The sequence below is a fragment of the Cryptomeria japonica genome, chromosome 1 (genome assembly GCF_030272615.1).
Source record: "Cryptomeria japonica chromosome 1, Sugi_1.0, whole genome shotgun sequence".
Taxonomy (NCBI): domain Eukaryota; kingdom Viridiplantae; phylum Streptophyta; class Pinopsida; order Cupressales; family Cupressaceae; genus Cryptomeria; species Cryptomeria japonica.
The window spans coordinates 662034989-662107077 of record NC_081405.1 but is presented as its reverse complement, the minus strand read 5'-3'; positions in this window follow the sequence as shown (position 1 = coordinate 662107077).

The following is a 72089-nucleotide window of genomic DNA, read 5'->3' as shown; positions in this document are numbered from 1 at the left end:
ATTGTTGGCAAAGGGGGAGTAGTATTTTGTATTTAAAATTTCGATGGGAGAGTAGTATATGTTTATATATATATATAGTATTGTGGTTTTATTGTGTTATTCTAGAAATAAAAAGTTGTTGTAATATTAGTTCTTCACTTTATAGTTTAATATGATATAATTACATAATAATATATTTGATGAATATATTTATTATTGTAAATATATTATATTATTAATCACAATTTTAAATGTGGAACTTAATTTAAATTATGGATATAAGCCATTTGGAATTACTTGTCAAAGAAAAATCATGAACATATAATTAGGGAGATTAATTTTCATGTGAATTTATGCAACCTTGTTGGACAAATGACAGATTTATTTCTTTTTATTAAATAGTTGTACTTTATTATAGTCTGGAAAATCTTTAATTGCAAGTTATTTATGCTTTTGGCTATTTTAAAAAAAGATTGCATGTATTAGGATCTTGTGTAAATGGTGTTTGCAATCAAGCTTAATTTCATTGCAATTCTGGTTGAGTTGTCATTATGTCATATGTTGTTATATCTCCTTGGTCAAGTGTTGTTGTATAACCTTATTGATGTGAGCCATTATGTGTGTTGTCCAAATGGTCAATCTTGGGTTAGTGATTGTGTATCCTTCACCCGTGGTTTATCAGGATTAGTTATGGTTGTTTGTTTTTCCATAGAGTTCTCATAGAGAGACCTTTCCTGTCAGTGTCCTATGAGAGAGAGTGGCTTTCGAGTGGAGACCATGCCCGAAGTGGATGACAGGATAACCCATTGAAAGTCAGTTAAGAAGTGATAACCTAATAATTGATTAGGGGGTGGTTAGAATAAATATTAATTAAGATAATGTACCTCATGCATAGGTGCAGTGCTTGTACAGGGCTCATAATGTTACGAGAAGGCCTAGAATGGAAAACTTACTACCTTGTCTTCATGAAAGGATTGGTAGGGTCCGCATGAGACTTAGTTGGATCCGGGAGAGGTTACTAGGACAAAGAGTCGGGACCTAGGAGGCCTAACATGGTAACCATCAAGCTATGAGATGACACTCTCCCCTTAGAGTTACTAGTGTTTTGTGAGTTGAGTCACATGGATTTTTGTGGAGTTTTGTAGTTATTTTGTACTTGTCCTACTTTGCTTGCTTGAGGGTTTTCTACTATCTCCTAGCACGGTGGGGTGGTTCCATTTTGGGATCACATGGTTGGGTGGTAGTGCCACTTCCCTTCAGATTTTGTGGATTGTATCTTCAGGCAAGGAAAGGCTTCACTAGTGTTTCTTGGTTTGTGGTTCATGTACCAGCTCATGTTTGGGATCATTGTTTAGTTGAGACCTTGTGGTCATTGTATCAAACTTTTATGTAACCTTGATATTGTAACTTTGTAATATGTGGCATTATTGGAAGCCATGTATTTATGGATATTGTAATATTATGTCAGTAAAATGTATGTTAATTTAGTTGCTTTGATCTTATGTATAAATGATTTATGGAAAATTGAATGCATTGGAATACTTTGATTTCTTTCATTGTGGAAATTAGATGTATGTGTAGTTTTGAACTTAAGCATTTAATTTGTCTAATTAAATGGACAATTGGATTAACCATGGTGTTAATGTAATCTACGATTAATCTTCATTGGTAACCCTTAGGAAATCTATGATTAATCTTGGATTAACCATGGTGTTAATGTAATCTACGATTAATCTTCGTTGGTAACCCTTAGGAAATCATGTGTTAGTCTTCAACTGTGTTATTAGACATGCAATGGTTATAATTAATGCACTTGTTCTCTAAAAAACTAAATTATTTTACCCTTTAGCTGCCTAGTTGTGTTGTTTTTCTTTAGGGTTCCTAACGGGGCATTACACTCTACCTCTACTATTGACTAAGAAACACATTCTTACTTGTCTAAGCAACCAATCTGCCTCCAAGAAGAAAATCTCCATTGGTAGTGCTTTTCTGGTCATCTACATTGCCTACTCAATCTGCATTAGTAAACACATCCAAAGAAAAAATTCCTTTATAAGAATACCATAAACCATAATCTATTGTACATTTCAGTTACTAGAATATCCTTTTCACCACTACCAGGTGTGTCTCCTTGGGATCCTTTTGAAATCTAGCAACCAATCCAACATCATGTGCAATATATGATCTGCTATGAATGACATAATGCAATTTACCAATCATAGACCTATATTCTTTCTCATCCACAGATGGTGAATCATCTTGTTTAGACAATTTGTAGCCTGTCACCATCAGAGTACCAAATGGTTTATGATCCTCCATGCCTTCAACACCTCTTTGACATACTTACTCTGATAGATAAAAATTCCACCATCCAATTGTTGGACCTGCAACCCAATAAAAAAATTTAATTTCTCCAATAAGAGACATCTCAAATTCCTTTTTCATCTCCTTAGCAAAATCCATGCATAAGTCATCATTACCACCAAAGATAATGTCATCCACAAATACTTCAGCTATCAATACTTTCTCTCCATCAATTTTTAGATATATGTTACCATCCTCAATGGTACGTTGGAATCCTATGTTGATTAGGTGTGCATGCAACCTTTCAAACCATTCTCTCGGTGCTTTCTTCAATCTATACAATGATTTATGTAGTTTTAAAACAATATCTTTGTCTTCAGACAAAGAAAATCCATCTAGTTATTCTCTGTATACTTCTTCTTCAAGGATGTCATTGAGAAAAGTTGATTTAACATCCATCTAATAGACTTTAAATCCTTCAAATGCAGAATAAGCAAGTAGCATTCTTACTCCTTCCAATTGTACCATAGGAGCAAAGGTTTCACCATAATCATCTCCTTATTCTTGTGCATAGCCTTTGCAAATCAATCTTGATTTATTTCTCACAACCTTGCCTTCTTCATTTAACTTGTTTCTAAAGACCCATTTAGTTCCAATCACATTCTTGTCTTCCAGTCCGGGAACAACTATCCATGTCTTGATCTTCTCTATCTAATCCAACTCCTCATTCATTGCACTAATCTATTCATCATCCTTTAATGGTTCTCTTACTGTTTTTGCTCAATAGTAGAAATCAGACAAGAGTTTTCTCTAATTTTCCTCCTTGTTTGTACTCCAACATGTTTATCTCCAATTATTTGTTCTTCTAAGTGATTTAACCTGACATGCCTTGGAATAACCTATTTTGGTGTTGTGCTTCCGACTTCATTTTCTTCATGTTCTTCATCACTCTCTTCATTTACCGGTTGAGCACATATTTCTGCAACATTTTGCTCATCAGTCTTCTGCACTTATGGTTCTATAAACACAAGTTTTTCTTCATCTTTCTCAGGTTCAGATCTGCTGGACTCTCTAGATTTCTCAAGGAGTACATCTATCTTCACATTAGCACTCTCAATGATCTTCTTAGCTCTCTTGTTATAACATTTAAATGCCTTACTCTTTGTAGAGTAACCAAGAAAAATTCCTTCCTCACACTTAGCATCAAACTTTTCAGTGTAATCATTTCTCTTAATATAACATTTACTCCCAATTTTTTTGAAATAACTTAAACTAGGAGTCTTTCCATGCCATAATTCATAAGGTGTTTTGTTATTACCTTTTTTGATCAGTACCCAGTTCAAAGTATACACAGCAGTGTCCACTGCTTCTCACCAAAACATCTTTGATACTTCACCTTGAATTATCATGGTTCTAGTAGCTTCAAAAACCATTCTATTCATTCTCTCTGCTATCCCATTCTATTGTGGAGTTTTAGGAGTTGACATCTATCTCTTAATTCCTTGTTCCTCACAGAACTTCACAAACTCATCAGAAGTAAATTTGTTGGCATTTTGATGATTATGTTGTGATTGTCATTAATGGACACACACTTGCTATGAGATCACTTTGTGAATTTATAAATTATTCTTAGCCGGTAATTATTCCAAACCGGTATCATGTTGTAGTCTTTAAACTATTGATGTTATGCAAAAAGTGTTTATTGATCTCAAGCAGCATAAGGACCTCAAGTGGTTCGAGGATCTCAAGCGGAATGGAGCAAAGGAACTAGAAGTGGCAGTTATCATTTTCCTAGTCTTCATTACTGTCAACCTATAATCTGTTAAACCGGTATTATATTGAGTTACCAACCAGTAACTGGAAAAGTTGTATAAACCGGTAATACTCTGCGATGAGTTACCAACCGGTATATCTTTGTGATGAGTTACTATCCATCGACACTTTGACGGTGATTTTGTGTCGTGTTAACAAATGTGTCTAGATATAATGAACCTGGAAACTTGCAATGTAATCCTATTAGACCGACATGAAATCAGATTCCTTTTAAGGACATCATGTCTAGGGTTTCAAGGTGTGTGATTAGCTGTTAGGGTTTGAAGTGGTTGATGAGTTCATGTGTGTGCGATCTTAACAAAGAGATCAAGTCTGTGTACTGTAATAGAGTGTGGATTTACTGAAGACTGAAGCAATGCTGAAATGCATTAGCAATGAGCTATCATTGATCTAACCAAGCAAGTTATGTTATTTGCTAGATCATTCACTTGTTGATTACTCACATCTTTGACAAGTTAGAAACCCTTAAGCGAGTAGGCCCAGAAAAGCCTTTGTAAATCCTCTAACAAGGTGGTTCACATCTGTGGATCTAAAATCCTCACACAAGGTGGTCTTTAATCAGACTTATCTCCTAACAGAGATTGAGATTTCTAACAAGATTTGTCTTGGTAAAGAAAATTGTATGACCTTAACCGGTCTAGTTACTATTCTACAGATAGTTACTTGTGAGTTTCATCTCACCGTGGTTTTTCCCATTTGGGTTTCCACGTCAAAATCTCTTGTGTTATGGTGATTGTGCTTATGTGCGTGAATGCCTTACTTATTGTTTGGTTTGCATTTGGGTTAACCAGTTTGTTAGTTAAACTATTATACAGGTTTACCGCTAGACTGATAAAGTGTTTGAGTACAGAAATTTTTTGTATACTAATTCACCCCCCCTCTTAGTATTCATCAATTGGTATCAGAGCCAACCTTTTTATAAGTCTAACCACTTGGAAAGAGATATGGGGGAATACACTGTAAGGTAACTTACTCATCGGGTCACTCAGACTGAGCAAGCCTATGATGAACTTAAAGTCAAATATAAGGCCTCTCAGGCAAAAAGAAAAGAGCATGTTGAAAAACTAATGGAGCTAACTGAAAACAGTTCTTTTGATGAAGCGGACATGGAAGCCCTAGTCGAGGAAGTTGAAAAACTAAATGAATCCAATGCTAACCTAAGAAGGGAACTTGAAGGACTAACTATTAGAATGTGTCAAGAGCTTGAGAACCGAAGGAAAGCTGAAGATCTGGTAAAAAACAAAGATCATGAGATCTCCAAGATGAAGCAAGAGATCAGTGCATTTACTGCTCATCTTCTTGAAAATAAAATGGAAAAGGAAGGAATCCAAAGTGAACTACACATGGCTATTTCTAAGAATGTAGCCTTGAAGGAATCTAATGCTTCTATTACCAAAGAACTTACTGAGTCAAAGGAAATACTTGCCAAATTCAATAAGAGTACTGTCAAGCTAGAGCAAAAGCTTGAGTCAACTAAACCGGTAAAGAATACCAATGGACTTGGTTTCTCTGAATATGAGGAAGGTGAGACCTCTGGAACAAAAAGTGGAGCATCAAAGAAACAATCAACACCAAAGGATAAAGGTAAGCAAATGTTAAAACCTGTTTGCTTTAATTGTCTCAAGGAAGGACACACTGCTAATGTATGTAAAAGTAAGGCTTACAATAACTTTCCTTATTTTCTAAATGACAAGCTCAGACCCAATAGATTCAATGGTAATTGTTATGCATGTAACAAGTTTGGGCATAAAGCATTTGAATGCAGGTCTGTCATGCACAACACCGGAAGGTATCCTCAAAGGAGTAAAGGAGCTTTTTTTGAACCCTCTAGGAACCGGAACCCAAACCGGTTTAATACCTATAATTATCAGTTAGGATGCAGTGGCTATCAAGCAGCAACTGGATGGAGAGAAACCTATTTGATCTCTCATGGTAATGGTCACACTGCTGCAACATACAGAAGGAAGGATGGAAACATGAACAATGGACCTTGGAGAGAACCTAGAATGATTTGCTATCATTGCAACAAATCGGGTCATACAACAAGATTCTGCAGAATGAGAAAGAATATATCAAATGATATACTGGTAACTCTGGAAGGAAAGATAGATGTTGAAACTGTTCAAATAGATATGAAGAAAACTTGGAAGCAGAAGCCAGAAGAAGCGATTCAAGAAGAACCGGTTTCTGCACCTAGTGTGGAAGTCACTGAACCGGAAAACTAAGCATTAGAAAAGCTTAGGGGGAGCAAACGGTGAAAGATCTCAAACCCCCGGTTTAACCTGGTAAAAGACCTTAACCGATAAGGGATACCTATCAACTGGCAGAAGACTGGAAACAGTAAAAGGGAAATTAGGGTTTACGCCCTCATAGTGGAGCATTTATTGTGGTCGGTGAAGAACTTGTTTAAAAGAATTCTTCAAAGTCATTTTTCATTTATAAGTTCACGAGCGAAGAAGTTTTCAAGCACAGAGCGAAGAAAAGCGATTTGGATTGCGATTCAAAGAATTTATCAAAATCCTAAAGAAGAATCAGAAGCAAACATCTATTGGTGAAGTGTAGAACACAAAGTGGTATTTAAACAACCAAAGGAGTGAGTGGTGTAGTGTAATTTGCAAGCCCTAAATTTTGAATTACGAAGGTATTTCTCAAAATCTCTTTGTTTATCATGGCTTCCGTATCACACTCTAGCCCTAGTGCAACCGCCGATCCAGTAGACTTCATTCAATGGTGGGCAAAATATAATGCCCTATCTCAGATACCTGTTGGTGTTATAGTGGAGGAAGGCATTTCCGATTTCATTGACTGCAAGATTGAAGACTTAGGATCTCTTGTAATTCATTCCCAGTTGAGTTTGTTCTATGGGAAGGACAAGAAGATTAAACTAGAATTTAGCATCCTGGAAAAGAAGAAGCTTCACAATGCACTCTATTTCCTTGAAGAGTTTTCAGATGATCACATTTGCATCATTCTGAGCAGAGTGCATGGTGATAAAATGTACTTATAGTGGATGCATGATATCACACCGGAAGCAATTCATATCATCACCGATTTCTGTAACGTCAGTGAAGTGCCAGCCCTAAGGAAGATCAGCAAGACAGAAATGACCAAGCTCACCGGTTCTATGAGCAACTCATGGGGAATGACTGTCAATTCCATCAAGGAAAATCTAGTCAAATATGCATGTATGGTGATAGGATACCGGACGTTCCATGCTAGCAGAATCAACTATGTCTCTGCTGCAGCAGTAAATGCCGCCTACAGGATGATCAAGGAATATGTATCATTTGATCTGTGCACTTATATGCAAAGCCAACTTTTGTTGAACCTCAAGTCGATCAAACAGGACAATGCCTTGAGATTTAAGTTTGGACAACTATTGGTTGGGTTGTTCTTCTATTTCCAAGGCTATTTTCCAGGAGTAGGTTATATTCAGTGGTCTACTGACCAACCGGTTACAAAGCAAATCAAGGAAACCCTACAAGCGGTAGGACTCAGTTATTTAGAAGTGCTAATCAAATACTTTGATGAGTTCAGATGCAAAATGAACCAAAGGGTGAGAATATCAAGTGATATTATCAAGAAATATGAAGATGACATTTGCTTCACCATCGGAGTTGATGAGTGCATAATGGAGGGAGTTGAGCCTAGATAGAAAGAAGTGGAACCGATGGGATATGAGATAATGTATGACATGCTAGATGGGTATACCTCTACCCTAATTGCCTCACCCCTTGATCCAAAGGCAAAGAGAACCGACACCTATTTGGAAAGGGTTACACCAGTTGAAGAATCATCAATAAAGAAGAGAAAGGCAGTGCCTTCAGTATCGGCACCGATTACCACAGCAAGTCCCAAATTGACCAAGCGGTCACCAACAAAGAAGAAACCAGAAGTTGCACCCGCCAAAGTGTTTGAGAGAAAGTGGAAGAAAAAAGACACCACACCAGACTTAGAGGACACTGTGTCTGAAGAATAGCCTAAGAAGACTAGGCAAATGAAGAAAAAGACAAAGAGTGAACCGGCAACATCTGCACCAGTAAATATTGATATTTCCTCCTACAAACCTTTGACACATTGTCAAAGAACTATTAAAAATATTAGAAGAAATGTACTTGGTGATTTGAAAGAGTTCTTTGATGATTTTAACGATGATGAAAAGAAGGAAGTTGAATAGGAAGCTATCAATTATTTACGTATTAATGACCAGTGGCCATCAGAAATTAAATCTAAGACACCTGATTCTTTGTATAATTCTTTAGATAACAAGTGGTGCATTGCCATAGAAAAGGAACAAGAAATAAGAGAGGAAGTATTTGCACAATACTTTCCTAATGTGCCCAAAATTGAACTTTATGAAGTAGTGGAAAGATATAAGGCCCTCTTCTTCATGTGAAGAAGGAGACTCTTGTTGCTATAAAGAAAAGTTCCGATAATGGTAAAAGATACCCACTCTCATGCCCAAGCCACTTTAAGGTTGCATCAAGTGGCTGAAGCCAACAGGAAAGCTGAGCAAGAACCGACAACCAATAAAATGGATGAGGTACATGACAGTGAAGGAGAACAGGTCACTAATCAAATGGATCTTATTGATGTTGATGCCTTGAATGGTGAAAATGTCACTCTAGGTACACTATCAGAAGCAACAGGGTAGGAAAAATAGGACAAAGAAAAGGCTGCCAAGGAGCAAGTGGAAAAAGAGAAGAAGCAACAGGAAGTTGAAAAGATGAAACATGTAGAAGAAGAGAAAAAGAGAAAAGAGGAAGAAAAGAAAAAGGAGGAGAAGAGGAAACTAGAAGAGGAAAAGAAGAAACAAGAGGAAGAGAAGAAGAAGAAGGAAGAAGAATAGAAAGAAGAAGAGAAACGGCAGGAAGAAGAAAGGAGAAAGGAAGAGGAGAAGAGGAAGTAGCAAGAGGAGAAAAATAAGCAGGAAGAAGAGAAGAAGAAGGAAGAAGAGAAAAGAAAGCAAGAAGAAGAGGAGCAAAAGAATGCAGAAGAAGATAAGTTAAGAGCCAAAGAGAAGGAGGAAGTGGCACAGAGCACATAGGTGGAGACCCCAAAGGCAACCGATAGTCAAGCCAAATCAGCTGACATTACCAGTCCCATTGACCTCTAATCTACTAACGAGTCAGAGTTGCTACAAAGCATTAAGCTTTCTCAAGAATGCCTAGAGGTGATTGTTGGAATTCCCACAAATATTGAGAGGGGCGATGAATCAGTAGCTAACCGGTGTACATAATTTCTTAGCTTAAAACATGCAAAACATATTATAATAGTGTACCAGTATGCAATAAATAATGCAATTAATAGAATTAAGAACATCCACATGAAAAGCACACCATAACAGAAGGATTTAATGAGGAAACCTGGTGTGGGAAAAACCTTGATGGGATTTGTGACCCACAATATCCACTTACTGGCCAATAAGAGAATATTACTTACAATAGGGGCCTGCACATGCAGGAAGGCCAACTACCTAGAGCTCGTTGCTCAAATAGGAAGTCTCACTTACTTACAATGTGGATTATACAAATCCAATATCTTTTAATGCTTTACAATAGCATCTATAATGCCTAATCCAGTACTGGTTGCTACTCTGCTTCTTACATAAACCCTTTCACCTATATTTCGCATAATAGGTCTGCCTTAATATTTTGCATACATTGCTTTCTTCACTTCCTTACATCTTCACAAAATGTCTACAATGATCTCTTTATATACAAGAGTTATTTTACAATATGCCAAGTTGGCTTACAAAGTTTTACAATAATGAACAAAATATAATATAACAAAAATCTTGTCGGCCTCTGTGCCAGTATACTTCCTTTCTCTATGTTGGTGTCGGCGTGCTGAGTGTCGATGTAGAGTGTGATATGCTAATGCTGGTGCACTAACTTGTCGGTGTAATACCTTGCCGGTGCCATAGGATTGCAAGGTTGCCATCAATGACGAAACCTTCAATCACATACAATGTCTCATTGGAGTGTGCATATGCCAACAATCTCCCCCTTTGGCATTAATGGCAACACTCATGAGAAATTTCAAAAGTGTATCCAAAAATTATCCAAAAAAAATGTGAAGTCCAAAAATGTTACCAAAAATGTGTGTGCTCCCCTTGAGCATGTGATTCCTGTGCTGTTGAATTTTCTCATCCCACTACTCCCCCTTTGGCATCAATGACAAAGGTTTTCAAGATGTCAGTAGAGTTTTTAGGTTCACCCTTGTAACTGGGTAGTTACAATTTGAAATAGATCCGCCAAAATCAATTTTATACTCTCCATAAACTTTTTACTATCTCTTATTGTTGTCTCTGTTCTGTTAGCTGTACTGGTGAGATGCTGCAAATGCTCTGCCGGTGTTTTCTGTCCCTGTATTAGTGCCTCAGATATTTCCTTCTGCAGTGATGCTAGATAGTCCAATCTTGGACTCAGTTTTAATCTTAGATGCTTTGCCTTATTCACTATTCTCTCTTTTTCTCTTTCCAATTTAAGTAATTCTTCCTCAAAAAAATTTATCTTCTGTTCAAAAAATGATAGTGTATTAGGTGAGTTGACAAAATTATCTGCAAGTTTATTGATTTTTTCCTGTACCTTGCTCATCTTCTTATCTATATCTACAGTCAAAAAGTTTATCTTACAGGTGTCTTTGTACAAAATTTTGTACTCTTTCAATAAATTACACAATTCAAGTAGAAGTGTGTCAAAATCTCTGGTACACTTCTTTATTTGCTCATCAAAGAATTTCTGCTTTTCAATTTCTACTTTATCCTTCAATGTCTCTTCCTTTATTTTCTCAATGTTTTTTGTGATATATTTACACAAGGTATCAAGTTGTCCTAAAGAGTCTTTATTGTCTATATTACAGTTAGGAGCAATTACCTTCAAAATTGGTATGGTGTCATCAATTTCCTTATAAGCTTGTGAGTTGCAATCTGTTATCTTTTTAATTGAATCCAATAGTACCTCAGTCACATTAGTTGATTTGTAGCCTGATGATGAACCAACATTCTGAGTACTACCAGTGGAAGTAACCAAGCTTGTATTGACCTCTGGTAGGTCTGTTTGTGTTTGCATTTCCCTAAGCAATGGTTTTTCTACTTCTCCAGTTGCTGGTGGCACTGTTTCCTTGTGAACCTGTTCCTGTTTCTGTTGTTGTTCCTGTTCCGGAGCCTTTTGCTCTATTTGTTGCAATGTCTCAGTTTGAGTCTCTACCTTTTTCTCTTTGTTATCTATCGGTTTCTTTTGTGTGTTATCAGTTTACTTAGCTATCGGAGGCTCACTGGCCATTTCAGTTTTATTAGTTGTATCTTTGTCTAACACAATGTTGATCTTTTGAGTATCAACATCCACAGTATATAAGACTTTAGGATTAGGATTACCATCCTCTACATCCATACTTTCAGTTGTCGGTTGATCTTTTGTAACTATTTTTTTTACCGGTGGAGTAATAAAAGGAGGTGGGGGTAAGTTGTCTTTAACTTTGATACTAGGTGGTCCACCAACTTTACCTTTACCCTTGTCTCTTTCCTTCTGATATACCTTTATAGGTTTGTGGCTCATGTATTCTTCCTATTTTTCTTTTTCCACTAGGAAAATGTCCCATGCATTTTTTGTCTCCTCAGTCACCTCATTAACTCTTCTAACCATTAAAGTAATGTGCCGGTGTGCAGTAGAAAATGTTGACCGGTTGGCTTCAGCAATTAAGTCATCAATTTATTTGGGTGAATTCACCGGATATACAACAAGTAGCTTTTCTATCTTTATTTTCTTGTCCAGTTCTATTACTGCTTGTCTCCTTGCTTCCAATCTTTTAAACAGTTCATCTAGTACATCATTTACAACTTCTATTAAAAATTTCTTATACATATCCATATGCAATATAACACTATTTTCTACTTGTTCTTTTTCATCAGCTGTTAGAGTGTCATATAGTTTCTCTATATTCTTCAATTTTCCTTCCTCTGTTATTTCATTCAATAGTATGTCAAGAGGGGCCAAGTCCTCATTTGTCCTCTTCTTCTTTTTGGGTGTCAGCTTCTTCTTCTTTGGTGTAGCCTTTCTTACCGGAGATCTCACTACTTGTTATTTTTGTCTTGTCCTCCTGGGTGAGGGTGTGGTTGCTGGTGAGGGATCTCTTTTCCTTACAACTCTCTTGAAAGTTTCAGGCATGTCACTCTCTAAAGAAGTACCTACCAGTGATAGGTGAGTTTCAGGTTGTGGAGCTACTAACTCATCCTCTGTTATACCGGTTTGCTTTAACACATCTTCTTTAATTGCCTTTACCTGTTTGGAACCTCTTCTCACAACTACCTCAACCTTTTTCACTCTTTTCTTTGATTGTATTTGGCTTTCAATAGTTTATGCACTACCAAATATTTCTTCTTTAGGTTCTCTAGGGGCTTCTAGAAGTGCTTTAGCATAAGTTTCAATTATATGATCATCTATTTCGTAGCCCATTTTTGTTACCCAAATAGTCCTAGGGATGACTGCTTCCATCCAAATCTCATCCTTCTTGATTACAAAGCATATTTCATCTTTATATTTGTCAACAATATTTTGTGATAACCTGATTCTTTTCTTCATTTTGGCCTTTAGTGCTTCAAAGAAATCATGGATATTGTTTTCCTTGTCTTCTCCCATGTTATTGAATAGTCCTGTTAACTGTTTACCTACCAGTATATCATATCCAAGTTCTTTGTAGCCTATACCAGGAACCTGTTTGGTTATATGTAGCATTAGACATACTAGCAGATTTCCAAACCTAAAAGTTCCTTTCTTGTCTTTCTTAATCTTGCCTAAGTTGTCAATTAATTCGTCCTTCAACCACTCACATATATCAATCTTTGCATTATCAGTGACCATATCATAAGCACTCTTAATGCATAAACTTGAAACTGAATTAAGTCTATTTGCATGAGTAGCTTTATACCCTAATATCATGCTGATAAATCTCACATTAATGTCTGTTACATCATTTACTCTTAAGGACCTTTTGTCGGATGTTGCACCAGTTAGGTTTGTAACTAGGTCATTGGATACCTTCTTAGTTTTGTCTAGCCTTTTACCGGTGGTCGGTAACCCTGTGATAGCTTTCACAGCTTCCTTAGTGATTTTGTGTATTACATCTAGCTGGAAAAATTCACCATGTACCTTGCTTAAGACTATCCTAATCACATCCTTAGGGAATTCGGGAATGCAAAGGATCTTTGTAAATCCTAGGGTTTCAATGATTTTGTGTTCATCTTTTACATTGCCAGATTTATCACATATCACAATTTTAAACATGGTTTTAATCTCTTCATCTTCTAGTTCCTCAATGTTATAGTGGATGTAAATTCTGGGGTCTTCAGCATAAACAACTACCTTAGGAATTTGAGAAAAAGCACCTAAGGTATAATCTTTCTTTGCTACTTCGGGAACTAATTGAAATATGGGCCTAGGTCTTTTTATAACTTCGACAACAGTAGGGTTTGCTATATATTCAATTGCAGAGGTGGATGCCATGATAAAATACCTTTTACTGCCTTTAGGATGGATGATTGCTTGAAGTGTTCTTGCCTCTTGCTCGAAATGCCTTAGCTCAGAATCTTCGCACTCTTTGAAATTTTGGTGAAATGAAATGGAGCCAAAACCTCAAATTTATAGTGTCTTTTCACCATCTACCACATTAAATACATGCCGGTTAAGTATTCACTTAACATTGTTTGTTGGTAATAAGTAATTTTCAACTTCTTATCTCTAACCGAGGGAATAATAGCACATGTGTCATTAGATTGCCAAACCCTCAAGGAAACTTTCTTCAATTAGATGAAGAACTTCTTGCCGGTGGAGCACTGCTCTATCCTACCAGTGAAGCATCACTCTGTCTTGTCGGTGGAGTATTGACTAGTTCTACCAGTGGAGGGGTATTCCCAATGTTTAGATCAGCTTTTTTAATCCATTGTTTTGAGAATTCTTGCTTAACCTCTTCAACTTTTTCTTTACCTTTTAAGCTAGAACTTTTGTTGTCTACCGATGATCCTTTACTTCTATAGAATTTAGCAATATGCCCAATCTTGTTACATGCATAACAAGTTACATTATTCTTCTGAATAGCTTTCTAATAACCTATGCTGGTTTGTGTTCTACATTGATTAGATAAATGTCCAAATCTCCCACAAACATAATATCTCACATTCATTCTGCAATTTTCAGAGTTGTGACCAACTTTGTTGCATTTTGAACATTGACCGGTGAGTGTTTTGATATTCTGATAATTTCTAGATCTACATTCATTTTCTCTATGACCATACTTATTACAGTTAAAGCATTTTCCATTGAATTTATAAGCATTAGGTTGTCTTACCGGTTTGCTGTGATCCTGAGTATTTGCAGTACTGGAGCTTTCACCAATTTCAAAGCCAATTCCAGAAGTGTCACCTTTAGGTTTTTTATTCTTTAGCAAGGTGCCAAGTTCCTCTAAGCTTTTCTTAAATTTTTCTTTATGTTGATTTGCAGTTTCTAGTTCTCTTTCTAAGACCTCTTTCTGTCTCATCAGTTCATTTGAGTCATTCTGAGTGTGCATCAAAGCTGTCTTCAACATGTCATTTTTCATAGCTAAGTCTTGTGTTCTCATTTGCTGCATCACTTAGTCTTCTGGTCAATTCTTCTTCATTCTTCTTCCTATCCTCAATCTCTTTACAAAATCTCATAGTCATATCCTGCATCTCATTCTTTGTTGTCATGTTCTCTTGTTTTAGCTTGCTTATCTAATCATTAAGTGATTCCTTTTCATCATTCTCATTTTGCAACTTTTCACAAAGTTATCTTCTCTTATTTATTGCAATAGTAAGATTCTCTTGAAGTGCCTGAATGATATCCTAAGCTACTCTTAAATCATCTTCTAGTTTGATATTTTTCAATTTCTCTGCATCATAGTCTGAAAGAGCTCCTTCAAGTTGCTTCATCAGATTTTCCATCTTTACCAGTGTCAAGATCTTCCTCAAGCTGTTAGGCTTCTGAAAATAGAGGACCAGGCTCTAATACTAATTGTTAGGATTCCCACAGATATTGAGAGGCGGGGGGGGTGAATCAATATCTAAGCGGTGTACAAAATTTCTTAACTTAAAACATGCAGAACATATTATAACAGTGTACCAATATGCAAGAAATAATGCAATTAATAGAATTAAGAACATCCACATGAAAAGCACACCATAACACAAGGATTTAACGATGAAACCCAGTGTGGGAAAAACCTTGGTGGCATTTGTGACCCACAATATCCACTTACTGGCCAATAAGAGAATATTACTTACAATAGGGGCCTGCACATGCAGGAAGGCCAACTGCCTAGAGCTCACTGCTCAAATAGGAAGTCTCACTAACTTACAATGTGGATTATACAAATCCAATATCTTGTACTGCTTTACAATAGCATCTATAATGCCTAATCCAGTACCAGTTGCTGCTCTGCTTCTTACATAAACCCTTTAACCTATATTTCGCATAATAGGTCTACCTTAATATTTCGCATACATCACTTTCTTCACTTCCTTACATCTTCACAAAATGTCTACAATGATCTCTTTTATATACAAGAGTCATTTTACAATATGCCAAGTCAGCTTACAAAGTTTTACAATAATGAACAAAATATAATATAACAAAAATCATGTCGGCCTCTGTGCCGGTATACTTCCTTTATCTGTGCCGGTGTCGGTGTCCTGAGTGCCAATGTAGAGTGTGATCTGCTAATGCCAATGCACTAACTTGTCAGTGTAATTCCTTACCGGTGCCATAGGATTGCAAGGTTGCCATCAATGACAAAACCTTCAATCAAATACAATGTCTCATTGGAGTGTGCATATGCCAACAGTGATAAGGAGGAAGAAGGAGCAAGACGTGATCCAAGCTGCTGTGGACACTCTTACCGGTTTGATACCTGGTACCAACCTCCCCAGTATCGATTCCTCTCTTGCACAATTAAAGCTCCTATGCACAGTTGTAGAAGACCAGGTGCAAAGCCTAGAAGAGGTTGCGGAACCAAATGCCAAGAAGGAGCATCAAAAGGCTCTGGACACTTCCTTGGTGAAAAAGTTAACAAAGCTCCGGTCTGATCTACAGAAGGCACAAAAGGACATTAGAGATGCAATAGATGAGGGCAAATTATTGATAAGTAAGATATGTCAACCTCATCTATTCTGTGATGATGTGCTTGCTCAGAAAGCCAAATTGCAATCTGATATGCAATCATTTATAAGCACCTTCAAGACCCATATGATCCCTTCTCCACATATGGACAAACCACTCATCGGTTTCAACTCCAATCTGCAAGAATAGAGGTAGAGATAAGCAACTGGACACGTAATTTGCAGGAACTTCAACTGGTCCTACTGCAAAGACTGCAAATTCTTGAGAAATGCTATCTAAATTTGGATGCCCTAATGGTCACTCAAGAGATGAGTACCTTGGATGCCATGGAAGAGAAGGTCTATCAGATGCAAATGAAGAATGAGGTTGCTACCTCATTGCTCGAATCATGGTCTTTATCCATGATGTGAGGCCTCACCTCGACTCAGTTTGACATTCAGTGGATTTTATATTTTAGACTACTATGGATACTTTGTTTTGATGCATTTTGAGACTTAGAACTTATATGATTTCAAGATATTGGATAACATTGCTATGAATTGATGTTTTACTTACATGCTTTATGAGATAGAACACTACATGATTATTAGATAGAATGATATTGCAATGATAGATGTCGTTAATGAATTTGCAGGACTTTACTTTGAATATAGAACTATGATGTATGTTTAGTTTATGTGAATTGGGATGAAAATTGTTTATGTGAATTTGCTTGACAAAAGATGTATTCAATCTGTGCAGATGAAAATTGTATGCAAGTAATGATGTGCATTGTTGTATTATTGAATTATATTATATATGAATATTTGGGAGTACTAATGTGTAAATTGAAGATGCGCAGGAAATTTACCATGTGACCATGGAAAATTACGGAGAATCAAACCTAGACTTATGTATGTTCGTAAAGCCAGGGTTTGTCTATTTGGAGAGGCAACACCCCATTTGTGTTGTATTTTATTCGTATCAGTATATGCTGCATGTGTGTTATGTGTTATTTAAATTTATTGTGTAAAAACCTCAAGAGACAATTTCATGTTTATTTTTGTAAAAGTATTTTATTAGTGTCACTTGACACATGTGTGGATTTAAATTTAAATATTTTATTTTGTCTCTTGATGGGAAAGTGTAAATTATAATTAATTTTTAAATAAAATAATGTGTTGTCAAAAAGATATTTTTGGGAATATAATTTTGGAATGGTCAACTTATGTTTGACCCGAAAATAAACTTCAGAGGGGTTTAAAATGGGTTAAATGAACACCTAGGAGTAGTTTATTAGGGTTTCTTGAAGCCCATAAGGTATACCTAGGGGTTAGGGGTAATTTTAGGCAAGTTTCTACTTTATAATGATCTTTTTAACACTTTAAAAATTGGCTTTTTTGAGTTGAGCGAAAATTGAAAATTGAAGTGAAATCAAATCAAGATTTTTCCCTCTTGGAAGGAAAGTCTTTTTGCATTTTTGCTTTCTTCCTTCTTTTTGTTGATTTTTTTAGAATCCTGTGAGAACTCAGAGAGTGAGCTTCTTAAGGAAGATTTTTGGGAATAGCTGGTTAATCACCCACTCTCCATTTTTGGAGACAGGAGAAAATTTGGAGGAAAAAATAATGTTATGGGATAAAGAAATTTATTAAGGAAAATAAAGAATTGTGGATTGGGCAGCTCTTCTTCAGATATCATTATAACCTTTGGGCAGATTAAGGTTGGTTTCATTTTTACTTTTAATGACTTGTTCTTGTTTATTTCTGATAGTTGTTGAATAAGAAAATCTGTATTCTTGAAAATGAATGTTTGAAAATCTTTTGGTTTTGTTTTATGAATGAATGTGTTTTGGGAGTTTTCTCAAGATCTCTTTCTCTTGATAGAGAAGAGGATCTTTAGGGTGGTAGCAGTGACAGCCCTCGAGTGAGAGACTCTCTTTTGAGAGCGATCACAAGGGATCTTTGTGTGACCCTTGCTGCATGGCCTGTTTGTGCAATGGGGGTCATAAGGAGGGATTATAAGGCTAGAATGCCTTTGGGGGGCATAAGGATTATGGGGTTGAGATTCTTGATATTTTATTTGTGCCATGAGGTGGCTTCTTGTTATTACATACTTGCAGATTCTCCTCAGGGTATTTGGTCCACTACCACCCCTTGAAAATGTTCACCACTAGAGTGTGGTGCTGTGAAAGCCAGGTTGGAAATGTGTCTGGAATGTTTGTATGTTTTGTGTCTCTTTGTGTTTGCCTGTTTGTTACCCGTCTAGGAATTGGTTCTCCGAGCTCGGGGGTGGCTACCAGTTAGCCTAGGCTGGGAGGTGAGCACTCCGTGGTCAGTTTTGTGTTTTTCTATTATGCAGGAAATTCAGAGGAAAGAGGATAGGATTCATGAAAGATATTCAGAAGATTGTATTTGAAGATATTTGAATTCAGTTGCAGATGTTGTTTTAAAGTTACTGTAAATAAATGCCTTATTCAAGAGAAAGGAGAAGCAAGTTGTAATTTGTAATTAGTAGACTTGAAGTCTTATTGTTGTGACTATTCAGAGAAAGCATTCTGTGAAATTGTAGAATATCTTTGAGATGTAAAGAAAAAAACTTGTTATTTCTACTTCTAGTATATTAAAAAAAAATAGAAAGAGTTATTAGAGATGCATGCAAAGCTTCTGGTTTTATGAAAGAAATAAAAAAAGTCTGTTTTCATTTAGATTTTTACCTGTATTTTTAATTGAGTCAAATTAGAAGTTTATTTAAGCTGAAAGTTTTTAAGTATTTTAGATGGAAAGAAAAGTTGTTTTATGTGAATATTTTATTTAAAAGAAAAAAATATAAATGGATTTCTTTTAAAAAAAGAAACGTATAATGTATCTTTGTGAAATACTTTAAATTGTATTTTGTTAACATTGATTTAGAAGCTTGTTTTATAGATGAATTTAAAATTAAATATATATATATATATATATATATATATATATATATATATATATATATATATTTATATTTTTGATTTAACTTAATGTTATCTTTTCCTTTATTATATTAGCTTAAAATTTTGCATGTAAAAAAAAATTCTCTTTTAAAATATATATAAATTTTATTTGGAATTTAAATTTATCTTTTTATCTATGCATGTTAATTTATGTAAATACCACATCTATATATATATATATACATATATATAAATATATATATTTATATATTTATATATATATATATATATTATTAAATGTTATTGTTTTAAAAAAAAAAAAATTTAAAAAAATAAGTTGGGGACCCCGCGGGCTCCACTGTGTGTACGCACAGTGGACGACCGCGCGGCGCCCACTGTGTGCACACACAGTGGAGCCGCTTGCGGCTCCCACTGTGTGGGCACACAGTGGACAACCGCGGCCGCCACTGTGTGGCCACACAGTGGTGCCGTCAGCGGCGCCCACTGTGTGGGCACACAGTGGTGCCGCGGTGCCACTGTGCGCACACACAGTGGTGCGCGTGGCCAACCGCCACTCGAAACCTGCCTTCTTCCTCCCGTGACCTGCAATATGATTTCGTGGCCGCCTTAGGGGTTTTCGGCCCAGCATGTAAACTGTGACATGTAAAAAAAATATTTATGGGTAAAAACCCTAGCCCGGATGGGCTAGGGCAGATTCGGTTTTCAATTAAAAGTAAAATATTAGTTAGTTAGATAATATAAATATGGTAAAATTAGAACCCTAATTAGGGTTGGGCAACAATATGGTTGTTAATTAAGAAATTATAATGGTAATTAAATTTAGAATCAAAATATCTGTCATTTAAGCAAAATATATATATATATATATATATATATATATATATGTTTCCATATATATATATGAGAATATATATATATATATATATATGTAAATTTATGAATTTTTGGAGCATTTGTATTGTAATTAAATTTTAATATATATAAATATATGCATATTCAAATATGAATATATGTATATATTTAAATAAACCTGATTTTAATTTGGGGTAAAATATAAAGAGAAAATTTTAAAAAAAAAATTTGAAAGGGCTATATAGTCATATCGGGAGATAAATTAAAATATCTCTCCTATTCTCTTTAGTATGTTTAATTAAATAAAACTATTGACTAAGTATCTCTTAGAGGTAGATTTTGAACCAGTAGGTTTTTCCGCAATTAAAATATAACAGATTGTCGATGCTTCGTTCGTTTCAGAATGAGCTCGAATTTATTAATGAAATTTTCTTTAACGCTTGTCGCAAGAGTGTGCTTGTTAATCAAATTAGTATTTTTTTTAAAAAAAATTTGTTCTGTTTTTGCCCTAAATTTTGGGCATGACATTTTGGTATCAGAGCAAGGTTTCCACACTAGGAGCCTTACTCACTTACGTTTCGCCTTAGAATATTTTAAATTATTTTGTTAATGGAATTCTGAATTTAAATAAATTTAATTCTAAAAGAAATAAATTAATTGTTTTGTCTTATTTTCCTCTGAGGATGCCTCCGTTGACGCGACAAGCTCGCAAGCGCAGACGGGGTCCTAGACGTGAGCGCCTAGCTCGCGATGAGGAAGAGAGGGAGGCATCGGTTCCAGAGGAGAACCCAGGAGCACCTCCCGAACAGCCAAATGAACCTAACCGTGACCTTCTAGCAGCCATTCAGAATCTTATTGGCATTGTTCAGGAAAGGATTCCTGCAGAGAACCCTCCGGTTAGGAGTCATGACTCTGGGAGTCATAGATCTGTTGATAGAGAACGGAGCAGGAGCCCGGCTCCGATTCCTGTAGAGAGCCAGGGTGGTAATGAGCCAGAGTCAGTGCATATGCCAGGACCACCTCCTGCGGTGGAACCAGTTTATTTTGAGAGAGGTCATCGAGATCCAGGGGATCTCATCAGAGAGGTCATGCGCCTCCAACCACCATCCTTCAGAGGTTCTACAGATGGAGTAGAGGCCGAGGCATGGCTTCTGAGTCTTGAGAGGTGCTTTGCGTTGCGTTCTTATGAGAGCAACCTGAAAGCACGTGTTGCAGTTCATCTTCTGAGAGGGACAGCCTCCACCTGGTGGAGACAGGAAGAGTACAAATGCAGATTAGCACCTGATACACTCACTTGGGAGATATTCACCGAGAGGTTCCATGAGAGGTACCTATCAGAGCACTTCAGGCAGCGTCGTATAGACGAATTTCATGATCTCCAACAAAAAGGCTTGTCAGTAACCCAGTATGAGAGTAAATTCTTTGAGTTGTTGCCATATGTAGATTATCTAAAGGATGAGAAACTTCTTGTAAACCGCTTCATCAGGGGATTGAACGCCGGGATAGCCGGGCCTGTTAGGATGTCCGCTCCAGAGAGCCTTCGGGTTGCTATAGAGAAGGCACTGATTGCCGAGGAAATTCAGGTTAGACCACAGGACAATAGGGATCGGTATCAGAATCGAAATTCTGCACCGCAGACTTATGGATTCCAGAAACCACATTGGAAGGGGAAGAACCGAAATTCTCAGGGGTTCTCCAAACCCCCTCCTCCATAATAGACACCACAGAACCAGAAACAGAAGCCTCCACAGTATCAACAGGGCTCCAAGCCCAAGCAGTGGCAGACTCAGGGACAGAAACGTGATCAGAGAGCATAGGGGCAGTACACACAGCCGGCGGGGACTCAGCAGTCCTCCAGGGGTGGGTACAGCGGATCCAGTAGGATAGGAGGTCAGGGATTTTCTAGGCCTCAGGGTGCCCAGTTCCAAGCACGGGGTGCTTGCTTTACTTGTGGAGCCATGGGGCACTTGGCGAGGGATTGCCCTCAGGGATAGGTAGCAGGGAGTCAGCGGATGGCCGCTTTAGAGCCGACAGTTGGTGATATGGGTAGGTCCCATAGAGTTTTCGCAGTGGTTGACAACCACTAGGCCGATCATCAGGCCACGTTTATCGAATCTTTAGGTATAATCAGAGGTAACAATGTATCTATTTTGTTTGATTCAGGAGCTACTGACTCCTTTATATCTCCGTTGGTTGTGGAGCGTTGCGGGCTAGTGGCAACTAGGCAGGGTGTCAGTTGGGAAGTGGAATTAGCTTCAGGGGCTAGAGTGTCAGTGGAATCAGAGGTTAGGGCATGTCAGTTGCAGATTGGCAAGACCACCACTGTAGTAGACCTTAGAGTGACTCCACTTGGATCTTATGGGATCGTACTTGGCATGGATTGGCTTTATGCCCACAGAGCCAAGATGGATTGTCGTCTGAAAAAGATCGAGTGTGAGGATGATCATGGTTCGCCCATAGTTATCACCGGGATTCAGAGGCCCGTGTCTCTTCGTATGATCTTCGCAATGCAGCTCAAGTGGAGCATGCAGAAGGGATGTCAGCTTTTTTCTATCACTATCAGTGACAGAGGAGAAGAGGAGGAAAAAGAAACATCGCTCGATGACCATCCTATCCTTCAGGGATATTCAGATGTATTTCCTTCAGAGTTACCGGGAATGCCTCCCTGCAGAGAGATTGATTTTCATATAGACCTAGTACCAGGAGCCGAGCCAGTTTCCAGAGCACCTTATAGAATGACCACAAATGAGCTTAATGAACTTAAAATTCAGCTTGAGGAACTTCTTGAGAAGGGACATATCCGTCCTAGCGTATCCCCATGGGGTGCACCAGTTATCTTCGTTAAGAAGAAGGATGGATCTCTCCGATTATGTATGGATTATCGGTAGCTAAATAAAGTAACCATCAAGAACTGATATCCTTTGCCTAGAATTGATGATTTATTTGACTAGCTTCAGGGTGCCAAAGTCTTTTCCAAAATAGATCTGAAGTCAGGATACCATCAGTTGAGAATAGTGGAAAGTGATATCCACAAGACCGCATTTCGCACTAGATATGGTCACTATGAGTTTACCGTAGTCCCCTTTGGACTTACGAATGCCCCAGCAGTTTTTATGAGTCTCATGAATGGGGTGTTCCGTACCTTTCTGGACCATTTTGTTATTGTGTTCCTCGATGATATATTGATATATTCTCGGAATGAGAAGGAGCATGAGGAGCACCTGAAACAGGTATTGCAGTGTTTGCGAGATAACCAGTTGTTTGGCAGCCTATCGAAGTGTGCTTTCTTTCGATCTGAGGTCAAGTACCTTGGACACGTTATTTTCGGTGATGGGATCTCAGTTGACCCATCAAAGATTAGGGCTATTATGGATTGGCCAGCGCCTACCAGTGTGACAGAGGTCAGGAGTTTCATGGGTTTAGCAGGATATTACCGACGTTTTGTCGAAGGTTTCTCCAGAGTCGCACACCCTATTACCTCTCTTCAGCGTAAAGGGAAGAAATTTGAGTGGATAGAGAAGTGCGAGAAGGCCTTTCAGGAACTCAAGAAGGCACTTACTAGCGCTCCTATCCTTGTAGTACCAGATCCTTCAGCTGATTTCATGGTTTGTACCGATGCTTCCTTAGAGGGTTTAGGGGCAGTTCTTATGCAAGGTGGTAGGGCCATAGCTTTCGAGTCTAGGAAACTTAAGACTCATGAACTTAATTATCCCACTCATGACCTTGAGCTCGCAGCAGTAGTGCATGCACTTGTGAGGTGGAGACACTTCCTTCTAGGACATCACTTTGAGTTGCATTCAGATCATCAGAGTCTTCAGTACATCTTCACTCAGCCGAACCTTAATGCACGTCAGAGGAGATGGATGGAGTTTTTGTGCGAATATGATTTTGACGTTCACTACATCAAGGGAAAGGAAAATGTAGTTGCAGATGCCTTGAGTAGGAGACGTCATGAGGTTTACACCATATCCATGGGCACAGACTTGAGGGACCGTATACTTCGGCACTTGTCAGAGGATGGATGGTATGCAGAGGTTTGTCAGGTGTTACGTTCTCAGGTCACACTAGAAGGGAAATATGTGGATTTTTCTTTGGAGTCTGATGGACTGTTACGCCACAGAGGGCGCATTTATGTACCTTCCTCCGGAGGGTTGCGAGAGTTCATTGTCTCGGAAGCTCATAGAGCTCCTTATGCTGCGCATCCCGGGGTTAAGAAGTTGCATGCAGACTTGAGGCAGTTGTATCATTGGCCGGGAATGCGACAGCTCATTGCTGAGATAGTAGCTCGGTGTCTCGAGTGTCAAAGGGTAAAGGCGGAGCACCGCCATCCAGGTGGGTTGCTTCAGTCTCATGCTATACCAGAGTGGAAGTGGGATACTATATCCATGGATTTCATCGTTGGTCTCCCTATGTCTTCTCGTCGCCATGATGCTATCTTGGTGACAGTTGACAAGCTGACCAAAGTAGCTCACTTTTCACCAGTTCGTACTACATTCACAGCTCTTGCAGTAGCACAGGTGTTCTTGCGAGACATTGTTAGACTTCATGGCATACCCCGCAAGATTATTTCTGATAGGGATTCTCTTTTCACTTCTACCTTTTGGAAGTCATTACAGGCAGCTATGGGCACAAAGCTCAATTTCAGTACAGCTTATCACCCAGAGACAGATGGTCAGACAGAGAGAGTCAATCAGGTGTTAGAGGATATGCTTCGTATGTACGTCATGGATCATCAGACCCGGTGGGAGGAGTATCTTCCCTTAGTGGAGTTTGCCTATAACAATGGGCATCACACTTCTTTGGGGATGCCACCCTACCAGGCATTATACGGCAGGCCTTGCAGGACGCCCTTGAGTTGGGATCGCATAGAGGATAGAGTTGCTATTGGTCCTGAGTTAGTTCAAGATATGGAACAGCAGGTGGATTTGATTAGGTAGCGTCTCAGAGAGGCACAGGATAGACAGAAGAAGTATGCCGATGCAAAGAGGATTGATCGTAGTTACTTGGTTGGAGACAGAGTTTTCTTGAGAGTGCGACCGCATAAGAGTCCGATCCATTACGGAAAGGGTTCTAAGCTCGCACCTCGCTTTGTAGGACCTTTTGAGATTCTGGAGCGGATAGGCCCAGTTGCCTACCGTTTAGCTTTGCCACCTAGCCTGTCACGCATCCACGATGTGTTTCATGTTTCAGTTTTGAGAAAATATATCTATGATGAGTCTCACATTTTAGATTGGGATGCCTTGCAGGTGGAGTTGGACGGGCAGCTAGCTTTGGAGCCCATTCGCATTTTGGCACGCCGGACATTGGCCCTTCGAGGTCGAGAGCTGGACCAGGTTAGGGTCCAGTGGGATTGTTATGATGAGGTTACGGCTTCATGGGAGGACGCAGCACGTATGAGATCAGAGTACCCTCACCTCTTTGACGAACTCCAGGAGGAAGTTCATGCCTAGAGGGGGAGGATGTGAGGCCTCACCTCGACTCAGTTTGACATTCAGTGGATTTTATATTTTAGACTACTATGGATACTTTGTTTTGATGCATTTTGGGACTTAGAACTTATATGATTTCAAGATATTGGATAACATTGCTATGAATTGATGTTTTACTTACATGCTTTATGAGATAGAACACTACATGATTATTAGATAGAATGATATTGCAATGATAGATGTCGTTAATGAATTTGCAGGACTTTACTTTGAATATAGAACTATGATGTATGTTTAGTTTATGTGAATTGGGATGAAAATTGTTTATGTGAATTTGCTTGACAAAAGATGTATTCAATCTGTGCAGATGAAAATTGTATGCAAGTAATGATGTGCATTGTTGTATTATTGAATTATATTATATATGAATATTTGGGAGTACTAATGTGTAAATTGAATATGCGCAGGAAATTTACCATGTGACCATGGAAAATTACGGAGAATCAAACCTAGACTTATGTATGTTCGTAAAGCCAGGGTTTGTCTATTTGGAGAGGCAACACCCCGTTTGTGTTGTATTTTATTCGTATCAGTATATGCTGCATGTGTGTTATGTGTTATTTAAATTTATTGTGTAAAAACCTCAAGAGACAATTTCATGTTTATTTTTGTAAAAGTATTTTATTAGTGTCACTTGACACATGTGTGGATTTAAATTTAAATATTTTATTTTGTCTCTTGATGGGAAAGTGTAAATTATAATTAATTTTTAAATAAAATAATGTGTTGTCAAAAAGATATTTTTGGGAATATAATTTTGGAGTGGTCAACTTATGTTTGACCCAAAAATAAACTTCAGAGGGGTTTAAAATGGGTTAAATGAACACCTAGGAGTAGTTTATTAGGGTTTCCTGAAGCCCATAAGGTATACCTAGGGGTTAGGGGTAATTTTAGGCAAGTTTCTACTTTATAATGATCTTTTTAATGCTTTAAAAATTGGCTTTTTTGAGTTGAGCGAAAATTGAAAATTGAAGTGAAATCAAATCAAGATTTTTCCCTCTTGGAAGGAAAGTCTTTTTGCATTTTTGCTTTCTTCCTTCTTTTTGTTGATTTTTTTTAGAATCCTGTGAGAACTCAGAGAGTGAGCTTCTTAAGGAAGATTTTTGGGAATAGCTGGTTAATCACCCACTCTCCATTTTTGGAGACAGGAGAAAATTTGGAGGAAAAAATAATGTTATGGGATAAAGAAATTTATTAAGGAAAATAAAGAATTGTGGATTGGGCAGCTCTTCTTCAGGTATCATTATAACCTTTGGGCAGATTAAGGTTGGTTTCATTTTTACTTTTAATGACTTGTTCTTGTTTATTTCTGATAGTTGTTGAATAAGAAAATCTGTATTCTTGAAAATGAATGTTTGAAAATCTTTTGGTTTTGTTTTATGAATGAATGTGTTTTGGGAGTTTTCTCAAGATTTCTTTCTCTAGGGAGAGAAAAGGATCTTGAGGGTGGTAGCAGTGACAGCCCTCGAGTGAGAGACTCTCTTTTGAGAGCGATCACAAGGGATCTTTGTGTGACCCTTGCTGCATGGCCTGTTTGTGCAATGGGGGTCATAAGGAGGGATTATAAGGCTAGAATGCCTTTGGGGGGCGTAAGGATTATGGGGTTGAGATTCTTGATATTTTATTTGTGCCATGAGGTGGCTTCTTGTTATTACATACTTGCAGATTCTTCTCAGGTATTTGGTCCACTACCACCCCTTGAAAATGTTCACCACCAAAGTGTGGTGCTATGAAAGCCAGGTTGGGAATGTGTCTGGAATGTTTGTATGTTTTGTGTCTCTTTGTGTTTGCCTGTTTGTTACCCGTCTAGGAATTGGTTCTCCGAGCTCGGGGGTGGCTACCAGTTAGCCTAGGCTGGGAGGTGAGCACTCCGTGGTCAGTTTTGTGTTTTTCTATTATGCAAGAAATTCAGAGGAAAGAGGATAAGATTCATGAAAGATATTCAGAAGATTGTATTTGAAGATATTTGAATTCAGTTGCAGATGTTGTTTTAAAGTTACTGTAAATAAATGCCTTATTCAAGAGAAAGGAGAAGCAAGTTGTAATTTGTAATTAGTAGACTTGAAGTCTTATTGTTGTGACTATTCAGAGAAAGCATTCTGTGAAATTGTAGAATATCTTTAAGATGTAAAGAAAAAAGCTTGTTATTTCTACTTCTAGTATATTAAAAAAAAATAGAAAGAGTTATTAGAGATGCATGCAAAGCTTCTGGTTTTATGAAAGAAATAAAAAAAGTTTGTTTTCATTTAAATTTTTACCTGTATTTTTAATTGAGTCAAATTAGAAGTTTATTTAAGCTGAAAGTTTTTAAGTATTTTAGATGGAAAGAAAAGTTGTTTTATGTGAATATTTTATTTAAAAGAAAAAAATATAAATGGATTTCTTTTAAAAAAAGAAACATATAATGTATCTTTGTGGAATACTTTAAATTGTATTTTGTTAACATTGATTTAGAAGCTTGTTTTATAGATGAATTTAAAATTATATATATATATATATATATATATATATATATATATATATATATATATATATATATATATTTATATTTTTGATTTAACTTAATGTTATCTTTTCGTTTATTATATTAGCTTAAAATTTTGCATGTAAAAAAAATTCTCTTTTAAAATATATATAAATTTTATTTGGAATTTAAATTTATCTTTTTATCTATGCATGTTAATTTATGTAAATACCACATATATATATATATATAAATATATATATTTATATATTTATATATATATATATATATTATTAAATGTTATTGTTTTAAAAAAAAAAATTTTAAAAAAATAAGTTGGGGACCCCGCGGGCTCCACTGTGTGTACACACAGTGGACGACCGCGCGGCGCCCACTGTGTGCACACACAGTGGAGCCGCTTGCGGCTCCCACTGTGTGGGCACACAGTGGATGGCCGCGACCGCCACTGTGTGGGCACACAGTGGTGCCGCGGCGCCACTATGCGCACACACAGTGGTGCGCGCGGCCAGCCGCCACTCGAAACCTGCCTTCTTCCTCCCGTGACTTGCAATATGATTTCGTGGCCGCCTTAGGGGTTTTCGGGCCAGCATGTAAACTGTGACATGTAAAAAAAAGATTTATGGGTAAAAACCCTAGCCCGGATGGACTAGGGCAGATTCGGTTTTCAATTAAAAGTAAAATATTAGTTAGTTAGATAATATAAATATGGTAAAATTAGAACCCTAATTAGGGTTGGGCAACAATATGGTTGTTAATTAGGAAATTATAATGGTAATTAAATTTAGAATCAAAATATCTGCCATTTAAGCAAAATATATATATATATATATATATATATATATATGTTTCCATATATATATATGGGAATATATATATATATATGTAAATTTATGAATTTTTGGAGCATTTGTATTGTAATTAAATTTTAATATATATAAATATATGCGTATTCAAATATGAATATATGTATATATTTAAATAAACCTGATTTTAATTTGGGGTAAAATATAAAGTGAAAATTTTTTAAAAAAATTTTGAAAGGGCTATATAGTCATATCGGGAGATAAATTAAAATATCTCTCCTATTCTCTTTAGTATGTTTAATTAAATAAAACTATTGACTAAGTATCTCTTGGAGGTAGATTTTGAACCAGTAGGTTTTTCCGCAATTAAAATATAACAGATTGTCGATGCTTCGTTCGTTTCAGAATGAACTCGAATTTATTAATGAAATTTTCTTTAACGCTTGTCGCAAGAGTGTGCTTGTTAATCAAATTAGTATTATTTTTTTAAAAAATTTGTTCTGTTTTTGCCCTAAATTTTGGGCATGACACATGAAGACATTTATGCAGGACTTTAAATCAGTTTTTGACAAGTTTCACTCTTTATTGTCATAAACTCTTTAAATTAGTTTTTAATGCTAATGGATCAAGGGTTATTCAGTTGTACTTTGTCATTGTTGGCAAAGGGGGAATAGTATTTTATATTTAAAATTTTGATGGAGGAGTAGTATTCTGTATTTAAATTTTGATGCATGTTATGTATACTTTCATGTTTATCTCTGTAACGAAGTAGTATACATTGTATTTTCTGCAAAACGGATAGTGTATATGCTTAGGGGGAGTAAGTTTGATTATGGCATAATTTTGTTGTAAAACAGTTAGATGTCAAAAAAATTTCCTAAGTGTTGCCATCAATGCCAAAGGGGGAGATTGTTGGCATTTTGATGATTATGTTGTGATTGTCATTGATGGACACACACTTGCTATGAGATCACTTTGTGAATGTATGAATTATGCTCAACCGGTAATTGTTCCAAACTGGTATCATGTTGTAGTCTTTAAACTATTGATGTTATGCAGAAAGTGTTTACCGATCTCAAGCGGCATGAGGACCTCAAGCGGTTTGACGATCTCAAGCGGAACAGAGCAAAGGAACTAGAAGCGACAGTTATCATTTTCTTAGTCTTCATTTCTGTCAACTGGTAATTTGTTAAACCGGTATTACTCTGAGTTACCAACCGGTAACTGAAAAAGTTGTATAAATTGGTAATACTCTGCAATGAGTTACTAACCGGTATATCTTTGTGATGAGTTACCATCCACCGACACGTTGACGGTGATTTTGTGATGTGTTACCAAATGTGTCTAGATACAATGAACATGGGAACTTGCAATGTAATCCTATTGGACTGACATGAAATTAGATTCCTTTTAAGGACATCATGTCTAGGGTTTCAAGGTGTGTGAGTAGCTATTAGGGTTTGAAGTGGTTGATGAGTTCATGTGTGTGCGATCTTAACAAAGAGATCAAGTCTATGTACTATAACAGAGTGTGGATTTACTAAAGACTAAAGCAATTCTGAAATGCATTAGCAATGAGCTATCATGGATCTAACCAAGCAGGCTGTGCTATTTGCTAGATCATTCACATGTTGATTATTCACATCTTTGACAAGTTAGAAACCCTTAACCGGGTAGGCCCAGAAAAGCCTTTGTAAATCCTCTAACAAGGTGGTTCACATCTGTGGATCTAAAATCCTCTCATAAGGTAGTCTTTAATCGGACTTATCTCCTAACGTAGATTGAGATTTCTAATAGGATCTATTCTGGTAAAGAACATTGTATGACCTTAACCGGTCTGACCTTAACCGATCTGGTTACTATTCTACAAATAGTTACTTGTGAGTTTCATCTCACCATGGTTTTTCCCATTTGGGTTTCCACATCAAAATCTCTTGTGTTATGGTGATTGTTCTTCTGTGGGTGAATTCCTTACTTGTTGTTTGGTTTGCATTTGTGTTAACCAATTTGTTTTAACGGTTTACCGCTAGACTGATAAAGTGTTTGAGTACAGAATGTTTTTGTATACTAATTCACCCCCCCCCCCCCCCCCCCTTAGTATTCATCAAAATTCACCTACCTGGTTAGATCTCAAACATTTTAGATTCTTCTCAATATCTTTCTCAACAAGAGCTTTAAATGCATTAAACTTACTGAAAGCCTCAAACTTTTCTCTCAGAAAATTTACCCACATCATTTTGGAATAATCATCAGTAAAGATCATAAAATACTTATCACCAAAATAGTTCTTATTCCTCATAGGATCACAAAGATTAGTATGAACCAAATCAATAGTATTCTCTAAAGAGAAAGACTTACTCTTAAAGGATACAAAGGTCATCTTACCCATCTAACAATCCTTGCATAACACATTATTTGGTTTCACAAGTTGGGGCAAACCTCTAAAAATACTTGACTTACTAACTTTAATCAAATTGTCAAAATTGACATGACAAAATCTCTTGTGCCACAACCAGTTGTCTTCAATCTTCACCAGCAAACAACCATTTACATTAGTATCTAGATGAAATAGATTACCTCTAGTCTACTTCCTAGTAGCAATCAATTCTCCATTATTTCCAAGAATTCTGCACAATCCACTTTTGAATTCAAGTAGATATCCGTTATCATTAAGTTGTCCAACACTCAAGAGGTTATGTTTTAATCCTTCAACCCAAAATACATCATCTGCATTACTCTTCCCATTTAAGGAAATTGATCCTTTACCTTTAACCATGTAGGGAGAGTTATTACCAAATCTTACAACACCTCATCAAACTCTTCAAGGGATAAGAACTTACTTTTGTCACCGGTCATGTGGTGTGAGAAACCACTATCTATTATCCATTCATCATTGTTATCCATGTGAGACACCAAAGCCTTCTCATCAGTCAGATCCTCCTTCACAACAACAAATACTATCTCCTCATTGTCATCTTCTTTTGATTCATCATCGGTCACACCTTCATCCACTGCAACATAACAATGTTTCTTTCCTTCTCCTTTGAATATCCTAAACTTATCTTTCTTATCAGTGTTAGGGCAGTTAGTAGCTATGTGTCTAATCTTACTACAAGAGAAACACTTCAAGGGTAAGTTACCTTCATATTTACCTACTCCTCTAGGGAATCTTCTAGCCAGTAATGCCTCAAGTTCCATCAGATGATCTTCATCATCACCATCACCTCTGCTAGCACCAAGACTAGACTTGTAATCATGATTATGACAAATATCTTTTCCTTTCCTTGCTGATGTACCAATTACAGAAGCCTTAAAGGAAGATTCAAAAGGTTTGGAAACACTATTATCAAAACTGTTAAGTTCAAATGTAGTTAACTTTCCAATTAAAAAATCAATAGTAACTTTATCTTTTGAAATGAATCTCAGTTCTTGAATAGCAGATACTCTGATAGAATACTGCGGTAAAAGAGTTCTAAGCATTTTACTAACAATAGTGTCATCTTCAATCTTACCTCCAACACTCTTTATACCACCTACAACTTCATTAATCCTTTGTCCATATTGAGTTATGTTCTCATCATCTTCAAATTTTCCTCTCAAACTCTCTTCCTTTTCCCTTTTTACATGTTCATCTCCTCCATAAATTAAATTTAACTTCTCCCATACCTCATTTGTAGTTTCTAATCCATGAACATCAATATACTTAGAGTCAGACAAAGTACTTACAATTGCTTCAAGAGCCTGAATGTTTTCCTGTTGTTCTTTCAATTCATCTAGTGTCAAAAGACTAGTAGTAGGAGCAACATACTTGGTTATCACATGATTCCAGTATTGTGAACCCATTCCTTTAATGTATATCTTCATCTGATCACTCCATATCTGATAGTTGTCCTTGGTAAACTTGGGACCCTCCTTCATCATCTTTCACAAAATCTTTCCCTCAAGTTGTTAGGCTTTCTGCACACAAAGGACCAACACTCTGATACCAATTGTTAATCCTAGAGGATATAGTTAATACTGAGAGGGGGGTGAATCATTATTAAAAAAAACTAAAACTTTTAACACCAAAACACACTTATCTCAAATCTGAAAACATTCAACACTTAAACCAATTCTTCATAACAGATTTCCTTATCAAATCTAGATAATCATTTCCTCTTATGCAAAATTATTAATTGGATTAGCCATCAATTCAATATTAGATCAACAAACAATATTACCAACTTTTTAACTAATCAGAATGCTTCATCAATCATACAATCATCAATACCACTATCCACTTTAAGATCTCTAATAAACAAACATAAACTGTCTTGACCGGTTATCAGAAATAAAACACTAACATCACAAGAAAAGGATTCCACACATGGACACCATGATTTTCACGTGGAAACCCAAATAGGGAAAAACCACAGCGGGAATTGGTACCCACAAATATTTTGTACTCTTTCAGAATGCGTCTTGTTAGGAACCAAGCCCGAATAGAAGCTTACAATGATGCCCTGTTAGGAGCAGACCCTATTAGGAGTCACCCGGTTAAGGGATTTACCTCAACCCTGTTAGAAGCTTTGATCTATTAGGATCAAACTCACAAGAGGATTTAGAACTTAGATATTTAGTCACCCTATTAAGGGATTTTGCAATATGAGGCATGTTAGGACCTACCCAGTTAAGGGATTTTAGCTATTGTAATTGTTAGAGAACAACAATGAATGATCTGTGTATAGCACTCAACTGCTTTCTTGATCAGATCCAATTGAGTTCTAAGTTTGCATCTCATTGGAAGATCTTCTCACACACACTAGTTCGGCTTCTCTCACTTCTCCAAATCATCAACACTTCAAAACATCAACCTTACCGACATAAATAACTTTTACAACTAGGTCGACATCCAAAAACCTAAGACTTACTACGTAGATCATCATAAATCTTTACAACTCTTTACAGATCATCATATGGATCATTACAATTAATTACAAATTAATCTCAGCTGTTGAATGATCATAAATCATCATAACAAGTCGATTTGGTACAAAGTCAAACCCTTAGCACATTTCGCTAAGCACTTTGCACATTTTTAAGAAATCCATTCTCCAAACGCACCAAAACATCTTTCAAACACATCACACGATTTGTGCCACATTATCATCAACATGTGAACTTGATGTAGAGCACTACCAAACCAAAAATCATTAATGCTTAAGAGAATTCTTTACTGGTCCTTAAACCCTTCTTAAAGCCTTGCAAAACTTCATCAGAAATTCAAAACATGCCTTCCAGTAACCATCATAGGATGCGGTTCCGATTACATACTCAAATGACTTAGCCAACAAGTCAATCACTGAAAACCAATTGTAAACATCATTAAACATCAATTGACCTTGGTTGCCATCAATGAAAACACAAATAACTAATTATGTCATCTTTCTGCTACTGGTACAATCATCCATCATCATCTCAACCTCATCAGTTATTCCAAACATGCCAACATGGTTAAGGTCAACAAATCTAGTATGGTGAGAGGTATGCCATAGCTTATTAAACCAGACAATGTGTTGTATAAATAATGTCAGTTGGGTAAGATGACTATATCTTCTTTTAAGAGAAAATACTTTTCTTCTGAGTATATTCTATATTTGGTGCACACTGACTTATGTGGTCCTATGACGACTAGAAGTTTTTATGGTGACAAGTATTTTACGATATTTATTGATGATTTTTTTAGAATGATGTGGGTTACTTTTCTGAAGGAAAACTCAAAAGCTTTCAACAAGTTCAAGGCATTCAAGGCCTTAGTAGAAAAGGAAACTAGTAAGAATCTTAAGTGCTTGAGATTTGGCCAGGGTGGAGAGTTTACATCAGATGAGTTTGTGAGATATTGTGATGAAAATGGAATAAAGAGGTAGTTATCTACTCCAAGGACACCACAATAGAATGGAATTGGAGAAAGGAGAAACCGGACCATTGTTGAAGCAAAAAGGACTATGTTGATACAGGGAGATGTACCTAAAATGTTTTGGAGAGAAGCGGTCAGTACTGTTGTTTACACATTGAATCGGGTATTGGTGAAGAAAGGTATTGGCAAGACACCCTATGAGTTATGGTATGGTAGAACTCCTAGTGTTAGTTACTTCAAAGTTTTTGGGAGTAGATGTTTAATAAAAAGAGATGATTGTACTGGTAAATTTGATGCTAAGAGTGATGAAGGAACATTTCTTGGCTACTCTACTAAGAGAAAAGCTTCCAAGTGATACAACAAAAGGACAAAGAAGAATGTGGAGAGTGTGAATGTAAAATTTGATGAGTATTTTGATGAACCTGATGATACCAACAAATCTGATCCAACAAATGATAAACAAAAACTTGTGTTTATTGAACTGGATGTATAGAAATATGTTGAGCAGAACAGTGCAGATGAAGATGCTCAACCGATAGATGAAGAAAATGAAGAAGCTGAAGAACAAGAAAAGGTTATTGCACCGAAATAGGTAATTCCTAGGTACATAAGGTTAAATCATTCTGAAGACGAGATATGTGACAAGAATGTTGGAGTACAGACTAGAAGGAAAATTAGAGAAAGCTCTTGTCTGATTTCTACATTTCAGTTGAAGATAGTTAAAGAATCTCTTAAGGATGATGTTTGGTTAAATATAATGAATGAAGAACTTGATCAGATTAAGAAAAACAACACTTGGTCACTTGTTCCTAGACCTGATGATAAAAATGTGATTGGTACAAAATGGGTATTTAGAAACAAGTTGAATGAAGATGGAGAAGTTATTAGAAACAAGGCAAGACTAGTATGCAAATGGTATACACAAGAAGAAGGTGAAGATTATGGAGAGACCTTTGCACCAGTTGCTATGCTTAAAGGTGTTAGAATGCTACTTGCATTTGCATCCTTTAAAGGTTTCAAATTTTATCAAATACATGTAAAGTCAACATTTTCAAATGATATTCTTGAAGAAGAGGTGTATATTGAACAACCGGATGGGTTTGCATTATCAGAAGATAAGGATATGGTATGCAAACTGCATAAGGCATTATATGGATTGAAGCAAGTACCAAGGGCATGATTTTAAAGACTTCATTCATATCTTATAAAGATAGGATTTCAGAGAACCAGTGAGGATAACAATATTTATTTGAAGACTGAAGGAAATAAGATGTTGATTACATAAGTATTTGTTGATGATATCATATTTAGAGGAAATGATGATATGAGTATGACTTTTGTAGATGAGATGAAGAAATAATTTGAGATGTCTCTTTTAGGTGAGATAAAAAAAATTCATTGGATTGCAGGTCCAACAACTCAAAGGTGGTATTTTTATCAGTTAGTCCAAGTATGTGAAGGAAGTGTTAAAGAACTTTGGAATCGAAAACTATAAACTGGTTGGAACACCTATGGTTACCACTTGTAAATTGTCAAAAGAAGATGATTCACCCTCAGTGGATGAGAAGGAATATAGGTCCATGATTGGGAAACTATATTATATTGTTCATAGTAGACTAGATATTGCCCATGCAGTTGGTTTAGTAGCAAGATTTCAAAAGATCCCTAAGGAGACACATATGACAACAGTAAAGAGGACATTCAGATATCTTAGAGGGACAGTTGATTATGGATTATGGTATCCATACAGAGGAAATTTTTCTTTGTAGGTATTCAGTGATGCTGATTGGGTAGGGAATGTAGATGACCAAAAAAGCACAACTGGTGGTGAATTCTTTCTAGGTGGTAGACTAGTCGCTTGGACCAGTAAGAAATAGACTTGTATTTCTCAGTCTACAGCAGAAGTAGAGTATATAGTTGCATCCATGAATTGTACACAAGCTATATGGATGAGACATGTCTTGCAAGGAATCAAGTAGGATATGACAGAACCGGTGATCATACATTGTGATAACACTAGTGCTATAAAAATTTCTAAGAACCCGGTACTGCATGCAAGGACTAAACATATTGAATTGAAGTATCACTTTCTGAGATAAAAGGGTGCAGGAAAAGAAGTGAGATTAGAGTATGTGTCAAGTAAAGAGTAGTTGGAAAATATTTTCACTAAGCCATTACCTAAGGATACCTTTGAATATCTCAGAGGTAAGTTAGGGGTTATACCCCTACCCAAGGTCAACTAAGAATATGTGAAAGCATCAATCTAGTGGACTCATTGAATATATTTCACTATGGATTGATGGGAAGTGGGCTACTCCTCAAGGGGAGTAGCTATGATGATGACATAAGATGTCTTTGCACCTTTGGCATTGTTGTCAAAGGGGGAGAAGAAATATGATAGGGGGAGAAGAACAATAAAGAGCAAAGGAGAAGAACTGATGACTAGATAGTGAGTGATGTACAGACAAGTTTCGTGATGAGATTTTGGTGTTGCAATATTTGGTGTTGCCATCAATGCCAAAGGGGGAGATTGTTAGCATGTTGGAATAACTGATGGAGATGATAGTGTACCAGTAAAAGACTGTTGGTGATGATATATTGACAGACTATTGGTGATGATATAATTATGATATGATGCTTGATGATCAGTTATTTGTGTTGTCAATGATGGAAACCATATTTGTCCATGTTTGTTTATGCTTGGTATGTCATCTAAGTCTATTGGTTAAGTCTAACAATTAATAGATTGAATTGAATTGAGTTGGCAAGAAAACCTGCCAAGTGGCAGTGAACCGGTAAGCAGGAACTGAGAAGGAGATGGTTGTGGTAGTGATCCATGTTGAGTCAAGTGTTGCAGTTTGGAATGTATGCTTATGACATCATAATGAGTCTATGACATGAACCGTGTTACCCTCCTCATTTTCCTAAGGCATTTTGTTTTCACGTTATTAAAAAAAAGAGTGTTTTATTTAGTCTAGGCTTGTGTAAGTTTTGGTTTTTATTTTGTTGAAGTTTTTCTTGAACTAAACCTCTCACTTGAACCTCATCTAAGTTCAAGGTTCAAGTTCAAGCAGAGTATGTTGTATCATGACCTTGTTTTTAAAAGAGTTAAAGGTCTTTGTAATAATTCTCATTGAACTTGAACTATTGAATATTTTCAAAAAGTTCAAGGTTTGGGTTCAAAGTTCAAAGACAAGGTTCAAAGGTTCAACGCGCAGGAGAATGCAAAGGAAAAGTGATTAATGAAGCATACTATGGGAAAAATCTGTAATTTTGAACCTTCTAATTGAACCCCGTGGTTCAAGGTTCAATGGTTCAATCTAACAGTCTAATTTTGCACATATATCCGCCAACCAAAAAATGCAACCAAAACAAAGTTGCAAATTTTCAAAATCTAAAGGTAACCCACCTAATATTTTGGTCTTAAATGCTCCCAAATTTAATTTTGTGACCATACAATCTCATATGATATATTATTTTAATATTCTCTCAGTGTAGCATTGTGGTTGGCATGGTTAGTTTACAAAGGAAGAAACTTGATTTAGCAAGTTGTTCAGAAATGGTTAAAAACCCATTTTTAATTTTAAATATCATAACTGTTCACAAATTTTCATGGCTCTAGGATGCTCGATTAATCCAAGGTGAATTTAGTAAAAAGTGGCTACAAGAAAAATTAAACTTTCTTACTTATTTATGTATAATATTTTAAAACATTTTAAGATGTTTTAAAATATGTTTGAGAGCAGCAATTTCATGGGAATGTGAATTTTATTCCCTTTATCAAGAATTAGTTATTGATAACTAAATGTCTCACTAAAAAATGAGGGTATATATATGTAATGAAAGGAAAGAGCTGGGGATTCTTTTTCTTTTTTTGTTGTAAAAAAAAGATAGCAGCATAGTTTTCTGGACTACACAATTTTATTTTATAGAGGTGTTGAGTCTGTGAGCCCACATTTTGGCATTGATGGAATGGAGAAGATTTTGTTGATCTATGCATTTGCCAATATTTTCTTTTGATTATAATGAGCTTTGTTTCTCTTGTGATTACCTTTCATTGCCTTTTCTGTTACATTAAACTATGTATGCATTTAATTCTGAAACTTTGATTTTAGAAATAACTTGTATATTGGAAAGAAATCTGTTGTTATCTCTTTGCCTGAGCATTCTGAACCCCCTTGTCCTTTGAGGCATGAGAGAGACTCGATCAGAATCCGAAGAATTTTGATTCTATTTGAAAGGGTATTGTCGTGGGTGTGGGTAATTAAACTGTGTTTTACTTGTCTTCATTCACTTCATTTTTAATCAATTTTTCACATCTAATTTCATGGTTATGGGTAGATGTTAGTTTGTCTTTATTGATTTATGGTTAAAAGGATATTCAGAAAATAACATTTTATCCAACGAAAGGAGTTGTACCTTCATATCAAAATTCAGAGAGCACTTGCAATTTCCATTACAAGTGACTCAACTGTTGGTTCCTTTTTGTCTTTCAATTTGGGTGTTTGGGAGTCATTTTTGAAAGGTATTTAAGAAGGACAAAATCTATTAACCAACAAATCGCATCATGTTTGTAATTGACTGTTGTATAATCAACTAGGGTTTGAGAACCAGTATCAAGCTCTTTGACCGATGATATTTTATGGTTTGGTGGTGATTCTTTTCATGTTCATAAGTTGATGATGACATGTCAAAATCTGTGTGAAGAGATAAGATGTTGTTTTGGCACATAAAAGGATCAAATTTCTTGGGAAGCAACAAAGTGTTTAGCAGAATGTGTTAAGGGTTTGATAGCTTATCAAATCGATGTGCGGTGATGAATTATGATCATTCAACGACTGTAATTGTCTTGTAATTTGTTGTAATGATATGTAATGATCTGATATGATCTATGATGTATATTCATTGTAGGTTAGGGTTTTGTAACCAACCTAATTATAAAGTCTATTTAGGTCAAGTTTTAGAAAGTTTATTGTGTCGGTGATCAGAGAAGTGTGTGTGTGCCAAACTAGATTGAGATGTCTGCATGAGAGAAGCAGATTGGAGTTGGCAAAGATCTGTAATAGCAATCTATGAAGTGTTGAGTCCAGATCATTTATCTGTTGTTTCCTAATAGTTGCAGCAACATTAAAATCCCTTAACTGAGTAGGTCCTAACAGGCCTGATCTTGTAAATCCCTTCACCGGGTGGCTCATTAATTTGGCTTTAAAACCTCCATCGAGGTTACTCCTAACAGGATAAGGCTCCTAACAAAGCTAAGTTGTAAAATCCCTTGACTGGGTGACTCCTAACAATGTCTTCTCTTAACTGGGCTAGGCTCCTAATAGGGCGTGCTCTGAAAGAGTGCATATTTTGTGGGTACTAATTCCCACCGTGGTTTTTCCCATTTGGGTTTCCATGTGAAAAATCCTTGTGTTCATGTTGTGGATGGATTGTTGAGTTATGCATTTGGTGTCTTTACTATATTTGCTTAATGATGAACACTTAAGTTGCTACCAGTAATGTTTTGGTAAATTTGTTTTGGAGACTATTTAATCAGCTACCAGTATTGGTTATGAACTATTTTGTGAAGTATTTTGCAGATTGGTGAAAAGTTTCAATTTATCCTTATTATTGATTCACCCCCCCTCTCAGTAATAATCGGATCCTCACAATAACAAAGATAACCCTAACCTAACCAAAAAAATAATTTTAAAATTATAATAACTAAAATATTTTTTATTTTGATATTAAAAAAAAAATAGCCAGAGAATGGCTCTGCAATTTTTTGATCATGCGAACAACTGAGTTGTTGATGGTGGGAAGAGATGCACTAGGGTTTCCTCAACATCCTGTGGGGTTCTCCCTCTGCAGGAGCAACCTTGGGAGACTATGAAGAGAAAGCACACCATTAGGGCAGAGAGGAGATGGGCTACTAGGGTGGTCGTAGACTTTGCATATTGCTATCTCGGTGACCATCTCCCATACCAAGGTAGTAACTTTGAAATGGCTGGCAAACCTCCATATGGAAGGGAAGTCTCTGCACATAACCACCCGTGGAAAGTGGTAGTGGGCAAGAAATCAGCTAGGGCAAAGAAGAGGGAAGCTAGGGCGGCGAAACAAACAAAAATATGGGTGATTCCCATCACCTCTCAAATCCTCGATTGTGCCACCAAAGTAAACAAGATATTGCTAGGTTTTCGAGAAAATTACTCATGCCCTGGACAACCCCTTTGAAATCCACAACAGAAGACACACCAACTTACCAACAGAGTGGAGGGTTATGTTAGACCCATTAAGGATGGAGGAAGGGCACTGCCACTTCATGGCCCTAAATTCACAAAACCATTTCCGGTCTTGAAGCTAGAAAACCCACCACATCATGTCGCAAGAAAAGAGGATTCCCTAGTAGCGACAAAATCTGACCCAGAGCCCATCAAAATCATGAACCCTAGAGAAGAAAAGGATTTAAGTAATTATTGCAAGGGCACGAACTCTTTGTAAAATGGGGAGGGAACAACCGACCATTAAATGAAATTGTGGAATGGTGGAAAACAAAATTCCACAGCCAGGTAAGTATAACAACCCTAGAAAATAACTTTATATACATTGAATGCCATGATAAATCTCTGAAAGTTAAACTATTGCATGAAGATTATGTTTTTTACAAAGGCACAAATTTTAATTTCATTGATTGGCAACCAAAATTTGATGCTAATGGATATGAATTTGAAATGGAATCAAAATGGATAGAAATCCACAATGTTCCTATATAATTAATGCATGCTAAAATTCTTATAGAAATTGGGGATAGTCTGGGCAAATTCATAGCTGTAGAAAAAAATTGGTCGGATCACTCAGACATAAAAATGCTAATAGAAATAAACAAAGGCAAGGGAGTCCTAAAAAATATAATGTTAGAAACAATAGATGGCATATATAGTCTAAAACTGATATGGTATAATGGACCAATAGCAGAAGATTTAGCTTTCTACAAGAGGTCAAGTCCTAAATTGCAGAAGCTGCAAGTGATAGTATTGGATAAAAATGAAGCTTCAATTGAGAAAATAAACATACAATTTAATGATGACATGGGTGGCTTCATTATAAACACCGGCCAACACGAGATTGATACTACCCCAACTTCGCCTCTTATCCCGGTCTTGGGTAACAGTCCGAACAGAACCTTAGAAACTCAGGCTAATAATAATGAGGAACAAATCCAAGCAAAACTGAACAATGTTATAGATAACCTAATGGGGAAAATAGATGAAGAATTTTTTGAACAAATACTCATTGATACTCTGACAAATTGGGCAGAGAATGTTAATACCCCCATTATAGAACAAGTTCAATCCCCCCAAAAACACCCCTACTAATCACCAGCCCAACTGAGGTGGCCCAAGAAGATACAATCACATCCTATACCACTCTGGAGGAATCCCCTATTGTGGAAGGTTTGAATGCAAATGAGGAAAGAGATTTAATTATCAAGGAACTGATCAATATATAGGTAATGGAAAATAACACAATATTAGATAACAGTTCTACCAATCCACAAAGCAAAGGTATCCTCCAGATGGGAGGTGAGAAATCAACTCCTGACTGTGGTAAATCTATGAGCAACAAAAGAGGTAGGAAGTCTTTTTTAGACAAAAGGAAGATGGACGGGGATGCGGAGGGGCAGGCCAAAATTACAATACTATTGGGGTAAGGAAAATCTCCCCATCCCCTCGAAGAGGTATAAACATACTTAATTGGAATGTTAGGGGTTTGGGAGCTCCTAACAAACAGAGAGTGGTTAAAAGAAGCATACTTAAATCTGCTATGGATATAGTTATGATACAAGAAACAAAACTAGGCAAGACTGATATAAATAATTTTAGCAAAAAATTCACCCAATGGCAGATGGAAGTTGTGGAGTCTACAAGGGCATTGGGGGACTAGGTATAATATGGAGAAAAAATGCAGTTGCATTCACATGTCAAACCAAAATGCAAAATTGGATGGCTGGCAAAGTTAGAGCCCTTAATCTAAATCTTGAGTTTATAATCATTAATATTTATGGCCCAATTCCAACAGAAAAAAAAGAAATTAGTGTGGTAGGAAATATAACACTACTTAAATACTCGAGATGAAAAAAACATCATCATAGGTGGTGACTTCAACACCATCTTATACTCATATGATAAAAGCGGTGGTATAACAACCATTAAACAATCACAAAGAGACTTCGTAAATTGGATAAATAACAATAACTTACTCGAAGTCAGAACAGAGACAGGTTTTCACACATGGAATACCAGAAGAAAAGATTTTTCCAACATTGCAGAAACACTCGATAGATTCTTCTTTAAAGGAGATCTAACCGATCTCCATACAGAACTAAAAACTATAGTATTACCTTGGTCAGGCTCTGACCACTACCCGATACACTTAGTGATGAATAATGATGATTTAGTTAGTACCAAACCGGTACTGAGAGGGGGGGGTGAATCAGTACAGACAAAAACTTACCCAGAACCAGTTTGACTGCAAAGATTGCACTTAATTGGTAAACAGTAACACCGGTCTAAATTTGGGCACTACCGGTAAAACATAGTGAGAGTGTGACAGACATAAGCCAGTAAACACTTAGATCTCTACACAATCTAATATCTCATTTCCTCTTCACCCGTATGCATAAACAAGTAATATATCATCAAAAATATAATGACTGTCGGTTCAACATGCCTTACCACTTGACATAAAATATTAAAGCATCACATGAAAAGCATCACACATGACACATTGATTTTTCACATCGAAACCCAACTGGAAAAAAACACGGTGGGGATGAATACCCACAAGCTTATCTTTGAAGTCTTTTGAAGTCCGCTCTGTTAGGAGCCTAGTTTGGTTAAAGACTTTTACAATAGGTTCTATTAGGAACTGATCCTGCTAGGGATCACCCAGTTAAGGGATGGCTAAATACCCGGTTAAAGGTTAGAACTCTGTTAAAGGTTACCTCGCAAGAGGATTTGAAGAAAACATTGAATTGAGTCACCATGTTAAAGGATTTACATAAAATCCTATTAAAGCTACCTAGTTAAGGGATTTTCCAACTACTAAATGGTTAGAAGTCAATAGGTAATACACTGATCTGATAACAACACTCAATGTCAAGGCAGATCACTGATCTGATAACAGCACTCAATGTCAAGGCAGATCCACTTTAGCTCCTTTTCTTCTGCAATCACACTCTACAGGTATCAACACACTTCTCCGGTCTGGCAAGAATCAAGTATCTCTTCACTTGAATACACACATAGCATTTTCCAACAAAAACAAAATGAAAAACATCATCGACCTTATAGGAAATAGAAAGGTCAGTAGCATAAACCCTAAACCCTAAACATTTAGGTTTAACAATTCAATCGGTTCAATCCTGACTATTAATCATACTACATTGAATACAATAGTCTTGAACATATCTCAAGATGTTCTCCAATGTTCATTCTTTGTCGCTTCAGGAAGTTGATAACCCATCATGTGCTCTCCACTGTTTACAGAGACTTCGCACATTCCCGAGGTAGATAGGATCAATCTCCATGCAAGATCCTCAAGGAAATCCTTCACGCACACAAGGCTGACATGGCAACACTATCTGGTCTTCATTACAATGCTAACTCATCACAAGATGTCATTGGTTGAATCACACAGGCTTGGAATGCATCAACCAGAAACCCTGAAGTTGAGACTACCAACCGGTAGTCATGCCAAATGAAACCTCGATACAAAACTTCCCATATACCGGTTCTCACTCCAACATACCATTTCATATTTTCACATATACCGGTTCACATTATCATACTAGTTCTCACATATACTAGTTCACAATATCATACCGGTTCTCTTGCCAGTTTGCTTATTTCAATATATTGAAATCAATGACAGCATACAATATCATCATGTCATCAAGTTCTGCACATATGCCAACAATCTCCCCCTTTGGCATTGATGGAAATATACAAAGATATCTCTCTTCTTCACATCTTCTCCCCAATATTGTAGATGTCTTCTTTGCTTCACATCTTCTCCCCCTTTGACAACAATGCCAAAGTGGAGGCACAAACAACTATGTTCCACTATGCTGCTCCCCCTAAGGAGTAGCATCCTTCAACACACCAATCCTGAAAAAATATTTATCCATGCAATACCTAACTAATATGGAGCACACACCTTTAGTTCACCTCTTGAAGGGGAAGCACCCCTAATTCACCTCTTAAATAGGTAAATGTAGCCTTTGGTAGCAACTTGGTGAATATGTCTGCTAACTGCTCCTTACTGGAAACATGTTCCAATACAATCTCTTTGTTCTGAACCTTCTCCCTCAAGAAATGATACTTGAGCTCGAAGTGCTTGGTTCTGGCATGTAAAACCGAATTCTTGGAAATATTGATTGCACTTGTGTTGTCACAAAATATGCTTACTGGTTCAAATACAAGAACTTTGAAGCCACTTAATACATGCTTCATCCAAATTGTCTAGGTGCAGTTCATAAATGTTGCAACATATTCCGCTTCTGCTTTAGACTGAGAGATAAAACTCTACTTCTTACTCATCCATGAGACCAGTCTACCACCAAGAAAGAATGCACCACCTATTGTGCTTTTATGGTCGTCCACATTACCAGCCCAATCAGCATCTATAAACACTTTTAGTTTGAAATCATTACTGTATGGATACCACAATCCATAGTCAATAGTTCCCTTCAGATATCTAAGAATCCACTTGACTACTACCAAGTGGGATTCTCTTGGACTTTTTTGGAACCGTGCAGTAATGCCTACTGCATGTGCAATATCCGGTCTGCTATGTACTACATAGTGCAACTTACAAATCATTGATTGGTATTCCTTCTCATTCACCAATGCTAAGTCATCCTCTTTTGATAGTTTACAACCGGTCACCATCGGTGTACCAACCGATTTGTTGTCTTCATGCCAAAGGTCTTCAACACCTCTTTGACATACTTGGACTGAGTGATAAAGATACCATCTTTCATTTGTTGAATCTATAGTCCAATGAAGAACTTAATCTCCCCTATAAGTGACATCTCAAATTCCTTCTTCATCTCATCTGCAAAATCATGACTCATCTTGTCATCTCCACCAAAAATTATGTCATCAACAAATACCTCACAAATTAGAATCTGATCTCCTTCTGACTTCAGATAGATATTGCTATCTTCACTTGTTCTTTCAAATCCAATCTTCACAAGATGGGAGTGTAAGCATTCATACCATGCTCTAGGTGTCTGATTCAATCCATACAGGGGTTTATGTATCCTACACACCATGTCACTATCTTTTGATAGGGCAAACCCATCTGGTTGCTCTATATACACCTCTTCAAGTATTCCATTTAGAAATATAGATTTTACATCCATTTGATATACTTTGAATCCCTTGAAGGCTGCATATGCAAGAAGCATACGAACTCCTTCCAATCTAGCTATTGGAGCAAAGGTTTCTCCATAGTCTTCTCCTTCTTCATGAGCATATCCCTTACACACCAGTCTGGCTTTGTTTCTTACCATTGTGCCATATTCATTCAGCTTATTTCTAAAAACCCATTTGGTGCCAATGACATTTTTATGCTCAGGTCTGGGTACCAAAGACCATATACCATTCTTTTCTATCTGGTCAAGTTCCTCTTCCATTGCCTTGATCCAGTCTTCATCGTTATGTGCCTCTTTGAATGTTTTAGGCTCAAATTCAGAGATCATGCAAGAATTTTCTCTGAGCTTTCTTCTTGTAAGAATTTCTGCATCCTTGTATCCTATGATCTGCTTTGGATCGTGATTCAACTTTACATACCTAGGAATGATCTTAGTTGTTTCCTCTTGCTTTTCTTCTTCATCCTCATCTTCATCATCATCAACATCTACCGATGTAGGAGTACTGTTACTGGTACTAGGCTATTTTGCAACCGATTCCCAGAAGATTATAACCGGTTCATCTACCACTCACTCACTGACAGTTTCCTTAGGTTTCTCAAAGGTTTCATCAACTCTGACATTAAAACTTTCAACAATTTTCTGAGTCCTATTGTTGAAACACTTGAGAGCTTTTCTTTTGGTGGAATATCCTAGGAATATTCCCTCATCACATTTTGCATCAAACTTGCTCTGATGTTCACTCCTCTATATATAGCATTTGCTACCAAACACTCTAAAGTATCTTACTACAGGAGTCTTACTGGTCCAATACTCATAAGGTGTTTTATCCTTACCTTTCTTGATGAGTACCCAGTTCATAGTGTAGACTGTAGTGCTCACCACTTCTCTCGAGAAGGTGTGAGCAACCTTCCCTTGAATCAACATCGTTATGGTTGCTTCAACTATAGTCTAGTTGTTCCTCTCTACTAGGCCATTCTGTTGTGGAGCCCGAGGGGTAGACAATTTCCTCTTGATGTCATTCTCTTCACAGTACTTGTTGAATTCACCGGAAGTAAATTCTCCTCCTTGATCAGTTCTTAGTCACTTAATCCTCTTACCACTTTCCATTTCGACTAGTGCTCTGAAATATTTGAACTTCCCAAAAGCTTTAGACTTATCTTTCAAGAATGGGACCCACATCACTCTTGATCAGTCATCAGTGAGAATCATAAAGTACCTATCTCCCTGCACACTCCTAGTTTTCATAGGACCACACAAATCAGTATGCACAAGATCAAGTAAATTGCCTGTAGTGAAAGGTTTACCTTTGAAGGTTCGGGAAGACATTTTTCCTAGTTGACACTCTCTGCACAAAGGATTCTCCAGTTTTCTCAACACAGGCAATCCTTTGACTGCCTTGATCTTACTGTCCTTCATAATATTATCAAAGTTTACATGGCAAAGTCTCCTATGCCATATCTGGCTATCATCAAACTTAGCCATTAGACATGTATTGATATTTGCATTCAGCTGAAATAAGTTACCTCTGGTCTGCATACCAATGGCCATCAGTTCACCACTCTTTCCTTTTATTTTGCACACTCCATCTTTGAATTCCAGAGTTAGTCCATTGTCATTCAGCTGGGCAACACTCAAAAGGTTGTGCCTGAGACCTTCTACCCAATACACATTATCAGTACTACTTTTTCCATTTAAAGAGATGGACCTTCTACCTTTTACCATACATGGTGCATCATTACCAAATCGAACCACACCACCATCATACTCTTCCAGAGATAGAAACTTACTACGGTCACCAGTCATGTGGTGAGAACAACCACTATCAATAGTCCACTCATTGGAATTATCAAAGCGGGAGACAAGAGCCTTCTTGTCTGACACATCTTCCTTAACTACTACAAACACAATGTCTTCACTTTCTTCATCTTTTGATTCCTCATCAGTGACACCTTCATCAACTGCTACAAAATAGTTTCTCTTGTTTCCTCCTTTAAACTTCTTGAACTTCTCTGGTTTGTCCTTATTATCACCATTGGGACAATTTACAACAATGTGTACTATCCTATTGCAAGAAAATCATTTCAAAGGGAGCTTACCTTTGCATTTACCAATTCCCTTTGGAAGTCTCTTGGCAAGAAGAGCTTCAAATTCCATCAGGATCTCCTCATCATCCATTTCTCTTCTTTGTCTTGGTTTACAACTGGTACTAGCTTCTTTACCCTTTCTAGATGGTGTTGCAGATACTCTAAAGGTTGATTCAGTCTTCTAAATACTACCATCATAATTATTTAGCTCATAAGTTGTCAACTTAGCAATGATGGAGTCTAGGGATACCTTTGTCTTGTCTATAGACCTCAACTCCTGAATAGGAGCAACCCTTATTACATAGATCAATAATAAGAATCTCAAGACTTTGCTAACAACAATGGAATCATCTATTTTACCTCCTGCACTCTTGATGTCTCCAACAACAGTTTTGATTCTTATTCCATATTATTGAATGGTCTCTCCTTCAACCATCTACATGTCTTCAAACTTTCCCCTAAGGCTCTCTTCCTTATCTTGTTTCACATTCTCATCACTGCCATAGATATTCTCCAGAGCATCCCATACTTCTTTGGGATTATCTTTATCCTGGACATCAATAAACTCAATGTCAAATAGACTGCTGATTAGGGCTTCCATGACTTGCCCATTCTCCTGAATCTCTCTTTTTTGATCATCGGTGAGAGTACTGGTAGGAATAACATAAGCATTCTCAATGTAGGTCCAATGTTGAGCACCCATGCTTCTAATGTAGATCTTCATTCTGTCCTTCCATATCTTGAAGTTATCTCTATCATACTTTGGACCTTCCCTCTTCATCATTAGAGTAGGATCTTTTCCTCAAGCAGTTAAGCTTACAACACAGAGGACCTGGAAGATGCTCTGATACCAATTGATGAATAATGATGAATTAGTTAGTACCAAGTCGGTACTGAGAGGGGGGGTGAATCAGTACAGACAAAAACTTACCCATAACCAATTTGAGTGCAAAGACTGCACTTAACTGGTAAACAGTAACACCGGTCTAAATCTGGGCACTACCGATAAAATACAATGAGAGTATGACAGACATAAACCGGTAAACACTTAGATCTCTACACAATCTAATATCTCATTTCCTCTTCACCTGTATGCATAAACAAGTAAGATATCATTAGAAATATAATGACTGCAGGTTCAACATGCATTACCACTTGATAGAAAATATTAAAGCATCACACATGACACATTGATTTTTCACGTGGAAACCCAACTGGGAAAAACCACGATGGGCATGAATACCCACAAGCTGCTCTTTGAACTCTTTTGAAGTCCGCTCTGTTAGGAGCCTAGTCTAGTTAAAGACTTTTACAATAGGTTCTGCTAGGAACCGATCCTACTAGGGATCACCCAGTTAAGGGATGGCTAAATACCCAGTTAAAGGTTAGAACCCTGTTAAAGGTTACCTCGCAAGAGGATTTGAAGAGCTCATTGAATTGAGTCACCCTGCTAAAGGATTTACACAAAATCCTGTTAAAGCGACCCAATTAAGGGATTTTCCAACTACTGAAATGGTTAGAAGTCAACAGGTAATACACTGATCTGATAATAGCACTCAATGCCAAGGTAGATCCACTTTAGCTCATTTTCTTCTGCAATCACACTCTACAGGTATCAACACACTTCTCCGGTCTGGTAAGAATCAAGAATCTCTTCACTTGGATACAAACATATCATTTGCCAACAAAAACAAAATAAAAACTATCATCGACCTTATAGGAAACAGATAGGTCGGTAGCATAAACCCTAAACCCTAAACATTTAGGTTTAACAATTCAATCGGTTCAATCCTGACTATTAATCATACTGCATTGAATACAACAGTCTTGAACATATCTCAAGACGTTATCCAATGTTCATTCTTTTCCACTTCAGGAAGTTGATAACCCATCACGCGCTCTCCACCATTTACAAAGACTTCACACATTCCTGAGGTAGATAGGATCAATCTCCATGCAAGATCCTCAAGGAAATCCTTCATGCGCACAAGACTGACGTGGCAACACTATCTGGTCTTCATTATAATTCTAACTCATCACAAGATGTCATCGGTTGAATCACACAGGCTTGGAATGCATCAACTGGAAACCCTGAAGTTGAGACTACCAACCGGTAGTCATGCCAAATGAAACCCCGATACAAAACTTCCCATATATCGATTCTACCGCTTCACTTTTTCACATATACCAGTTCACATTATCATACCGGTTCTCACATATACTAGTTCACAATATCATACTGGTTCTCTTGCCAGTTTGCTTATTTCAATATATTGACATCAATGACAACATACAATATCATCATGTCATCAAGTTCTGCACATATGCCAACACTTAGAACTTGTGGGGGAAACAAAGCAAATGTGTTATCCCTTCAAGTTCGAAAGAATGTGGTTTACACATGAAGACTTCCTCCCCAATATACAAAAATGGTGGAAGGATAGTATCTTTGTAGGATCAAAAATGTATTGCCTGGTCTCTAAGTTGAAAGAGATCAAGCACAAGCTATTAGATTGGAACAAAGAGAAATTTAAAAACATCTTTGAGGAAAAGTTAAGAATTGAGAATGAGCTGGAGACAATAAACACTGATGTGATGCAAAATGGGATGACCTCTGAAACAGATGAAGCTAAGAAAATACTTTTATGTGAATATGAAGGCATTCTGGCCAGAGAAGAGATATACTAGAAACAGAAATCTCGAGAGACATGGTTAGAAGATGGTGACCGAAACACCAAAAAATTTCACAGTGTCAAAATTAAAAGGGCAGCAAACAAAATTACCCAAATCACCAATGACAATGATCAAATCATAATGGATCAAGATCTAATTGCAAAAGATGCAATTAACTATTTTGAAAATATCCTTAACAACTGGGAACACTCAGACCTCCCTAACAATAGAAGCTTAACAAATAACATACCTAGACTGATAACAAAGGATGATAATAAAATATTAAACTCTAAAATCACTCATGAAGAAGTTAAAATGGCTCTGGCACAATTTCACGGAGACAAAGCCCCTGGAACGGATGGCTTCCCTACTAGTTTTTTTCCAGAAATATTGGCACATATTAGGGGACGAGGTTACTAATGCCTTAGAATCCACGTGCAATGCAGGGAGATTTCTAAAAGAAATTAATAACACCTTTTTGGCCTTAATTCCAAAGAAGGAGAACCCCTCAAAATGGGATGATTTCAGACCCATTTATCTATGTAACATGATCTATAAGCTACTAGATAATGTCATGGTGAATAGATTAAAAAAATTACTGCCTGCCATAATATCAGAAGAATAAATAGGCTTTGTACCCAATAGATCAATTTTAGATGGAATTATTATTGTCCAGGAAGCCATCCACTCCTGTCAGATCCAAGGACAACCTAATATGCTGCTAAAATTAGACATCAAAAAGGTTTATGACAAAGTGGATTGGTACTTCCTCTACAGATGCATGAAGGCCTTTGGCTTTAATAAACAATGGATAAATTGGGCTTACTTCTGCATATCAAACCCTAGGTTCTCTATCTTACTAAAAGGGAAACCAGAAGGCTTCTTTGAAGTTTCCAAAGGACTCAGATAGGGGGATCCTTTATCCCCATTCTTATTTATAATTATATCTGAAGCCTTAGGTAGAAGCCTGGATGCATCACGAAGGTCTAATAGACTGATGAGAATTTAGATTATGGGTGGAGTAGAACCGTGCACCCATCAATAGTTTGCTGACGACACAATAATTTTGGGAAAAGGGCAATTAAAGGAAGCTAAGAAAATTAAGAACATATTACAGTCTTATGGTTTGGCCTCAAGAGATATGGTAAACAAAGATAAATAAAAAATATTCTTCTTTAAAACGGAAGCATGGGAGGAATACATGATAGCTTCGTATCTAGGGTACAAAATAGGGCATCTACCAATCACGTATTTTGGAATGCCTCTAGACAAAGGTATTAGAATGAATAAACTTTCAGATCCCTTGATTGAAAAAGTGAGGAAGAAGTTGTCATCCTGGAAAGCCTTATGGCTAACAGGGGCAGGAAGATTAGCCCTCATAAAACAGTATTAGCAGTAATGCCTATCTATCTTCTATCTTGTATACCACTTCCAAAAGGGACCTATAAAAAACTATCTCAAATAATGAGAGACTTCTATTGGAATGGTGCAGAATATAAAAACAAAATAAAACTGTTATCATGGGAAAAGATATGTCGAGAAAAGAGTGAAGGAGGGACAGGAATAAGAAAATTACTATGGCAAAATATGGCTTTAGGGGCAAAATTATTATGGAGAATGTATACATCTTCAAAATCAAAATGGGCCAGAATCCTTAGGAGAAAATACATAACACAAAACCAGAGAGAGGTAGTATTTAGGGAATCAAACCCACCCAAGGGATATAGAATCTGAAACTTTATAAGAGAAAGTCGATCACTCATAGTGAACCACCAATCATGGGATATTCATGATGGTAGAACAACCTTGTTCTGGGAGGATTCCTGGGGTGGTTACCCCTCAATAGACAGTCTAATGAACAAAACCAGCATTAAAAACCAAATGAAATCTTTATGGGGGAACCATGTAAAGGATTATATGACATTGGCACCCGAATCGACAATGGGATGGAAATGGGAAAACATGCTCCCATTCTTAGTGGACAACAAAGACCAAGAATTGCTGCAAATTCTTGAGGACAAAATAATAACACTCAGACCTGGGCCAGATGAGCTTATATGGTCAAAGTCAAAGGATGGTCAATACAACTGCAAAGATGGTTTTAGAACCATATATGATGAGGCAAACATTATCAAAGACTACACCCCTAACACAATTTGTTGGGACAAATTCGGTCTCCCAAAAGATGGCTTCTTTGCTTGGATGACATTTTAGGGGAAGGTCCTAACTACAAAGCAATTTAAACTTAGAGGTTTCGAAGGACCCTCAATTTGTGTCTTATGCAAGAAAGATGAGGAAACAAATGACCACATATTCACAACTTGTAACTACACACAGAGATGTTGGTACTGGCTGATGGCACAATTAGGCTGGTCAGGTGCCATCATCCCTTACCTAAAGGACTTGCTCAGAAATTGGCCAATCATCAAAGGAATATCATATTCCACAATCTATGGATATGTAGTCCAACAATAGTAATCTGGGAGGTTTGGAAAGAGAGGAACAGGCGAATCTTTCAGGAAACAGAAATAAAGGTGCAAAACTTGATAGCAAAAATAGAAGCCTCCATCACAAAAACCTCCAATAATAGGAATATGACCATTCCACAACATGATAAGACATTTACAGAGTGGGATAACTATATCAAAAAATAATGGAAGGGGATTAAAATCCCTCCTTTCTTTGGGAAGGGGAACAAAGATAAGATCGAGGATAGAAAAGCATGCAAATGAGTGCCCTCAGAGACTAGATGGTGCAAACTCAATTTTGATGGAGCATCCAGAGGCAGTCTAAGGGAGGTAGGGGTAGGATGTATAATTCACTCACATGAAGGGATATGTATTGGATCGATTTCATGATATCTAGGGCATTTCTCTAACAATAAGGCAGAATTGTTGAGTCTAATAGAAGGTTTAAACCTATGCAAACAATTAAAAATATCCAAATTAGAAATAGAAGGGGACTCGACCATTATTGTTAATGCAATAAGGACCAGAAAAATGTTGAATTGGGAGCTCAAAAGCTTATTGGATAGATCCCTCTTGCTAATGGGAACCTTCTTAGACTACATGATCAATCATATCTATAGGGAAGCTACCATGTTGGAAGATAAGCTAGCCAATTTAGGGGCAGATGGAACAAATAGAACTACATCATCAACACACAGGCCTTCAGAATTGGATACTCATACACAGATAGAAATTGAGACATAATCCTAGAAACAATATATTCACAGCACATTCACATGTATATTGGAAGGTATACATATGTACATGTGCAAATAGAGATATATGTACATATACAATTGTATTTATATAATTATTTGTGTACACATGCATATATATAATAGCATAGACATATATAGATGCACATATACATATATAACTATATATATAGGTATATACAAACATATATATAGTTATAAGTGCATGTAATCACATATATACCTATCAATAATATCCTGAGAGCAGAGACTAATCTCTTTTATAGATGCAAACGAATACAATACATACACAAATAGATACACATCCACACTCACATAAATTCCTATATATATAGACATATATAGACTCAGAGGCTGAAATATGCAAAACACGGCTTGAACTCTTAGCAAACTGGAGACACTAGGATATAAGACAAATAGAGAATAAATGACAGAGCGATCAACAATCTCAAATAGATACAACATTACAGAATTGGGATGGCACCTCCGCAGATGTGACAGATACACACATGCTCATCTAGACACATACAACAAGATTAAATATCCAAAGCTATATTTACTTACATATATATTCATATATATACAGATATATAAGTATGTATATAGATATATATGCGTATAAGCGTGCACACACACACACACACACACACACACACACATATATATATATATATATCAATGTAGTATAAAACAATGATTAAACATCATCAACCAGAAATCATCATGAAGATATTGCTCGATTGCTTGAGTAATCATGCACAGATAAGGAAAGGGAGTAAGGCAAACCAACAATCATGAAAAAAAGTAATCATCACTCTCGCAATCATACAATGGGACATTTTGGGAAGGGAAATATGTCAGAATTATCAGTAAGCAATCATATTACATACTGAAAGGCAGATAGGTAAGCATCATGAGACTAGCCTGGCACAACTGGGGTCATAATTTGTAGAACCGACACTACTGATTGACATAACTAGTATATCTTTGCATAGGCATACATCACTTCGCTCTGCCTAAAAATTGATTCTGGTATTTGTCTCTACCTTGAGAAGCATGAAATGTCCTTCATCAAAGAAATCTCTAACAAACAATGGTCAGTTATCCTGAAAATGGAAGATGATTTGGTCATACATGCGACCAAAAGGATTCTGGGTGATGAGATTATTCTCTCAGAACATAGGAAGAGAGTTAACAATAGTATCCTAGTAGGGTTTGCAACAATATTACTCACAATGGGAGAGAGAAAAGCAATCACATTATGCAAGTTGATCTTCAAAGAAGAATACTTGGGCAACCTGAAAATGGCGATAAAATGTGTGGATGATAATCTCCAAATTCCCTACCCAGAAGACTACTCCAAAGTGGCAGAAGCTATAGATAAAGAGGAGGTGCTCAATGTAGATTTCAAAAGGCACATTCTAAGTAATAAAGATCAGAAACTCTGCCATCAAAGACAAACAGAGATTGTAAGAAGCATTGCATTTCCTAAGCAATGACTTGGAGTGGTAAAAGAACCGAAAGGGGAATGGTGAGTGAGTTATATGGTAGAAGAGGGATGGACCCCATTCCAGGCTGATAACACCATCGAATCACAGGCCTCTGATATGGAAGTTGCAGATGACAAGGAAGAAGATTAAGCTTCATTTACATAGTTTTTGTTTTCTATTACTATTATAACGAATCTTATACATAGAGATATAGGAATTGTAGTTAGAACATGGTACATAGTGAACTGTTTATTTCCTTTGATATATCATACATATCCAAGGGCAAGATACTCACTGTATGACAATGTCAAAACATATAGTTATACTAATTAAGTGAAGTTTAGAATTAGGATGTTTTATGAAGTAGCCATAAACTAAAATACAGTAATAGGGAGTACTTTAAAGGTTCTAGCATATTGGTTTACTTCAACATTTATACTTAAATAGATATAAATCTTGAATATCACAATAAGAGTCTAAAAGTACAGGCTAGATAGGTTGTGTTAGTATCAATCCTTTGTTGGCCAGTGTTTACACTTCTGATATTATTGTAGACTAGGTAATCTTTCAAAATATAGCCAACAATTTCTGATGTTGACTTAATTTGAAAGAAACCTAGTCTATAATAACAACGGGGGTGAGTATACAGAAATAATATTGGCTTTTATTCTTCTCTTGGCACTAACAGTTAACAAAGTGGTTTTGCAGAAGAATATCTTGAAAATCTGTTTTGCAGGATAAGCAAAAGGTGACAAATATGGCAACAGTGAACTTGGAAAGTTTGGCAGAAATACAATATCCCATGTAAATCAAAGAGGCTACCTATGAAGGGCTTTTTGATAAGCCAAAATGCAGAACATGTAAAAGGTCATGTGTAAATTAAATGTTATTAGACTGACTGGACCTATGGTCCCGGGCAAGGCCGAAGGTTTTCTCCTCTCCGCTCTTTCCTACCGGTGCCCGCACTGAGCGGAGATTGTAACACTTTTTAATAATAAAATACGGCTTAGGCCTTTTTACCAAGCAAAAATAAATAAAAATTATTCTAGATATAATTTTTTTTATTATATTAATAATCTTATTTTATTATCAAATTTTTGTATATACCTTTTAAAAAATTTAAAAGAGTTAGATTAAATTTAATTCTTTAAATTTATTTGATATATTATTATAATTAAGTTTACAATTCAATTAGAGATAAGATTATAATTAAGTTAGGATTATGCTTAAAATTGGTGTTAGATTAAACTTAGATTAAATCTTTATTATATCATTTAAACATTATTCTAATGGAAATTACAAGATATAAAAGATAAAATTACAAGAGTAATCTAGTAAAAAATAAAATCATATTAATTTAAATCTAAATCTTCCTTTTAATTTTAAAATAAAGAATTAATTATAAATGAGATTCATTTATATTATTTGGATAAAATATTTGAATTCATAATCTTGATTCATTCACTGCTCATAAAAATATGAATACAAATTTCATATTACTTATGTATTTTATTAGTCTTTATTGAGCACTGTGAGGAACTTGGCAAATGAAAGGTTTTATTGTTAGCTCTCCCAAACAACATTTAAACTTTGCAAACAAATTTTTATAGGTTTAATAATATTTAACTATTTATTAAAATTGGTATATAAATGTTCAATTAAATTAAAATTGACAAAAAATAATGATAATGAAAAATAAATGCTAGTTATTGAAAATTTTGGTCATCTGGTAGTTTTTTAATATAGTTTATTAGTTTAAAAGTTTAGTTTATAGCTAAATATCATCTAATGGTAGCATGAGACGAGTGGATTGCAAAAGGCACAACATCGTCAAGAGTAGAATCAATGTATATAGAGACCAAAAAAAGTAAAAATGTCAAGGAATTGAGATACTAAGACTTGCTTTAGCATAAGAAAGACTAAAAAAGCATGAGATCCATGATGACAGAGGAGCAAATCTAAACTAATAAAATATATTTTTTTACATAAAATAAAAAAGTGTCTAAAATAGCAAAATTTAAAATATATAAGTTTTAAAAGATTAAGATTATATATAATTCATTAAATTTATTTAATATAATATTATGTTGAGGCATAAATACATGACAACACAAAGTGGACTATAATAGATATGACAACGCAAAGTGGACTCTAATAGTGTAAGCATGTTAATGTTAACAAAAATAATTTAAAATGTATTAAATAGATGATAAAGTAATATACGACCAAAATAGTAAATATACGACCAAAATAGTAAATATTAATGATTAAAACACACATACTAATAGTTGATAAATTTTCAAAAAATCAAAATCATTCAAAAGATAAAAATTGTTTTTTTTTCTTTTTTCTTTTTAATTTTTGGTAGCCTAGTGCAAGGGCACCAAGCTCCTATTGTGCAAATGTGGTCAAATGAAGTCATTTATTAGTTTTAGGTGTTTGAGTCTTTTGTTTAGATAAATAAGGCCACAATAAACCTTTCATTATGTAATGTGGGTCATTTGGTCATTAGGTGTAATGTTGTGTAAAGAATTGTCAATGTTGCTCTTATGGATGCAATTTGGGTCTAGTGTTAGAGTTTAGGTGTCTTGAGTCAATTTTGTGTGCAATAAGGTCATTGTGGGCCATTGGAAGGTGTACAAGGTCATTTAGATGTTATATGGTAAATATTGCACAAATTGCAAAAATATTGTAAAAGTTGTCATTACAAAGTTGTAAAAGTAACTACGAAGGTGAAGAGTCATGATTACTTAAGGAAGTTCAAAATTCAGTCGTGGATGGCTTTGGAGGTTGGATAATATATATATTGGATTTGTGAATGTTGGGACAAGGTTAGCCATGAATTGTGTAAGTTGAAACCTTAAATCTAATATGTTTTCCTTGTATTTTTTATTGGTAATTCATTGTTGTAGGCTCCTGTACTTGTCTATATTGTACTGTTATGATAAACAAATCAATTGTAATTGTTAAAGGAATGAATTAAAAAAATTTTGGTTTTGATTTGGAGTTCTTTTATAAATTTTGGAGCATTTTACAAGTGATTTGTTGCAAGCAGCTCTGTGACCCAATTTTAAGAGTTTGAAAATGGAGAAAATGGACATTTAAACCATTCCACTCTTTTTTTTCTACTATAACTCAGTATAATTATCTAAAGAGGTTTAAAATAGGCTTTTTCATGAGTATAGGAGTAGGGGAGGTGTTTTTAAGGTTTTGGGGTGATGCCCTAGTGTGAATTTGGATGTCTTTCAAGTGAAATTGGGGGGTGTATAGTTGGATTTTGATAAAAAGGTTGATGTGGAAGATGATGTGAAGAATCCTAGAGAATGTGTAGACCCATTTAAGGGTGTTTTAAGAGTTACTTTTTTCAAATATATCCTGGAGCATTTAGTTCCATTAAAAACCCCATGAAATTGGCCTAAAAGGAGGGTTTTATGATTAGGGTACTAAAAGTAGTCTTCCCTGGTCAAAACATAGTAAATCCATCTATTTGAGGTCTTTATAGGATGGTTGAGTAGTTTTTGTGATAATTTTGGTTGATTGGAGATGGGTTCCTTTGTAAAAGTGACCTAATTGACCCCTAGTGCAGCGAGAAAACCTCAAATTTGATTGACATGTTCCAAAACACCTCATGGTTATTTTGAGATATTAATCAAAACTCTGTAATGGGTATCCAAAAATAGTCTTGGTTTATGGTGAAGAGGTCTGTGTGAAAAGATATTGGTGGCAGTTCTAATTGGAAGGGCTACAAGTTGGGTAGAGGGCTAGCGAAGGAACCATTGGTTTTGGTGATTAAACACTTGAAATTGTGTTTTGAGGTGGGATGGAAGGTTTTCTTAAGCCTTAGGAGATCAATATTGATAGTACCTCAAGCACAGGAAGCCGTGGGACCTAAGTTGCATGATGTTGTCTATGCACAAGGACACCTAGATTGTTAGGTGAGTTGGGAGAAAGATCTCCCTAATTGATTGTTTGTTGTGGCAAGTTGGAAACTGACTTGTAGGTCATTGGAAAGAATCCTCCCACCTCTGCATCACAACAGACCCTCTAGTTTAGGGCTCGTACTCCTTGGGAGGCCCCAGGTTTCTTCACTTTAGTGACTGTAATGGTTCAGGCCTCTCCTAGTTTAATTTAATGGGAACAATATTTTGTTTTCAATTAAATGTAAATTATAATAAATAAAGGTAAATTTTTATTATTACTTTATGATAGGTGAACAAGTGCTCAATTTCAATTTTTACTTTAATTAAACACATTTTGAATAATTCAAATTTTACAATTGTTTAAAAATTTTAAAACATCTTAATAATATTCTATTATCTATACTAATAAATGCATGATATATTCAAATATTAAAGACATTCCAAAAATGAAGAATAGATATATGATATGTCTCTTAATAAAATATAATACACATTTAAATAAATAATAATTATAAATATTAAAAAAATGTACTTGATAAATACAAATATTAAAATAATGTACTTGATAAATAAAAACATTAATACTAAAAACTTATGTAGTATAAAAAGAAATACTTGCTAAATTAAAATAATAATCTCTTAACAATTTTTTTGTTTTCAATTGAATATAAATTATAATGAATAAAGGTGAAATTTTGTTATTACTTTACATGTGATAGGTGAACAAGTGTTTAATTTCAATTTTTACTTTTATTAAACACATTTTAAATAATTCAAATTTTGTGATTGTTTAATAATTTTAAACATCGTAGTAATATTCTATTATCTATACTAATAAATGCATGATACGTTAAAATATTAAATACATTACAAAAAATGAAAAATAGATATGTGATATGTATCTTAATAAAATATAATACACATTTAAATAAATATAAATCTAAAAGATGTCTAGAGATATCACTCTCGTGGTGCTTACGTTTAGTTTTTTATTGAGATAGATATCTCGTTATGTTTTAGATAAATGTAATTAAGATATCTATACTAGTTATAATTAAGTTCGCAGTTCAATTAGAGACGGGATTATAGCTAAGTTAGGGTTATGTTTAAAGTTTGGTGTTAGGTTAGGCTTAAGTTAAATAGGTTCAAGTAGAGATATGATTAGATTTAGGATTAAGTTAGGGTTAATGTCATATAGATAAACATTAAGATTCCTATTATTGTATTTTAATTACTAATATATTATAATTATTATGTGTATTACACTCACATAATGGATGCACAAATATGTGTTAATAAAAAGCAGAATCATTAAATTCAATGTGTTTGTGACACTTAAATGCATGAAAAGTAAAAATAATAATTTGTTTATTTTCTCCTCTCAACTACCACTCACTGTGAGTATAACTATTAATTAATTATATTTATCTCCATCATACTAATAATTAACTTTGTAATTGTGTCAATATAATATTATAATAATAACATAAAGATATGATAATATATTAATAATAATTAGTCTTAATAGATTTTTTTGCTTTGGTGAAGAATTTAATAGAAATATAAAATTATAGTAATTTCTTAATAATAATTTAATATTGATTAAGTATAATAATATAATAATTTTAAGCAGAATAATAAACAAATATGATATCTTTCGGCTTACTTTACCTATATTTCTCTAAACATAGGTATACTAGTATTATAATATTATTGTAGGAATTTTTATATATTTATTACTATGTTGTTATTTATTAATATCTTAGTACTATATTATTAATAATATTAGTTTACTATCAAATTTTTATATTATTAAATGGCATGAAGATAACTAAAATAAATATATTATTTTAATATTATATATATGCTTATTTATACTTAAAGGTTTAAAATATTTAGACACATATTCTAAATAATTTGTTAAATATTTGCTTAGTAGATGCCTAAAATAAATTTAAAAGAAAATTTAAACATACTAAATATTATCTTAACGTGCCTAAAAATATTCATTTAGATAGTGGATCTATGAAATTCAATAATAAGATGTAAATTTGTATATCCAATTAGATTTTTTAAAAATCCATAATTTAAAAACTTAAAAATCATGCATCTTAACTTTTTTTTAAAAATTAAAAAATTCACAATTCTAATTGGTGGATAAATAATTGAATAATAACGAGTTAACAAAAATTGATTGTAATAGTACTAGCCTAACGACAAGTACTAATAAAGTAATGTCACTGAGCTAATTGAGTTATTATTATTTTAACAACTAGGGAAAAATAAAAGAGAGAAATTAATTTAGTGTCAAAAGAAATAGTCTTTTAATTTATATCTCTCAGCAAGTCAAACACCCCAAGATAAGAATGCTAGCGGCGAAGCATGGATTAATTTTTTTGGGATCCTAAACCCTCTATGTATCAAAGCTCAAGGTCTTAATTGTGAAAAGTGAGAACTCCTGTCGTTGAGTGTCATTCTAGTAGTGTTGGTCAAACCTCTTTCACAATTGAAATTGATGAGGATAGTGCCAGTGATGACCCTAATGAAATCATGACATATATGAAGACTCGTGTGTCTTTACCCTTACCACTTTTGATCTTGATCAAACTGGTGGCCTTCCACTTTTCCACCCTCAACCTTATAGACCTAGACCAACAAGGGCCTCCAAAATAATGAGGCTATCATTGATTACCTTGGAGTGTGAGATGATCTTCCTATTAGGGACAATAGAGGAGGATTCATCATTGAACTTGACATCACCACTTACTTTGAAGAGAGTCCAAAGCCTTTTAGTCACAAAAATATAAAAATAAAAAATAAAAGGTTTTCTAGCAAAAGTTGCATTGCGATGCTTTTATACCATGAAAAAATAAAAAGAAAGGATGTATCCAATGGTGAAAACCTCTCTGAGGTGCTAGAGGATGGAAGTATTGGCACTCTTCCCTTCACATCATATCATGAGAGATCACCTATGTTGATAGAAGAGACAATACAAACTAATCTTAGGACCGAAGAAGATTTGCATAACATTTATCTTATAGTAACATTAATAGAACAAGAGTGTCCTAGTTTTGTCAATTTTTTCAAGGAAGGTCAAATCAAATTTCCATGGTCATATGTCGATATGATTGGTTTGGATCCGGATCTTGTCATACATCATCTAATGGTAGCACTAGGCACAAAACTAGTAAAATAAAAGTTGATAAAAATGCATCCACAAGTGGCACTTTTAGTTAAAGTTGACGTTCAGAAATTATTGGATGTTGGTTTCATCAAACCTATCGATTGCCTAGAATGGATTTCTAGTCTTGTGCCAATAGCCAAAGTATATGGCCATATTCAAATATGTACAAACTTCATAGTTATCAACAAAACTTGTCTTAAGGATGAATTTCCACTACCCAACATAGACCTAATTGTATATCCTACAATCGGACACACAATGTTATCACTCATGGATGGATTCTCTAGTGATAATTAGATTAAGATAACACCTAAGGACCAACATTAGACTTCTTTCACTTGTCCTCAGGGAACTTTTTGTTGGAATTTCATGTCATTTGACCTTAAGAATGTTGTTGCTCCCTATCAAAGAGCTATGACCATAATTTTTCATGACATGATGTACATTTTAATGGAAGACTATGTACATGACCTCTTGGGAAAATTCCTCACAAGAGAAGGTCATTTGGATGTTTTAGAAAAAATATTCACTCAACTTGAAAAGTAGAAAGTGTGATTAAATCCCAAGAAATGTGTCTTTAGGGTAACCTCTGGGAAAATCCTAGGATAGATTGTGTCACACCAAGGTATTCAAGTTGATCAAATGAAAGTCAAATCTATTCTATAAATACCTCCACCAAAGACTATCAGTCAACTCATGTCACTACAAGGAAATGTATAGTCAATCAAAAGATTCATCTCTCAACTTTCAGACAAGTGTCATCCATTCACACATTTGATACACAAGAATATCAAATTCAGATGGGATGATGGGTGCCAACAAGCTTTTCAAATTCTCAAGGATTATCTCATGAATCCTCATATCCTTATGCCACCAATTGAAGGGAATCCCTTACTTCTGTACATATTAGTAATGACAACATCATTGGGGGCACTTTTAGCACAAACAAGATTATGAAGGAAAAGAAACAACTATCTACTACATCAGTCGCACATTAGTGGGATATGAGCAAAATTACCCTCCTATCGAGTGCACATGTATTGTCATAGTTTTTACCTCACTGAAATTGTGACACTACATGCTCACTCACAAAACTAAGCTCGTAGAAAAGATTGATCCCCTAAAGTACTTACTTAGAAAAGAAACTCTCACGGGTCAACTAGCCAATGGGTGATGATTGTTAATAAATTTGATATTGAATATGTCGAGAGGAAAGCCATTAAATGAAAAGTCATTATATATTACTTAGCAGATGCACCTATGATAGATGATCACCCATTGATTTCAAAATTTCCAGATGAATCCATCCTAGTGACAACACCTTCAAGATTATGACAACTCTACTTTGGCAGATCATGCACATAGCATGAAGTAGGTGTAGACATCCTTTTTTTCACACTACAGGGAGATTTCATTCCAAAATCATATAGACTATCATTCCCTTGTAAAAACAACATAGAAGAATATGAGGAATTCACTACAAGTCTACAAATTGTAGTTCAATGGAGGATCCATGAACTTCATGTTTTTGGTGATTCCCAAATAGTTATCCAACAAAAACATTGTGACTATCGAATAAAGGATGAAAATTTGATGCCTTACAATTAAATGGTTGATGACTTCAATAAATACTTCATAGAAATAACCTTTCAATAGATTCCTAGAGACAACAACATAGTGATGCTATGGCTACTATTGCTTCTTTGATTGCCATGCCACAAAATACCACCCGCTATGAGGTTTTGGTGGATAATCTCTTGGTCCTTGCATATGAGATCCCTCCATTTGATATTATATGCTTATTAGTCCTGATTCCCCTTGGCACGATGTCATACCTTTATCCACCAAACCTCCTATTACATAACCATTACTGACACCCTTTATCATAGAGATCTCTATTGGCAATTGACACTTATCTGGTGGTTACTGATGCTTGATTATTGGTTTAAGGGTTGTCATTGATGGAAAATCTTCATGGAATTCTATTAGGTAGCTCTAGATCTTGATAACCGGAATTGGATGTGAATCGGTAACCAATTAATCGGTAATTCAGGTTGAGCATAGTAGCTTTTGGTCCGAAAGCTTTCCAGTGATTGCGTTGTTATGAATCATGCATGGGATGATAGGGCCAACTTAGAGACATCATTTTATCACTTTTTGATGGATCTGCATATGTTTTTGGTGATCCATTCAAGCTAACTCATGATTACATGTTACATCTTCAAGCCAACTTGATAATTGTCTATTTTGTGATTGTGAATATATAAGACTGATGTAGAAGATCTTTTTGGTGTGTGGTGTGAAGTAATATGACTGATTAGTGATTGTGAATCCCTTTTGGAATAGTTTCCTGTGTACATTCTTGATCTGATAGCTGACTAAGACAAAGAACAGAGCAGAGTTGTAAAGTTGCAGAGTAGATACAGTTAGACTTTTGGCACTTAACTGGAACTCATTCAGACATTGTTAGATGTTATTTTGGAATTAATTCATTGTATTTCATCATTGTAGATGATATTTAAGACAGTGGTCGTTCAGGGGTTGTATCCCTCATTTTAATTGAGTTGTAAGTGATGAATAATGATGAATTAGTTAGTACCAAACCAGTACTGAGAGGGGGGTGAATCAGTATAGACAAAAACTTACTCTGAACCAATTTGACTGCAAAGACTGTACTTAATAGGTAAAAAGTAACACTGGTCTAAAACAAGGCACTACCGGTAAAACACAGTGAGATTATGAAAGACATAAACCGGTAAACACTTAGATCTCTACACAATTTAATATCTCATTTCCACTTCACCCGTATGCATAAACAAGTAATATATCATCAGAAATATAATGACTGTCATATCAACATGTTTTACCACTTGACAGAGAATATTAAAGCATCACATAAAAAGCATCACACATGACACACTAATTTTTCACGTGGAAACCCAACTAGGAAAAACCACGATGGGGATGAATACCCACAAGTTGTTCTTTGAACTCTTCTGAAGTCCGCTCTGTTAGGAGCCTAGTCCAGTCAAAGACTTTTACAATAGGTTTTGCTAGGAATCGATCCTACTAGGGATCACTCGGTTAAGGGATGGCTAAATACCCGATTCAAGGTTAGAACCCTGTTAGAGGTTACCTCGCAAGAGGATTTGAAGAACTCATTGAATTGAGTCACCCTGTTAAAGCATTTACACAAAATCCTGTTAAGGCCACCCGGTTAAGGGATTTTCCAACTACTGAAATGGTTAGAAGTCAACAAGTAATACACTGATATGATAACAGCACACAATGCTAAGGCAGATCCTCTTTAGCTCCTTTGCTTCTGTAATCACACTATGCAGGTGTCAACACACTTCTTCAATCTGGCAAGAATCAGGTATCTCTTCACTTGGATACACACATAACATTTGCCAACAACTTCAAAATGAAAAATATCATTGACCTTATAGGAAATAGACAGGTCGGTAGCATAAACCCTAAACCCTAAACATTTAGGTTCTATAATTCAATTGATTCGATCCTGACCGTTAATCATACTACATTGAATACAATAGTCTTGAATAGATCTCAAGATGTTCTCCAATGTTCATTCTTCGTTGCTTCAGGAGATTGATAACCCATCACGCATTCTCCACCGTTTACAGAGACTTCGCGTATTCCCGAGGTAGATAAGATCAATCTCCATGCAAGATCCTCAAGGAAATCCTTCATGTGCACATGGCTAGCATGGCAACACTATCTGATCTTCATTACAATGCTAACTCATCACAAGATGTCATTGATTGAATCACATAGGCTTGGAATGCATCAACCAGAAACCCTGAAGTTGAGACTACCAACCTGTAGTCGTGCCAAATGAAACCTCGATACAAAGCTTCCCATATACCGGTTCTCATTCCAACATACCGCTTCACTTTTTCACATATACCAGTTCACAATATCATACCAGTTCTCTTGCCAGTTTGCTTACTTCAAAGTACTAGTTCATACTTAAGCGTATTGACATCAATGACAACATACAATATCATCATGTCATCAAGCTCTACACATATGCAAACAATCTCCCCCTTTGGCATTGATGGCAATATACAAAGATATATCTATGCTTCACATCTTCTCCCCAATATTTCAGATATCTTCTCCGCTTCACATCTTCTCCCCCTTTGACAACAATGCCAAAGTGGAGGCACAAACAATGATGTTCTACTATGTTGCTCCCCCTAAGGAGTAGCATCCTTCAACACACCAATCCTGAAAGAGATTTATCAATGCAATACCTGACTAATGTGGAGCACATAGTTTTAGTTCACCTCTTAAATAGGTAAATGTAGCCTTCGATAGAGGCTTGGTGAATATGTCTACTAACTGCTCCTTACTGGAAACATGTTCCAATACAACTTCTTTGTTCTAAACCTTCTCCCTCAAGAAATGATACTTAAGCTCAAAGTGCTTGGTTCTAGCATGCAAAATTGGATTCTTGGAAATATTAATTGCACTTGTGTTGTCACGGAATATGCTTACCAATTCAGATAAAGGAACTTTGAAGCCACTTAATACATGCTTCATCCAAATTGTCTGGGTGTAGTTCATAAATGCTGCAACATATTCCGCTTCTACTGTAGACTGAGAGATACAACTTTGTTTCTTACTCATCCATGAGACTAGTCTACCACCAAGAAAGAATGCATCGTCAGTTGTGCTCTTCTGGTCATCCACATTACCAGCCCAATCATCATATGTAAACACTTTCATGTTGAAATCATTATTGTATGGATACCATAATCCACAATCGATAGTTCCCTTCAGATATCTAACAATCTGCTTGACTGCTACCAAGTGGGATTCTCTTGGACTTTTCTAGAATCGTGCAGTAATGCATATTGCATGTGCAATGTCTGGTCTTCTATGTACTGCATAGTGCAACTTACCAATCATTGATCGTTATTCCTTCTCATTCACCAACACTAAGTCATCATCTTTTGATAATTTACAACTGGTTACCATCATTGTACCAACGGGTTTGTTGTCTTCCATGCCAAAGGTCTTCAACACCTCTTTGACATACTTGGATTGAGTGATAAAGATACCATCTTTCATTTGTTGAATCTGTAGTCCAATGAAGAATTTAATCTCTCCTATAAGTGACATCTCAAACTTCTTCTTCATCTCATCTGAAAAATCATGACTCATCTTGTCATCTCCACCAAAAATTATGTCATCAACAAATACCTCACAGATCAAAATCTAACATCCTTCTGACTACAGATAGATATTTCTATCTTCACTTGTTATTTCAAATCCAATCTTCACAAGATGGGAGTGTAAGTGTTCATACCATGCTCTAGGTGCCTGCTTCAATCCATACAAAGTTTTATGTAGCCTACACACCATGTCACTGTCTACTGATAGGGAAAACCCATCTAGTTACTCTATATACACCTCCTCTTCAAGTATTCCATTTAGAAATAAATATTTTACATCCATTTGATATACTTTGAATCCCTTGAAGGCTGCATATGCAAGAAGCATATGAACTCCTTCCAATCTAGCTACTGGAGCAAAGGTTTCTGCATAGTCTTCTCCTTCTTCTTGAGCATATCCCTTACACACTAATCTGGCTTTGTTTCTTACCACTATGCTATCTTCATTCAGCTTATTTCTGAAAACCCATTTGGTGCCAATGACATTTTTATGCTCAGGTCTGGGTACCAAAGACCATGTACCATTTTTTTCTATCTGGTCAAGTTCCTCTTCCATTGCCTTGATCCAGTCTTCATCATTATGTGCCTCTTTAAATGTTTTAGGCTCAAATTCCAAAATCATGCAAGAATTTTCTCTGACCTTTCTTCTTGTAAAAATTCCTGCATCCTTGTCTCCTATGATCTTCTTTGGATCATGATTCAACTTTACATACTGAGGAATGATCTTAGTTGTTTCCTATTACTTTTCTTCTTCATCCTCATCTTCATCAGCATCCGTATCTTCTAGTGTAGGAGCACTATTACTGGTACTAGGTTTTTTTGTAACCGGTTCCCAGAAGGTTACAATCGGTTCATCTACCACTCGCTCACTGTCAGTTTCCTCAAGTTTCTCAGAGGTTTCATCAACTCTGACATTAATACTTTCATCAATTTTTTGAGTCCTATTGTTGAAACACTTGAGAGCTTTACTCTCGATGGAATATCCTAGGAATATTCCCTCATCACATTTTACATCAAACTTGCTCTGATGTTCACTCCTCTTGATATAAGATTTTCTACCAAACACTCTAAAGTAGCTTACTATAGGAGTCTTACCGTCCAATACTCATAAGGTGTTTTATCCTTATATTTCTTGATGAGTACCCAGTTCGTAGTGTAGATTGAAGTGCTCACTGCTTCTCTCTAGAAGGTGTGAGCAACCTTCCCTTGGATTAGCATCATTCTAGCTGCTTCAACTATAGTCTGGTTGTTCCTTTCTGCTACGCCATTCTACTATGGAGTCCAAAGAGTAGACAGTTGCCTCTTGATGTCATACTCTTCATAGTACTTGTTGAATTAACCTGAAGTGAATTCTCCTCCTTGATCAATTCTTAGGAACTTAATCCTCTTTCCACTTTCCTTTTCGACTAGTGCTCTGAAAGCTTTGAACTTTCCAAAAGCTTCAGACTTATCTTTCAAGAATGTGACCCACATCATTCTTGAGTAGTCACCAGTGAGAAATATAAAGTACCTATCTCCCTGCACACTCCTAGTTTTAATAGGACCACACAAATCAGTGTGCACAAGATCAAGTAAATTGTCTGCAGTGAAAGATTTACCTTTGAAGGTTGAGGAAGACATTTTCCCCAGTTAACACTCTTTGCACAAAGGATTCTCTGGTTTGCTCAGCACGGGTAATCCTCTAACTGCCTTGATCTTACTGGCCTTCACAATATTATCAAAGTTTACATGGCAGAGTCTCCTATGCTATATCTAGCTATCATCAAACTTAGCCATTAGACATGTACTGATATTTGCATTCAGCTGAAATAAGTTACCTCTGGTCTGCATACTAGTGGCCATCAGTTCACCACTCTTTCCTTTTATTTTAGACACTCCATCTTTGAATTCCAGAGTGAGTCCATTATCATTCAGTTGGGCAACACTCAAAAGGTTGTGCCTGAGACCTTCTACCCAATACACATTATTAGCATTGCTTTTTCTATTTAGAGAGATGGATCCTCTACCTTTTACCATACATGGTGCATCACTACCAAATCGGACCACACCACCATCATACTCTTCCAGAGACAGAAACTTACTCTGGTCACCAGTCATGTGGTGAGAACAACCACTGTCAATAATCCACTCATTGGAATTATCAAAGCGGGAGACAAGAGCCTTCTTATCTGACACATCTTCCTTAACTGCAACAAACACAATGTCTTCACTTTATTCATCTTTTGATTCGTCATCAGTGACACCTTCATCAACTGCTACAAAATAGTTTCTCCTGTTTCCTCCTTTGAACTTCTTGAACTTCTCTAGTTTGTCCTTATTATCACCATTAGGATAGTTTATAGCAATGTGTCCTATCCTATTGCAAGAAAAACATTTCAAAGGGAGCTTATCTTTGTATTCCCTTAGGAAGTCTCTTGGCAAGAAGAGCTTCAAATTCCATCGAGATCTCCTTGTCATCCATTTCTCTGCTTTGTCCTTGTTCACAACTGGTACTAGCTTCTTTTGGCTTTCTAGATGGTGCAACTAATGCTCTAAAGGCTAATTCAGTTTTTTGAATACTGCCATCATAATTATTTAGCTCATATGCGGTCAACTTAGCAATGATGGAGTCTAGGGATACCTTTGTCTTGTCTATAGACCTCAACTCCTGAATAGCAGTAGCCCTTATTGCATAGACCGGTAATAAGGATCTCAAGACTTTGCTAACAATAGTGGAATCATCTATTTTACCTCCTGCACTCTTGATGTCTCCAAAAACAATTTTGATTCTTATTCCATATTGTTGAATGGTCTCTCCTTCAACCATCTACATGTCTTCAAACTTTCCCCTAAGGCTCTCTTCCTTAGCTTGTTTCACATGCTCATCGCCACCATAGATATTCTCCAGAGCATCCCATACTTCTTTGGGATTATCTTTATCCTAAACATCAATAAACTCAATGTCAGATAGACTGCTGATTAGGGCTTCCATGACTTTCCCATTCTCCTGAATCTCTCTTTTTTCATCATCTGTGAGAGTGCCGATAGGAATAACATAAGCATTCTCAACATAGCTCCAGTGTTGAGCACCCATGCTTTTGATGTAGATCTTCATTCTATCCTTCCATATCTTAAAGTTATCTCTATTGAACTTTGGACCTTCCCTCTTCATCATTAGAGTAGGATCTTTTCCTCAAGCGGTTAAGCTTACCACATAGAGGACCTAGAAGAAGCTCTGATACCAATTGATGAATAATGATGAATCAATTAGTACTAAACTGGTACTGAGAGGGGGGGTGAATCAGTACAAACAAAAAATTACTCTGAACTAGTTTGACTGCAAAGACTGTACTTAACTAATAAACAGCAACACTGGTCTAAAATAGGGCACTACCGGTAAAACATAGTGAGAGTATGAAAGACATAAAGTAGTAAACACTTAGATCTCTACACAATTTAATATCTCATTTCCACTTCACCCATATGCATAAACAAGTAATATATCATCAAAATTATAATGACTGTCGGTTCAACATGCTTTACCACTTGAAAGAGAATATTAAAGCATCACATGAAAAGCATCACACATGACACACTTTTTTCACATGGAAACCCAACTGGGAAAAATCACGGTGGCGATGAATACCTAAAAGCTATTCTTTGAACTCTTCTGAAGTCCACTTTGTTAGGAGCCTAGTCCAGTCAAAGACTTTTACAATAGGTTCTGCTAGGAACTGATCATGTTAGGGATCACCCGATTAAAGGTTAGAACCCTGTTAGAGGTTACCTCACAAGAGGATTTGAAGAACTCATTGAATTGAGTCACCCTGTTAAAGGATTTACATAAAATCATGTTAAACCTACCTGGTTAAGGGATTTTCTAACTGCTGAAATGGCTAGAAGTCAATAGGTAATACACTGATCTGATAACAGCACACAATGCTAAGGAAAATCCTCTTTAGCTCCTTTGCTTCTGCAATCACACTCTACAGGTATCAACACACTTCTCCGGTCTGGCAAGAATCAGGTATCTCTTCACTTGGATACACACATAACATTTGCCAACAACTTCAAAATGAAAAATGTCATCGACCTTATAGGAAACAGACAGGTTGGTAGCATAAACCCTAAACCCTAAACATTTAGGCTTTACAATTCAATCGATTTGATCTTGACCGTTAATCATACTACATTGAAAACAATTGTCTTGACAAG